Genomic DNA, 69,770 nt, shown 5'->3' on the forward strand with positions numbered 1-69,770 from the left:
CCCAGCTGGGCATCTGATATCACCAGCCCCAGGCCCTGCCTCTGTCCATTGTCTTCTCTCCAGGGAAATGGGGCGCCTGGGCCTCCTCTCCCCTCTTCTGTCCTCGGCCCCCTCTGGCTGGAACTGGCTGGTCAGGTCACCGGGGTCCTCTCCCCGCAGCCCATTGTCCTCCCACTGGCCAGAACCAGCTGCGACTCCTGAGCTGGGCCTCTGGGTTGCCAGGTCCAGTCGCTGAAGTGTCCGTCCTCCAGGTCATTGGCTGGGGTCCCAGTTCCCTCGCTGGTCCTCTGTACCAACAAACTCCCTCTCTCCTCACCTCGTTAAACCAGTAACACCCAGGGGAAACTGAGTCCCACCCCCTCTGCATGCAAACCATTGGAAAAAACAAGCAAATCCCCCACTTCGTCACACCATTTAGCCCAGTATCCTGTCCTCTGACAGTGGCCAGAGCCAGGTGCCTCAGAGGGAATGAACAGAACAGGGAATCATCAAGGTGCCCATTCCCAGCTCCTGGCAAACAGGCTAGGGACACTCAGAGCATGGTGTTGCGTCCCTCCCCATCCTGGCTAATAGCCACCGATGGACGTAACCTCCACTTACTTATCGAGATCTTTTTTTAATCCTGTTATAGTTTTGGCCTTCACAGCATCCCCTGGCAACAGGTTCCATGGGTTGACTTTAGGTTGCATGAAGAAGTTCTTCTTTTTGTTTTTTTTTTATGATCTGCTGCCAATTAATTTCCTTGCATGACCACTAGTTCTTGTGTTATGGGAAGGAGTAAGTAACACTTCCTTATTCCCTTTCTTCACACCAGTCATGCTTTTATAGACCTCTATCATATCTCCCCTTAGTCGTCCCAGTCATTTTAATCTCTCCTCCTGTTTCATACCCCTAATCATTTTAGTTGCCCGTCTCGGTACCTTTTCCAATTCCAATATCTCTTTTTTGGGATGGTGTGACCAGGTCTGCGAGCAGTGTTCAAGAGGTGGGTGAACCATGGATTTATATAGCGGCTCTATGATAATTTCTGTCCTGTTATCTGTCCCTTTCCTAATGGTTCTTAACATTTGGTTCCGCTTTGTCGCTGCCGCTGCACACTGAGTGGATGTGAACCATCACGTCAGAGAACCATCCACAATGACTCTGAGATCTCTTTCTTGAGTGGTAACAGCTAATTTAGAGCCCATCATTTTGTATGTAGAGTTGAGATGATGCTTTCCAATGTGCATTACTTTGCACTGATCAACACTGAATTTCATCTGCCATTTTGTTGCCCAGTCACCCAGTTTGGTGAGATCCCTTTGTAACTCTTCGCAGTCAGTTTTGGACTTAACTATTTTGAATTGTTTTGTATCATCTGCAAATTTTGCCAACTTGCTATTTACCCCTTTTTCTAGATCACTTATGAATATACTGAACAGTAATGGTCCCAGTACCGACCCCTCAGGGATACCACTATTTATCTCTCTCCATTCTGAAAAATGATAATTTATTCCTACCCTTTGTTTCCCATCTTTTAACCAGTTACTGATCCATGAGAAAACCTTCCCTCTTATCCCATGATGGCTTACTTTACAAAAGTCAGCTTAAATAATTTTTTTAATTGATATTTGTTTTAGAAATCTAGAACTGTTATGTGATTTGGTGTAATTTGCATTATCCTTATGTAAAATTTGAATTCTCCTAAGAAAACATTTAATTTATTAATATCTCTTTTATATGTTGCAGGTCAAAGTGAAAATGAAAAGACAAAAAAAAAAAGCAACAATTTTTCCACTCAAAGGCCTCAAAAACCAACCATGGTGAAGAACACACCAAGAACCAAGAATATATCAACATGTCATCTGAATGTTCAAGTGGTGTATCTACAGCCAACCAGCCCAAGCACAAATACAGCTACTACTGAAGTGTCTCCAAAACCTAAAGGTATTTCCCGATGTCTGTTGAGTAGCCAACTTTCATTTGTGATGATTTTAAAACGTGTTAAATCTAATAAAATGGTCATGAAACATTTTTCAGTTTTTACTGTGGTGTCACACAGCCCCCCTCACCCTCATGGTCTCAGCCCTTATCAGCCCTGACCGCCCCCTATAAATTGGAACAACTCCCCTAATTTCAATTCCTGGGGAAAACTCTGGAGGGACATGGGTTGGGAGGGGCAAAGGGATACGGGACCCCCACCCACTGGTGAAAGGATAGTTGAGTCTTCTTGTGCTCCTGCCGTGGGGCTGGATTGCAGCCAATGCCCCCCAGAGGGGAGAGACCCCTGTGTCCCATTGCCCACCCCCCTGAGCCAGCCATTCCCCAGCCCTGCAACAAGGAGATACCCCACACCCCTCCCAGAGCCGGGGGTGTGTGACACTCCCCTGGTGTTATCTGGATGGGTGATCTGCTCGGTCACTCCAGCCCTCGACTCTGGGAGCGAGCCCCACCCTTCTCCGCTGGGAGACCCCCACTCTTGGGCTGCTCCCCCACAGCCTCTGACGTGTGAGCGGCTCCCAGCTCCGGGAGTGAGAACTTTGGGCAGCCGCTGCCTGGACTGTGCAACCGAATGTCACCAGCCGATATCTCCGGTCCCAGACACAACCCTAGGAACCTCCATCTTGCAGTCCCCAGTTCTGCCCACTGGACGCTTCAAGCTTATATGAGTTCATCAATTTAACAAATAAATTGCCACGTACCAGGCTTGTTATCCCAAGGGGAGTCTCTGATACCTTCAAGCCAAATGCACTGCATCAGGCAGAATAAACAAACTGATTTATAAGAACATAAGAAAGGCCGTACCGGGTCAGACCAAAGGTCCATCTAGCCCAGTATCTGTCTACCGACAGTGGCCAATGCCAGGTGCCCCAGAGGGAGTGAACCTAACAGGTAATGATCAAGTGATCTCTCTCCTGCCATCCATCTCCATCCTCTGACGAACAGAGGCTATGGACACCATTCCTTACCCATCCTGGCTAATAGCCATTTATGGACTGAGCCACCATGAATTTATCCAGTCCCCTTTTAAACATTGTTATAGTCCTAGCCTTCACAACCTCCTCAGGTAAGGAGTTTCACAAGTTGACTGTGCGCTGTGTGAAGAAGAACTTCCTTTTATTTGTTTTAAACCTGCTGCCTATTAATTTCATTTGGTGATCCCTAGTTCTTGTATTATGGGAATAAGTAAATAACTTTTCCTTATCCACTTTCTCAACATCACTCATGATTTTATATACCTCTATCATATCCCCCCTTAGTCTTCTCTTTTCCAAGCTGAAGAGTCCTAGCCTCTTTAATCTTTCCTCGTATGGGACCCTCTCCAAACCCCTAATCATTTTAGTTGCCCTTTTCTGAACCTTATTAACTACAAAAGATGGATTTTAAGTGATTATAAGTCAAAACACAAGAAGTCAGATTTGGTCAAATGAAATAAAAGCAAAACGCATTCTGAGCTGATCTTAACACTGTCAGCGCCCTTACAAATGTAGATGCTTCTCACCACAGGCTGGCTGGGTGCCCTTCCCCAGACTCTCCCCTGGGATCAGCACTTCAGTCGCTGCGTGGTGGTGTCTGTAGATGGAGGTGGAAGCAGGGCCGGCTCCAGACCCCAGTGCGCCAAGCGCACGCTTGGGGCGGCATTTTGCCGGGAGGGCGGCAGGCTGCTCCGGTGGACCTCTCACAGTCATGACTGCGGAGGGTCCGTTGGTCCATGGACCCTCCGCAGGCAAGTCTTCAAGAGGTTCCCCGGAGCCACGGGACCAGCGACCGGCAGCGCGCCCCCTGCGGCATGCCGCCGTGCTTGGGGCGGCCAAATTCCTAGAGCCGCCCCTGGGTGGAAGACAGAGAGCCTGGCAAATGTCTCTCCCTCTTCCCTCTTGGCTGTGCCCCCCGCCTTCAGAGTCAGGGGAGCGTTACCTCATCGCAGTCCCAAACTGACCAAGGGAACGGGGGAGGGGGGGGTGACTCACCCAAGAGTCCAACAGATCCTTTGTTGCTGCCTCGGCCAGTGTCCTTTGTCCCTGTGAGGCTGGGCTGGGTTTGTCCCGTACGTGCCCTGATGAGGTGTGAACTGCCCCTCTGCTCCTGGGGAGCTTTGCCTGGGCTTGTTTTAAGCCATGACGACACATTTTCAGCCTCATAACTATATACATGAAATTATAACCTATGACATCACTATGACAACCATGCTCGGTGCATCATGAGCCTTCTGAAGACACCCGAGATGACAAACTTTGCATATTATTATTATCATCATATTATAAGGATGAACATGGGGGTGGAGGGTGTCCCCCCGAGGTACAGAGTGTCACTTGTGGGGACTAGCAGACTTAGGGGGGCTCTTTAAGCAGGAGTTAAGGGAAAAAGAGGCAACAGGGAGCCAGCCGATGTCTGAGCAGCCAGGAGCAGGCAGATGTGGGTCAGTGGTGTCTCTGCAGACTGATCTGTAGGTCCGGAGGCTGCAGGGGCCGGGGGTGGGAAGCATCTCATGCCGGGGCCATGATGGTGGAGCTGAGGGGACTCTTTCTCTGCTCATCACTGAAGGGTAACAAAGCCTCGTTTAATGGAAAACTGCCTCCCACCCCGTGCAGGGAGGATTCAGAACTGCCCTGCTCTGTGTCCTAGCCCCCGCACTGCTCCCAGCAATTGATGATTCCCATGTTGCCCCAGAACCAGGGTCTGGGGCCCTTGCAGGGAAGTTCCATGGGGGGGGATTAGCTGTGGGGCTCTCCCTGTGTCCACGTTGTCTGGCCCGAGGTCCCGAGGAGGGCAACATTGGGGTCAGAGGGTGATGACCCCTCAGTCTCTCATAGGGGCACCGCCCAGGGCTCACTGCCCCTCAGCCCCCCCCCCCCCCGGCTCACGGCGATGGAGCCCCCAGCACAGCGGGGAAGGGACGACCCCACGGAGGGGCTGTAAACAGCCGGCGCCAATCGGTCACGGGCACCAGACCCTGCTGCAGCTTCGCCCAGAGTCAGGCTGTGAACCCCGGTGACCTGGACAACTGATGCCCCCCCCAGAGGGGCTGCAACCCAGCGCCCGGCGAAGGGTCCCTGTATAACCAGCCGATGCACCCCCAGGCACGGGCACAGGGGGGCTGTGGGGTGCCCAGGTTGGGCTGGTTTGAGGTTCTGTGTTTATTACAAATCTGGAGATTAACAGGAAGCAAAATAACATAAACAGCCACCTCGGCGCATCCCCTCCCGGTACTGAGGCCCCCACACCGGCCCCCACATCTGGGTCTGGGCAGGGCAGGGGGACAGCAGCTCGATGGGACGGGGCTGTGTGTGTGTGTGTGTGTGTGTGTGTGTGTGTGTGTGTGTGTGTGTGTGTGTGTGTGTGAATCCACCACCACCCCAACGCACACAGAGCACGGAGCTGGTGATCCCATAAGCCCACCCCCCCTCCCAGCAATCCAACCCCCGCCCCAAACCACTGAGTGTGCCAGGAGGAGGGCAGGTGTGAGGGGGCAGCTAGGGCCCATGTGGGTCAGGGTTGGGGGTCAGGCCCCATGGGGGAACAGGGGACACTTACCAGGGTCTGCGTCTCTTTCCCTTCATCGATGTTGGTGTCTGTGGAACAGAGACACCCGCTGAGCTGCACCCCCGGCCGGCCCAGAGCAGAACCCCACACCCAGCTCCAACCCCTCTGTCCAGCCATAGAGCTCAGAGCCTGGCACAGCCACCCCACAACCCTACAACATGGGCCAGGGTCATTAGCCCGTGTTACAGAGAGGAAAACTGAGGCACAGAGATGTCTGGGGGTTACAGCGGGACGGGGGCTGGGCATCCAACGCCTGTGTTCTCACCCTGGCTCAGGAGGGGAATGGGGTCTAGTGGTTAGAGCAGGGGGCTGGGAGCCAGGAGTGGATGGGGAACTAGAGCGGGAAGGGAGGGTGGCCCCAGGGAGCTCCTGGGAGTCCAACACTCTCAGCTGACACCGGCTACCTCTGGGGCCCTCTCCTTAGCCCCACCCAGCAGCAGCTGTAAATCAGGCCCCGCCCCATCTAGGTGGAGCCCCCACAAGTCCCTCCCCTCTGCCAGGGGTCCTCCTCCACCCTGGTACCCCCTTGGGTGTGCTACTCACAGATGTGCTCTTCCTGAGCCGGTGCCTTTAATGCCCCCATAGGGCTGGTGCTAAAAGAGAAAATTCCCTTGTAAATGTCATATTCCCCACACCTGCGGGGAGATTCTTCAACACACCCAGAGAGCCCCCCCATCCTGCCTCACCCTGAACCCAGTTCCCTACGCCACCTGCCCCAACCACCAGACCCCACCCCCACCCCACTCTAACCACTAGACTCCACTCTGCTCCCCAAGCTGGGGACAGAACCCAGGAGCCCTGTGACCCAGGCAGGTCCATCAGGAGGGGGAGGATCCAGGTTCCTACCTGTTCAGTCTCGATGCAGCTCCTCTTCCTGCAGAGGGACACAAACCAGAATCCCCCATGAGCTGACTGGGATCCCCCGGTACCAGCGCCCGGCCACTGTCCCCCAGGGCAGCAGGGATGGAGGGCAGCACAACACCGTAGCATGTGCCGGGGGGAGGGGCAGATTGACTCGGGGGGCTTTTCCTGTCCCCAATCCTCCCTCGTTAGTGACTCATTATAATGAACCTGATCCATAGGTTGGCTCCCCTGGCACCCCATGTACCGGAGAGGCCCGGTGTCGATGGCTCTTTATACAGGGACCCCTCAGCTGGTGCTGAGATGCGGCTCCTCTGGGGTGGGACAGGTGCGTGTGTACAGGGATTACACATGCAACAGCGCCCCCTGCTGAGCCCCCTGCTCCTTGGCTTTCCCAGCACAGTCCCCCATCCCGCCCTGCTTAGCAGCAGGTTTAACCCTTCCCTCGCTGGGCGGGGCACTCACTGGCTCGGGTTTTTCTGAAGCAGACGAAGGCCACGAGGAGGAGGAGGAGGATGGCAGCTGCCACGCTCACTCCAGTGATGACGGTCAGACCTGGTGGTGCCGATTCGTCTGGGAAACAGCAGCAGCCGTGAGTGCCGGGGGGGGTGGGTGGAGGCGGGCAGGGCGGGCAGGGGAAGCCTTAGCACCGGGACCTCCCCTGCGGCCCCGGGACGGGAGGACTCTCGCTATCCGCCGCTGCCTCAGGGCTGGGGGACTCTCACTCCCCACTGCGCCCCGAGGCCAGGGCATGGGACAGAGCTTCTCCGGGCTGAGGGTCACAGTGTGTGTGTGTGGGGCAGAAAGTACAAAGTGGGTTGCGGGGCTGCAGTGAGCGGACAGAATGGGGAGGGGCCGGGGGTGGAATAGGGGCGGGGCCCCGGGATGGGCCAGAAAGGGGCGGGGCTGTGGGCGGAGCCGCAGGCCGAGGAGGCGGAACAGGAGAGTGAGACAGGTGGAAGGGGGGGAGGGATCCCCCTTGCTCTGGCCCAGGGTCCCAGGAAACCTTAATCCACCTCGGCCCGTGACTCAGCATCGGTCGCTACTGTCAGTCTGGGGCGGGGTTGTGTCTGGGCAGCCCCTGGACCCAAAGGTGCCATCTTCTGCTGACGCTGGTGGGTGCTCGATCCCGCTCTGCCTCTGGCCCCACCCAGACTCCATGCCCGCCCCACCCCTCCCACCCCATTCCAACCCTTCCCAAAGTCCACACCCCAACTCCACCCCCTCCCTGCCCCTAGTCCAACCCCTTCCCCAAATCCCCACCTCCTCCCCTGAGCGCGGCGAGTTCCCGCTTGTGACGAAGTGTGTGTGGGGATGTTTCTTGTTTTTCCTGTGTTTTCCAGGGGGTTGCATACAGAGGGAGGGAGACTCAGTGCCCCCGGGTGTTACTGGTTTAACGAGGAATGGGGACAGGGAGTTTGTTGGTATAGAGGACCGGAGAAGGAACTTGGTACCCCAGCCGATGGCCTGGAGGATGGAGACCCCAGCGACTGGGGACCCGGAGACCCAGCTCAGGAGTCACAGCCGGTTCTGGCCAGTGGGAGGACAATGGGCTGCGGGGAGAGGACCCCGGTGACCTGACCAGCCGGTTCCAGCCAGAGGGGGCCAGAGGGGGGCTGAGAGGAGAGGAGGCCCAGGCCACCCTGTTTCCCTGGAGAGAAGACAATGGACAGAGGGGGGCTTGGGGCCGGGCATATCGGAGGCCCAGCTGGGAAGCAGGGGGGCTCTGGGCTGGAGAGGGGCAGCAGGCAGAGCCCACCTGGATGCAGGGAGACTGGGATGTGCTGGGCTGGGGGAGGCCAGGCCTGAGGCCCTGAGAGTTTCCTGGGCTGGGTTCAACTCTCAATAAACCCTCCTGTGTTACGCTGGCTGAGAGTCGCTCCGGGCTAGAGACCAGGGGGCATCAACCCTTTTGGGGCTGAGGAGGCCCCAGGGGTTCAGAGCACGTGGACTCCCTGAGGGGCCCACGGCAGAGACAGACCTGCTAAGGCTCAGAGAGGTGCGGCTCCAGGAGGTGGAGAGGCCTGACCCCGAGAGAGAGTGGACCCTGAGAAGGGCTATTGCTCTGAAAGGGGCACCCCCCATGGACCGCACGGGGCCACGAGTGGGCACGATCTCTGAGTCCGTGGCAACGCTCCTCCCCTCTACCTCCCAGCGCTTGTTACGCCGTGAAACAGCTGTTTTGCAGCAGCAAGCGCTGGGAGGTAGGCGGAGAAGCAGGGACGTGGCGCACTCAGGGGCGGAGGTGGGGAGGGGACCGTGGCTGTTGGTGGGTGCAGAGCACCCACCAATTTTTCCCAGTGAGTGCTCCAGCCCCGGAGCACCAGGAGTTGGCGCCTATGCCTGGGCCCTGACTCCTCTCTGCGTCCCCAGTGGGGGGCAACCGGGGGAGCATCCCCTGGGAAAGGCCCCTGCTCTGCAGCTCCCCCTGGGGGCAGGGATCCCCCCTACCTCTGCCCTGAACCCCCAGGAGCTCCTGCTCCCCCCATGGCTGGGGAAGCCCCAAGTGACTCCATCCCAGATCCACGACACTGTGTCCCCTCTGCCGGTCCCAGGGCTCAGGGCAGACCCTGGTTCTGAGCGTCCCATCAGTGCAGAGATCCCTTGTTGGCCTGGCTGGGGGTGAGGCTGGGAGCCGAGACACTGAGCTGGACCCTTCACCTGCTGCAATGATCTCGACAGGGTCACTGGGCTCTGAGGAGATGAAGGGCTCTGACCAGGGCCGGTAGCTGCAGCTGTAGCTCCCTCCGTGCTGCCGGCCCACGCTGGGGATGCAGAACTCGGCCCAGGCCCCAGCAGAGTCCATGCGTTGCTGCGGGTTCAGGTGTCCAGCCTTGTGCAGGAAGAACCTCACGTCCCGGCGCTGCACCTGACACCGGATGGTGACGTCTGCCCCTGGGGCAGTGAAGTTTAGAGAGATGGAGGGTCTGGGTAAGCTGGGATCTGCGCACAGGAGACAGACACTGAGAGCCAGACCCAGGCACCCACCCAGCCCCAGCTGGCCCCAACCACATGCAGATCCAGGGCCCCAAGCAGAGATTCTCTCCCAGATCCCAGAGTTCCCCCCACCCAGAATCCCGGCCCTGGGAGCTGGGCTCCCAGCCCCACAGCCCCCGAGTCAAAGTTCCCTAGTGCTTGGGATCCTCATATGCCGTGTGTGGCCCCTGCCTCATCCACTGCCCTGGACAGAGCGACTCACAGGCTGGTCTCTGGCAGGGCCTGAGCCCTCACAGGAAGGGAGTCAGCCCCCGGGCGGCAGGGAGGGGTCATTATCCCGGTTCTACACAGGAGAAAACTGAGGCACAAACAGATTCACTTTCCTCCGTGAGCTCCCCGGGACAGGGACTGTCTCCTCACTCTGTGTTTATGCAGCGCCTGGCACAATGGGGCCCTGATCAAGACTGGGCCCTACATGCTCCCCCAACACAAGGGATCCAGCGCTATTGAGGCAGCGTTTGCAGACGTCTCCACTAACAGGGGGTGTCTCGGTTTGTGGGCGCTTGGCCTGAGATCTCCCAAGATTGAGGCCCCCCCACAAGGAAGGACACTTTTGAAAACCGCGACGTGCTCCTGTCACACAGAGTCTGTGGCTGCGCCAGGAGCTGGGGCCCAGCCCAGAGCCGTGTCCTCCAAGCCACCACTTCTGCAGCCCCTGCCTCATTCAGCCCAGGCCAGGGCACTGCCTGGGGTGGGGCCTGGAGAACAGAGGGGATGGGATCATGGGATTAAATAATGACTCCCGGTTCCTACGCACAAGGGGCAGCATTAAAGTCGCCTCCCTGCCCCAAATCTCCAGGGGCTGCTGCTCCCCCCTGGCTGGGGACCCCCCAGTGACTCCGTCCCTGCTCCCCGGCCGGGCATCTCCTCTGCGGGGTCAGGGCTCAGGGCAGAGCCTGGCTCTGAGAGTCCCATTGGCACCGAGCCCCCGTGAGGTTCGGGCTGGGGGTGGGGCTGGGAACAGAGGTGCCGAGCCGGGCCCCTCACCTCTCACTGCCAGCTCCATGGGGTCACTGGAGTCCGACACGGCAGACGGCTCCGATTGGTTGTGATAGGAGCAGCTGTAGTTCCCGCCATCCTCCCGGCTCACGTTGTTGATGTGAAACAGAGCGAGATAGTCCGAATTCACCCATTGGACAATGCGTCCCTCTTTATTCAGCACGAACTGCAGGCCCTCGTGCTGGCCGCAACAAAGGATGGTCACGGCTCCCCCCAGGGAGACCCCCCAGCTGGGGCTCAGCAGGGAGATGTTGGGTTTGGGGTAGCTGGGCTCTGCAGTGGGAAGCAGACAGGCCGTGAGACACAGGCCCCGTCACTCACTCCTGGGGCCCGTCCTCACCACACGGCCTCAGTGGTGGGTCAGACCCGGCGGCCCTGGGGACGGGCTCCTGGATCCCTTTCCACAGGGGCCAGAGTTTCCCCTCAGCCCTGGGCTCACAGCATGAGACACGGAGCCACCCCAGCCCCTGGGGCCCAGAGCTCTGCTCCCCGGTGGGTGACAGACCAGGCCAGTCTCCAAGGTCCATTCACTCCCTGGCTTCTCTGCTGGCAGGGCTGGGAGCCAGGACTCCTGGGTCCTGTCCCCGGCTCTGGGAGGGGAATGGGGTCTAGTGGGGAGAGCAGGGAGGATGGGAACCAGGATGGGGGCACAGCACCACCACCGACTTGTAGGGGACTGTGCAAGTCTCTACTATACACTGAGGTTTATAACCTTCAGCTCCTTCCATCTCCCTGTAACCGATGTGTTGCTTGGGAAAGGATCCTCCTAGTCTGCACCTCCCCCTGGGGGCAGGGATCCCCCCTTCCTCTGCCCCAAATCTCCAGTGGCTGCTTCTCCCCGCTGGCTGGGGAACCCCCCAATGTCTCCATCCCCACTCCCCGGCCAGACATCCCCTCTGCTGGGCCCAGGGCTTTACGCAGAAAGAACTCCGTGTCCGGGTACAAACTCTCCCCCGAGCGCCACCACCCTGCTGGGGCTCACCCAGATCGTGGGTTTGGGAAATTCTCACCCTGATGTCAAGAAGAGACAGGAGTTAAACAGGGGAGACACCCCACCCCCGCCTCCTCCGGCCCCAATTCACTCCATCCATCATTCGGCCTCTCTAGGAGTCTGTCCCCTACCAGGGTTGGCACTGCCTGCCCATGGGGCTCGGGGCAGGGGGTCACCCAGACATCGCTCAGGACCCGGCTGCATGAGAGATCACCTGCCCCCACGCCAGCCCCTCCGAGGCCAGCCAGGGAGCCTGACCAGTGGGCCCCCTGCAGCTCTGCCCCCCACCCCGGGGTTGGAAATAGCGTCTGTGACCACAGACTGTGGGAGTCGCATATGATTCACCTTTCCCCAGGCCAGGGAACGGGGGGCTGCGAGTGCAGGGGAGGAGCTGTTGTGGGGTGGATCTGGGGGTGGGGGCGGATCTGGGTGGTTCTCCCCATGGCTACACTGACCAAGAACGTTCGGTCACCCCAAGGGGGATCTAGAGCCCAGAGACGGGCCCTGTTAGCGTTTGTACGAGCTGAAATAAATCCACGTGCCGCCCCCGATCCTCACAGCCTGGTGGGGGCAGAAGTTTGAACCCTGTGGATGGTTCAAATCAGTGATGAGCTGCCAAAAAATTAACAATTGGTTTCCTCCTCCTCACCCCACGAGGGGGTCGTGCCCCCCCCCAGGACTCCTGCCTCATCCAACCCCCCACATTCTTTCATGCCCCCGGATCCCTACCCCCTTCCCTCTCCCCTGACTGCCCCCTGCCGCCCCATCCAACCCCTGCTCTCATTCCTGATGGCACCCCGGGACCCCTGCCCTATCCCACCACCCCTTCTCTCTGTCCCCGACTGCCCCTGGAAGTGGAACCCCTGCCCCTGAGTGGCCCCCACCTCCCCATCCAACCTCTGATCCTTCCTGACTGCCCCCCGGGACCCTTGCTCTCACTCAACCACCGTTCCCTGCCCTCTGACCGTTCCCTGCCCTGACCCCTATCCACCCCCCCACAACCTCCCAAACTCCCCTGCCCTCTTCCAACACCTGCTCCCTGCTCCCTTACTGCGCTGGAGGCCAGGCCGGGGGCGCTGGACCAGGCCGGGGCAGAGCCGGAGCCGCCTGGCAGGGACCAGGCCCGAGGGGGAGCCGCTTGGCCGGAGCCAGGCTTGGCAAGGTAAGCTGGGGCGGGGGAGCGAGGAGGGCTCCAGGGAGGCACGGCCCAGCCCAGTCTGCTCCGGCTGAGCGCCCTGGACCTGGCCTGGCCTGGGACTGGTTGAGCAGCCCCGGCCCCGACTGAGTGGCTCTGGCCCCGGCCTGAGGCCAGAGCCGCTTGGCTGGAACCGGGGCCAGAGCCTCTCGGACGGGGCCGGGGCTGGCGCTGCTCAACCAGGCCTGGGCTGGAGCCGGGGCGCTTGCAGCCGGAGCCGGGGCACTCACAGCCGGGGCGCCTGGCCGGGCCGGGACCGGAGCCGGACTTGGGGCGCTCATGGCTGGAGCCGGGGCCGGAGCTGAGGCCGGAGCCGGGACGCTCGCGGCTGGAGCCGGAGCTGGGGCTGGAGCCGGGGCGCTCGCAGCTGGAGCAGGACTGGGCTAGGCTGCGCCCCCCCTCCCTGGAGCCCTCCTCGCTCCCCCGCCCCAGCTTACCTTGCCAAGCTGCTTCTTGCTTCTGAGCCGTCCCGAGTCCCAGGCTTCCCGTGCGAACGTCTGATTCGCGGGAAGCAGGGGAGGGGGAGGAGAAGGGAGGGGCAGAGCCTTCAGGGGAGGACCCCAGGAAGCAGAGCTGAGCCGGGGCCGGGGCCGGGGCCGGGGTCTGGAACAACCGGTTTTAAAAGTGTTTCTAAATTTAACAACCGCTTCCTGCGAATGGTGAGAACCGGCTCCAGCTCACCACTGGCTCAAATCCCAGCTGCTTTGATAGAGTCTGGGAGCCAGATTCGGCTCCTAGCTGCACCCTGGGTGCGTTGGGGACACAGAACGGGGCCGGGTCTGAGCTCCCGGGGGGGGGTTGGGTTGAGTTTTGGGGACGGTTCAGGGCTCAGATCCTCTCTTCTCCACTCCATGCAGCCCCTCCCCCGTCCTTGATGTTACCTTCCTACGTGTAAGGGGACTGTTGCCCCCTTACTAACATTCAGTGGGGGTGTTTGGTTGCTAGCTCCCAGCACTAAAAGGGGAGGGATCGATGGCAAATCAGGACCCTGAGACTGACAGTCCCCAGGAACAATGGCAAGAGGCCAATGCTCCAGGTCAGCCTGATTGACAGGGCGGGCCGGCTAATCAAGGACACAGAAGGCCAGTGTGGGTCCCGTCCTCCGTGTGTGAGCAGGAATGTGCCTGAGTCAGACAGAGCGGGGCCGAGCAAGCTGAGCTGGAGAACAGAGCCAGGCCAGATCCAGAGGGGCCAGAGCTGCAGCCAGCCCAGGGAGAGCAGATCCTGTGCTGGGAGCAGAGCTGCAGCCACGGAGCCAGAGGCACAGCCCAGGGAGAGCAGATCCCGTGCTGGGAGCAGAGCTGCAGCCAGAGAGCCAGAGGCACAGCCCAGGGAGAGCAGATCCTGTGCTGGGAGCAGAGCTGCAGCCACGGAGCCAGAGGCACAGCCCAGAGAGAGCAGATCCTGTGCTGGGAGCAGAGCTGCAGCCACGGAGCCAGAGGCACAGCCCTGGGAGAGCAGATCCTGTGCTGGGAGCAGAGCTGCAGCCACGGAGCCAGAGGCACAGCCCAGAGAGAGCAGATCCTGTGCTGGGAGCAGAGCTGCAGCCACGGAGCCAGAGGCACAGCCCTGGGAGAGCAGACCCTGTGCTGGGAGCAGAGCTGCAGCCAGAGAGCCAGGTGTGGTGAGCAACTGGGGCCAGCCAAGGGGGGATCCTTGGTAAAAGGGCCCAGCGCAGACAGACGCTCCAGCCAAGGGTCCTTGCAGACCAGACTGGGAGGGGGATCTTAACCCGATGGGGGGCTGACGCCTGGAAGAAGGGTCCCACCACCCAAAGCCCGGAGGTCTGTGGTCACCACCATTGCAAGTGTCTAACTGGCCGCTTAACTGCAGCACAGCCAGGGCCTGAGAAGGAGGCCTGGGACCTACAAGGAACAGACTGCAAAGTGCTTTGATGTCCACAGACGCTGTTTGTAATGTTCCCTGCCACAGAGCAGAGTGATGTGTTTTCCTGTAACCGTTCCCATTTGTTCTTATTCTTTTCTTTAAATTAATTGTTACGTAAACAACTTGTATTTGCTTTAAATTGTATGGAATAATCAGTGGGTCAGGGAGGTGCCCAGTGCAGAGAGGGTACCCTGGAGTGGGGACACCTTAGCCCCTGTCCTAGGTGGCCACAGCAGGGTTGGGGGTCGAGCACCCCAGGAATCCTGGGCCCAGCCTTGTTGGGGTCACGAGAACTCTGCCAGACAGGAGAGTCCTCAAGGGCAGGGAGGCCTCTGGGTAAAGGAAGTGGGAGCGAGGACTCAGATCCTTTCGCTAGCCCACTTCACCGGGGTAGCACAGAAGCCAGGAAAGTTCCCCACAATAGTGGGACCATACCCCCGCTTACATACGCACAGACTGATACTCACCTCCCCACACCCCACTGTGCCCGGCCAGCCAGCAGCCTGGAGGGGAGACAGCTCGTTAGTGACCAGATCCCAGAGCAAGTGGATCCTACACCGTGGTCTCAGACCCCCCACCCCCACATGGGCACACCCCCAGTCTCAGATTACCCCTCTCCCCAAGGACACATGCCCTGGCGGTCTCCGACACTCACCGAGGAGAAGGACGGTCAGAGCAGACACCATAATGGGGCAGTGCAGGACCCTCAGCGCTGCCACCAACACCCCAGTGCTGAGCTTCACCCACCCTGAGGCCTGAGTGCGAGGGGAATGAGGAACTGCGCCGGGGGCTGCAGTCCCAGGAAGCTCATGATGCGCTCGGCCCCTTTCTTCCCATTGGATGGTTTCTCTGGGTCGGGGTTATGTCTATCCCAGACTTTCCAGGTGCGTCCCGCAAAGAGACAAACAATCCAGCAAAGTCCAAATGCCAAGTTCTTTATTAATGCATGCACACGTCAACAAAGGACAACCTGTGCTCCACACAGAACCAGCCCCTCCCCTCTGCAGATTCAAACTGTGTTCCATTAGCGGCTCCGTCGCGTCATCACTTACCTCGCGTCATCGCTGCACCTTCCCAGTTATACTTTCCCAGCATACAAGAGAAGAATGACTGTTATTTTTTGATAAGCTTCAAAAAGGTACAAGTTGCTTCAAACCAGCTTCTGCAAGTATTTTTCCCAGACCCTGCAAGCACTCTCCTAATTAGCAAGGTCATAAATCTGGCCTGTTTACCCCAGCCAGGAAATTTTTTCTCTTCAGTAGGCCTTGCTGTGTTATTGCGAAGCAGAACAGGCCATCAAGCCAAACTCATCAAGCCCCTGCTTTGTTCCTAGAGGACCCACCAAGGGGACTCGAGGAACACAACTGAAATTATACTACAAAGGAAGGACGCCTAGCTTTAGGAGTTGGTTTGCACATTTGGGACATTAAACTTATCATTTGTTGAAAGCACAAATAACATTGTAAGCATACAAAGATTACAACAAGCCCCAAAACCAGAAAAGCCCCAGTAAATATGTTTTCATAGAATATCAGGGTTGAAAGGGACCTCAGGAGGTCATCTAGTCCAACCCCCTGCTCAAAGCAGGACCAAACCCCAGACAGATTTTTGCCCTAAATGGCCCCCTCAAGGATTGAACTCACAATGCTAAGCCACTTGGGATTAGCAGGCCAATGCTCAAACCACTGAGCTATCCCTCCCCCCATACCTGCTGGAAGGGTTTTATAAGCTGTATGATTACATAGCCAATACCAGCCAGATCCTTTAGGGACGTGCCAAGAGGAGCTGGAATAAGTTTGAATAGTGATTTTACAGCTTGTAAAATTACCCACAAAGCTGCTTTTGTCTGAGGAGTGCCGGGTTATGCAGAAAGCAGAAGAACCCTGGGCTACCATATCAATGGACCAAGTCTGGTTCCATGAAACAGACAAGCTGGTGAAAGCACTGTCCCGAGACGTGACATTTTCCCATGACCTGAGAGAGATGGGTACCCCCAACAACGGGATACCTTGACCAGAGTGCGTGGGGGTATGAATACACATTCAGCATTGTGCTTGGTTTACACTTTGCACTATAGCACGTGTTAAATCCAGAAAACGATTACCTGTCCAATCATTAAGCGCTTTTCAGGTAATTGGTTGAGACCAGTCAACATTCTTTTTGGCACCTCGCACATTTCTTAAACGTCCAGAAGGAAGGTGATTTCGATATAGGACAGGGGGTTCTAACCAGGCCAAAGAGCATGACCCCTTCCAGGAGACAGCCCAGCTTCAATAAGCCTTTTCTCCACACACCCAATAGACTCCAAACAAGGGATTAGATATAACAGATGCAGTATATTGGGGTTTGTAATACCATCCAGTCCAGTGTGAAAGTAGAATGAATTATATTGTAAAAATAAGAATGGATTAAAGAAATGTTGTATGTACCTTTAAGCAGAGATAAGAAATGTTGAAATACAGGTGCCAGGAAAAGAAACAGGCATAAACAATGGTGCTAATGGCGAAACATTAACAGAAGATGGGTAATAGTTAATAAGGAAATAAGATATGCATGCCTAGCCCAGGTAAACTTATCTGATTCTGCTTCCTTTGTTATCTTGTTAAGTTCTCACCCTTTTATCTGTATAAATAAGATAGTTTGTGTCTTGCATGGTGCTGACATTATCTGGGTGTCATTAGCAGAGCACTGTGCTAATAAAACAGAGTGGTCTGACAAACTGTGAGTCCTGAGTCTAACTTTGACAATTTGGAGGTTCCACCGAGATGGCAACCGTCTTCACTGGGGCTGTGTGATTCCTGACTGTTTTTGTAGGACGACCGTGGAAGCCAGCACTGGGCATTTGGCCCGAGCGGTCCTCCACCAGAACGGAAAGGTGCACGACCACAGTGAAGTCTACGCCATTGAACCTGTTGGTTCCCACTCTGTTCTGGTAGGGATCCCGGGATCTGACATCAGGAATCTGGTCAGGTAATTATTTCTGTGTTTTGTCCGGACTGAGGACTGTCCTGTCTCTGTGTCTATCCGTCCTCCTGTGGAGTGTTTGAGTCTGGGTGCCATCTCCGTCCGGGGATCGGCCGACCAAGGGGTTCCTGTCCCCGCAGTCTGAGTGAGTGGAATCTGCACAATCGCAGCCGCACCGCACTTTGGGTAAACCCTGGGTGTGAAAGCAAGGGCGATTGAGGCAGTAGCCTGTGGGCTCCTTTTGTGTGTTGCACCGGGCAACGCTCTGACGAACCCGAATTTCCTTCTTGTGCGATTGGTGTGTGAAGTCCTCCTGTATGGGTAACCAGACGTCTAAGTAGGGACAGTTCCCTAAACGAACGCCGGCTCATTTTATATATTTGGGAAGGGTCCAGACTCCTGTAAATTTCTGGAAAAATGGTCTAGGCTAACTCAGGGGGATCCCAAAACTCAGTGGCCACTGTTAGAATCTTGGAACAAAGACCGAGTGGACGTCTTAAAGGACAAACTCGGCCAACCTAAAACTAAATTGGCTAAAGGAGAAGTTAATTGTTTCATTCAGTGGTGGGAAGAGGCAAATCGTAGCTGGACAAAATCAAAACTCGCCTCTCTCAAATATTCAAATAATCAGTTAAAAGCTTTATTAAAAGCCTCCTCTCCCACCACCAGACCGAGCGCTCCCCTTTACCCCGTTCTCAAAAACCCACCCCGGATCGATCCAACCCCCTTAATACTCCCATCTCATTGTAAAAAGGACAAAAAGCCCCTTGTTCTGTTCCCCTTTGTTGTCTGCATCAAAAACTGATTCTTTAGTGTTCCACTACCAATTCAGCAAAGAGGGTGGCTTCTCAACTAGCCCCCACCCTTTCTGGTCCCTTTCCTTAAACATTTATTTCAAAATTGTGAAGTGACCACAATATCACTCACAAACGGTTCATTAAAAAAAAAGGATCAGGCCCAGAAAAGCAGGCAAGCAACAGATAAAGAAACTGAAAAACGAAGCCCTGAGGGCATAGTGTAAGGAGTAAGAAAAGCAGTAAGTGCAGGCATGAACCCCTGGATCAATACTTAAAATGGTGAAATCTGAGGTGATAAAGGTGTTATTTTGGGAAATAAGCAAGTGATTTAAGGAAAGAGAGTGAAAAGTTAACTCTGCAGAGGCTGGAGAGAATTAAGCAGTTAAACTTTGTGAAAATGTTAAAAAGGACCATGTTAAAGAGAGAGAATTCTTGGTTTCTTTGCAGCCATTCTGAAGGAAAAATGGGCCCTTTTCCAAAAGAGTGCCTGTAAATAATCCAAATATATATACAGCTATGTAAAAACAAAGCAGTGTAAAGGAATGTTAAGGAAAAGAAAATGTGTATGTATCTATTTGTCTGTGAAAATATGTAAAGTTCTAAGAATCTAAACCAGCACATCTGGTTTGTAAAACTCCGGTTTTGTAGGTGTAAGATAAATTGGTTTTGTTATTGTTTTTAATGCCACTAAAAATTCATTAGACTCTTTAATTCAGAGTTTCAAAACTGATAAACCTTTTTGCAAGACACAGGTAATTAGTGTTGTTTGGCTTTGAGATTTAGCATTTAACTCTTAAGGGGTAACTTGATTCTTTATAAAATGTAAAATGTTTTTAAATAAAAACCAAGTCATGGCTTCAATAGGGCAGTCAAAATCAGGAGAATAGGGAGAGATTCTGGAGTCTTTTTGTTTGTTTGTTTGTTTGTTTGTTTGTTTGTAACAATAGCAGATAAAAGCTGTAGTGAAAAAAAAAATTAACAGTGCCCCTCTGAAGCAACAGCAGAGGTGAGGTGCACAAAACAAAAAGAAGCAATGTTAAAAACACTGAGCCTTAAAATGGCTCTGTGTAATCAGACTGTCACTTTAATAAGTGTGGAAGCCAGTAAATAATTAACAAGGTTTTGAAGAGATCTTAATGAATGTTAGTTAGCATGAGTTAGGTTAACTGTGACCCTGGTGACGTGAGGAAGCAAGATAATGTAAGACAGAGTGAATTGTGTGAAAGTTATTACGACCTTGCAATATGCAGTCTTGCAGTCTTGTTTTTCTAGTGAGATAGCAGAAAAGCTTATGTATAAACAAAATGTATTTGTTGCTTTTTACTGTCTGTATTATTGCTAGAAATTGTCTGTAAAAGGTATAAAGGCTTGCTGTAATTGTTTACCAATTGAGAGACCTGTCCAGGACCCTGTGTCCTATGGCACTCTCTCCCTCCATGGTAATTACTGGAGAAATAATAAAGTATTTAATTTTGCTGCACCCAAACAAAAAAGCGAGAACTGAGTTTTTCTTCGACATAAGGGTACATGAAAACTCTGTAAAAACAAAAGAAACAGTTACACCTTATGTAAAAATTAATATGGCTAATGTTTAAAAAAAAAAGTTGTAGTATAGCAGGAATGTGCTTTTTCCCTAGGACATGTGCAGTGTATATTGTAAAAAGGGGTAAAAGAAATACAAATGAAATATGCTACTGCATTAAAATCCTATTAGGGCTCCAAAAAGAGCCGCAATAGGCTGTGTTTCCTTTTTCAGATCCCTGTGTGTTAAGACAGAGTCTCTGAGCTTTGCTGATGGCTTTGAATCCAAAAGCCAATCCTGTGCTGATGCAAATTACCTAACTGATAAAGGAAGGTGACAACTGCCAGCACAAAAGAAATTGCCTAAATAAAAGACGTGGTGTAACAAGATCCCTTTAAGAGAATTGATGCTAAATGTTATTGTTAATATTAAACATTGAAATAAATTGAATGTTAGTAAATACCCCTGTAACAACGTATAGTGTGTATGATTTTTAGAAAAATCCTTTAAAGTAATATGGTAATGATGCTTCTCAGCTATTACCTGTGAATAAACTTAAAGCTTAACACAGCAGGAAAAACATTACAAACTTGGTCTGCTATAAGAAGAAAAACTTAAGGTACACCACCTCATGAATTTAATAACTAAACAGTGGAATACTTTCCCCATAACTCTTAAAAAGTAGAAGCAGCAAAGAATCCTGTGGCACCTTATAGACTTCTGTTAGTCTATAAGGTGCCACAGGATTCTTTGCTGCTTCTACAGAACCAGACTAACACGGCTACCCCTCTGATTCTTAAAAAGTAGAAGCCATTAAAACCTGGCCTGCCTATAGAACAAAAAACACAGGAAAATATGGGGGGTAATTCCTCTGTTTTGCCGGCAATCAGCAAGGGTATTTGTAAAAGAACGGAATCTTTAAGCAATAATCAATGCCACCCCAAAAGGGGTAGAAAAATGTTATTTTTGTCTTTCAGAAAATCATAAAAAGCTAATACCAGCTACAGAACAAGGGAAAGAAAAAAACATCCTGCGATAGCTATGGAATGCACTGAAATGCAGATATTTAGAACATAAGATGTTTTGGGTAATATCAGAAAATATTAAGGTTTTAATGCATCTGTTAAATCAAAGGAAAAGATTATTGTTTAATACCTATCAATATAACTGGATGCAGTATGTCTCCAGTACGGTAAGACAAAATTTGTTAAGTGAAGAAATTGTTGTTAAAATTGCACACCAACAGGCTCTGGAAGCAAAGATATGGAAAGTTAGCCCACTCCACAGATTGCACCTGGGATCCTTCTGGCTACCCCAGACCTCAAGCCAGTGGGCTGGGGAGGAAGGGAAACTATTGGACACTAGAGGTTGTACCAAGTGGACTCCTCAAAAGTGGGTAGGCTTATCCATGCCTGTTGCTCCAAAGCCCTGTAGTAAAGACATCTCACTAGGATCCTGTATGTGGGATAAAATTAATAATTAGACCAAAGTATTGTATAACTGGCAATGTGTGTGTTAATTCTTGGAAAGAAGTGTTTTAAAAGGATAAAAGTGTTAGCAACCCACCAGTAGACAAATGTACATGTAATGTAAGTACTGTGTTTACCAATAATCACATTTACTATTTGCCACGACCAAAAAGTCTCAGCTTTGTCAAAGTTAGACTCAGGACTCACAGTTTGTCAGACCACTCTGTTTTATTAGCACAGCGCTCTGCTAATGACACCCAGATAATGTGAGCACCATGCAAGACACAAACTATCTTATTTATACAGATAAAAGGGTGAGAACTTAACAAGATAACAAAGGAGGCAGAATCAGATAAAAAAAACAGGAGTACTTGTGTCACCTTAAAGACTAACACATTTATTTTAGCATGAGCTTTCGTGAGCTAAAGCTCACTTCTTCAGATAAGTTTACCTGGGCTAGGCATGCATATCTTATTTCCTTACTAACTATTACCCATGTTCTGTTAATGTTTTGCCATTAGCACCATTGTTTATGCCTAATGTTTCTTTTCCTGGCACCTGTATTTCAACATTTCTTATTTCTGCTTAAAGGTACATACAACATTTCTTTAATCCATTCTTATTTTTACAATATAATTCATTCTACTTTCACAGCTTACTGTAAGCACTGATTTAGCTGAGTTCTCTATCAATCTTGGCATTGAATGGCAAACAGTTACCAATCATCTGTTTAAAAAGGTAAAAAGGTAACATAGTTCCTAAAAACAAAAACAAACAAACAAAACAATGTGAGAAACAGAATCATTCATATTATACATGCAAATGGGGACATGTTAAGAATTGCCACTGCAGAAAGACATAACAGCTTACCATTGGTATAACATATTTTCTGAATAGTCTCTCACAACTACTGGCATACTAATGATACTACCCCTAACTGTTTGGTTTTAAATTGTATGTGTTTAATTGAAATATTTGGAACGTGCTGTTGGATAAAACAAATATATGCAAAGCTAGAGCCACAGGCCCAAATCACCTCCCAGTATTTTCTATTATGTGGACTACATAAGAAGTGACACTGGCGATTAATAATCTTAGGCTTTGGCTACACTTACACTTCAAAGCGCTGCTGCTGCAGCGCTGCCGCGGCAGCGCTTTGAAGCGCTAAGTGTAGTCAAAGCGCCAGCGCTGGGAGAAAGCTCTCCTGTCCGTACTCCACCTCCGTGTGGGGAATAACGTACAGTGCTGGGAGCTGCGCTCCCAGCGCTGGGGCTTTGACCACACTGGCGCTTTGCAGCGCCGCAATTTGCAGCGCTGGACAGGGTGTGTTTTCACACCCTGCTGCAGCGCTGCAAATTTGTAAGTGTAGCCAAGCCCTTAGTGTCAAATGGGGGATATGTAGGAGCTGGACTTTATAATGTACTATGAGAATTAATGTATAATTTGATTTCATCCTGCTAGCCACCCTTTTTGAAGAGCAGAAAGAAATGACCCTCTGGGACTATAAGATTCTGTTTTCCCATATGCATTACAAATTGGGCCCTCTCTAACTCTTTGTTTTAAGATTTAGGTAGTAAGAGACAGGATTCTCTATTGTATCTATGTTAAGTAAATTAGAGAAACATTGAAGGCCTGGGTCTCAATGTAAATTGTCTTGGTTATTAATTGTAAAACTTAGCAAGGTTTAATTTGCAATGCCTTTTTGCTAGATATAAAATACTACTGTTTGTATTCTCAATCTGTTTGTGTGAATGAGGAATGAATGCATCAGGAAAAGATGTGAAGGCCATTGTTATAGCCAGAGTCAAGGAAAGACGCGAAAAGACTTAAAGAGCATCAAAGGATCATCAGGCACTGCTTACTACCCAGACGGCTGTTAAACTGTCTGGCATCCGCAGCATGGATACATGCTTTGCCGTGTAAGAATGCAACACCCACAGCGAACCAATCATCACCTCAGGACCATGCAGAGTCAATTTTGAATCCAGAAGAAGGTGTAAAGGAACAGCCTGCAATACCTTACAATCAACGTTCTCGTAAGGGTTGCCAGAAGCAGACGACAACCTAAAGCAAGGCCCAAGAAGAAGCAATAGTGAGCCTAGCGCCTGCTGCCTGGTCAGGGGCGGCTCTAGGCACCAGCGGGCCAAGCGCCCGCTTGGGGCGGCATCCTGGGGAGGGCGGCATTTGGCTCCGGTGGAGCTCCCACCGGCATGTCTGCGGCAGGTCCACCGGAGCCCGGGACGAGCGGACCTGCCGCAGGCATGACTGCGGCGGGTCCCGTCTTCCCGCGGCTCCGGTTGAGCTCCCGCCGGCATGACTGCGGCATGACCCGCCGGCGGGAGCTCAACCGGAGCCGCGGGAAGACGGGACCCGCCGCAGTCCTGCCTGCGGCAGGTCCGCTCGTCCCGGGCTCCGGTGGACCTGCCGCAGGCATACCGGGAGCTCCACCGGAGCCAAATGCCGCCCTCCCCAGGATGCCGGAGCCGCGGGAAGAGGGGACCCGCCGCGGGACTGGGGAAGGGCGGCGCAGCGCTCCGCGCTGCTTGGGGCAGCCTACTTTGTAGAGCCGCCCCTGTGCCTGGTGGACATAAAACTGTGACTGCAGTTCCCTCAGTTGAGGTTGTCAGAACCAGAAGGGCCCTGCTTCCAACACGCGCCTCTGGTGGTGCCCGTTCCTCGGCTGTTGGTGTCTGAAGGTTTGGGGAGTCCACAATGACAATTCTTTTATCCAGCAGCAAGTGTGAATAGCTCAGACCCTTAATATTTCTAAATGCTGGGTCTGCAGCCACATCCCAGCCCACTCTCCAACTGGTGTTCCTGTCCTGGCTATCCCACTCAATTCCCCAGACCTCACTGGAGGACCTGGTCCGTTTAACACAATATGGAACAGTAATGACACCTGGGAAGAGACTATTGGCAGTTCCTTTAACCCAGGGGTCCCCAACCTTTTTAGGTCCAGGGACCGGTTTCGTTTGCCGGACCCTCCGCAGGCGTGCCTGCGGGAGGTGCAGCTGAGCCGCGGGACGAGCGCTCCCTCCGCAGTCGTGCCTGCGGGAGGTCCACCGGCTCCAGTGGAGCTTCCGCAGGCGTGCCTGCGGAAGCTCCAGCTGAGCCCCGGGAGCAGCGGACCTCCCGCAGGCACGACTGCGGAGGGAGCGCTCATCCCGCGGCTCAGATGGACCTCCCGCAGGCATGCCTGCGGAAGCTCCACTGGGTCGGTTCGCGGCCCGGTTTCTAAGAGGCCGCGGACCGGTACCGGGCCGCGGACCGGGGGTTGGGGACCCCTGCTTTAACCCACTTGGGGGAGTAATACACCAGGCAAAAAGGCTCCTGAGGTTAAAAGAAGTAGTTAAAATAATGGCAAATAAAACTGGAGAAAGTTTAAGAGCCCTGGCCAAAGAAACAGGGGCGATCCGACAGGTGGCCCTCCAAAACCGTCAGGCATTGTACATAGTGCTGGCGGCCAAAGGAGGGACCTGTGCTCTCATTGGAAAACAATGTTGTGTGTTTATACCTGACGATACCAATGAGGTAATAGATCACGCTAGCCACTTAGAACAAATCGCATATCTTCCCCATGAAGAGCTGAGTTCTTTATGGAAGTGGCTAAGTAACCTGTTCAATTTCTCTGGCATAGGAAACTGGTTGTTTCAGGGAGCCCTGACTATCCTGTTTGGAATCCTAATAATTTTTGTATGTTTTCAGTTAGTCTCCTGTTGTACACAAAATCGTGTAAGACATGCCACCCAGGTGACTGCCCCAGAACAGAGTGCTAATATGATAATTTTGAATATTGCTGATGAACAAAGAGATAAAGAACGGTTAATATGTGGAACCCAGTAAAATTTTGGTCATGGCGTGAGCTTGACCAAAAGGAGGGATTGTGAAAGTAGAATGAATTCTATTGTAAAAATAAGAATGGATTAAAGAAATGTTGTATGTACCTTTAAGCAGAGATAAGAAATGTTGAAATACAGGTGCCAGGAAAAGAAACATTAGGCATAAACAATGGTGCTAATGGCAAAACATTAACAGAAGATGGGTAATAGTTAGTAAGGAAATAAGATATGCATGCCTAGCCCAGGTAAACTTATCTGATTCTGCTTCCTTTGTTATCTTGTGTGGAAGCCAATTAATAATTAACAAGGATTTGAAGAGATCTTAATGAATGTTAGTTAGTTAGCATGAGTTAGGCTAGCTGTGACCCTAATGACGTGAGATTTGTAGAAGCAAGATAATGTAAGACAGAGTGAACTGTGTGAAAGTTATTACGACCTTGCAATATGCAGTCTTGTTTTTTTTAGTAGTGAGACAAATAAGATAGCAGAAAAGCTTATGTATAAACAAAATGTATTTTTACCGTCTGTATTATTGCTAGAAATTGTCTGTAACAAAGGTATAAAGGCTTGATGTAATTGTTTACCAGTTGAGAGACCTGTCCGGGACTGGGGTGACCCTGTGTCCTATGGCACTCTCTCCCTCCATTGTAATTACTGGAGAAATAATAAAGTATTTGATTTTGCTGCACCCAAACAAAAAGCGAGAACTAAGTTTTTCTCCGATACTTGTTAAGTTCTCACCTTTTTATCTGTATAAATAAGATAGTTTGTGTCTTGCATGGTGCTCACATCTGGGTGTCATTAGCAGAGCGCTGTGCTAATAAAACAGAGTGGTCTGACAAACTGTGAGTCCTGAGTCTAACTTTGACACCAGGCAGAGAGACCGTGAAAACTATTAGTAGCATTATCAGTACACTGACACACAGAGTACTCAGTACCTGAAGAATTAATAGAATGGTTTTTTATGCAGCATATGCGAATGATTTTTGAATGCTCCAGCACTGCGGTACAATCAGTGTGCGATAGATCTGGTGCTATAAAGCAAACATGAGGTTGATTCAATACCAACCAATTAAACAAGCTGCAAAAGTTAGTAGGGAAAATATACCAGGACTTTCCAGGTCGGGGTAAACCTTGTCCAAGAGTACAATCAGGTCCCCGTCTTTCACCAAAATGGGTTCCATTAAAATAGGCTTTACAATTGCTAACGCCTACAGGCACATTTCCTGAACCCAGGAAGCACCACTCACCAGGTCGCTTCCACACCGTAAGATAGCTATTAATCTGGATTTTGAATCTGCCCAGGTTAGGTTCTGCAAGCCTGAGGAGTCCTTCCATGAAGGAGCCCATGCCATATTCATAGGGCTAAGAGGTATGGGGATCATGGGAAGACCTCGGTGACTATCCACTGGCATTAAGGGGCATACCCAACACGAAATGATATTCAGTGCTGGCATACGGGCTTTCATTTCATGAGCAAAGCGAATAAAGGCCTTATGTTCATATCCCCTAGTTAGTCCAACCACCACAAAAGAAAAACAACAAACAATGCACCAATGAGTCCACCAACTCCCCAGGCGACTGTTCGTTGCCATTCCTTGGGGAATGGGCACCAGTCTACTTCTTCTTGAATTTTAGCCTCAGGTCGCCCAAAGGGGTAGCAGTCCGTTTGTCCTGGGCACAGGGGTCGTCTGCTTCTGGCTCACCCGGTTTGCGGTGGGGTGAACGTGCGTGGCTCCCTCGAAGTCTGATGCCATCTGCTTCTGGGGAACCCTTTACCAGGTTGGGCTCCCTAGCGAGGCTCCGTTTGACTCTGGTATGATGAATCCAAGTGGGAAGTTCCTTGACCCGAACAGCAGCAGGGCTCACCAGGATAGTCTCGAATGGTTCTAACCACTGGGGTTGAAGTGGAATCTTTCAGTAAGCTTTGATCCACACGGGGTCACCTGGCGAAATGGAATGAACAGCTCCCCACAACGGTAAAGATTGAGACTGTGCTGAGTACCGTTGTCATGTAGTTAAATGCTGCTGCAAAGCTTTTACATAAGATTTTGTTTCACAAGTCAGATCAGGGTCACTAGGTATTGAAACCGGAGAAGTAAAAAGAGGTGGTACATGTCCAAAAAGTATCTCAAATGGTGCTAGCTTAGTCCTGGAATTCGGAGTAGTCCGGACAATATACGAAGCCAAAGGAAAATCTTTAGTCCATTTGATCTTAAGTTTCTTACACAACTTGGTTAGGGTGGTCTTTAGAGTTCCATTCACATGCTCCACCTGGCCCGAGCTCTGAGGATACCAGGGGGCATGAAAAACCCATTTTGGCCCAACTGCTTCAGTGAGTTTCTTGCAAATTTTTGCTGTAAAATGCGTTCCCTGGTCAGAATTAATTTTTCAGGAGCGCCAAACCTTGGCAGGATCTCATTAAGAAGCACCTTGCAAACTGCTTTGGCAGTGGCTTTCCTTCTGAGGGGGTAAGTCAGTAAAATCAATTTGAATGTGCTGCATGGGCCTAGGAGCCTGTTGCCGGCACAGAGAGCCCAAGGAAAGCAACAGCGGGGTTCGTGGCCCGGTGTGCTTCGCGTCAATGAACACGCCAGGGTGGAGAAGCAAGCAAAGTTTATTTGAGATCTCAAAGCGGTGCAAAGAGACTTGACACGTCTCAGATCAAGCACACCCAACATAAGCAATTTTTCTCTTTTTATACTTTACTTCAGCTAAGCTCTTCCCTTCTTCCCCCACCCCCTCTCCCCTTTCCCCCTCTCTCCCCCTGTAGCAGTTACATTAAACAGTTAAGTCATCTTGGCGGCTATAAGTCTAGCTCGTTAGTAACTCTTCTTTTGAACCGTTATCTTGTCCTTTTCCCTTTGATCTGTTATCTTGCCCTTCAGCCATGCAGGCCTCATTACTACTGCTTTATACCGGTTTGAGCGGCGTTGCGACTGATAACTGACTGTTACACATTCCGTTTTCTGCTGCTGGCTGTTTAGGTCGATTACAGTTCAAACATGGAGGAGCTTTGGTTCATTTAGGCCTAGAGCAGGGGGGCTTCATCGACACTCGTGGTCTTCCACCCTCCCGAGTTACCGAGGGTTATGCTTAGTGACACCAACAAGCCCATCTGCGCCCACCAGATGGCACCTGTTGGCGTGTTCCCTTAGGATTACATTGCTGACAACGAATACAACTTTCCAGTACTCGTCTGGCCATTTCGCTTAATCCAGGAGATACAAACTGGCTAAGAACGATTTGAACCATTTTATTCACTCCTAGGTGGGTGTTGCTGTGAACCTTTTGTAGCACCTCACTTTTCCCATGTTGCCTTTTCAGTATCTGAAGCTTGTAATTGCCATTGAGCTGGTGGGGGAGGAATCAAATCTAATTGGGCTCCTTGTAGGGCCACTGCCCTGGCCGCCCTGTCAGCCAAGCGCCCTTCCATTGCGACAGGATCAGTCTGTCTGGTATGAGCCCTGCAGTGCATCACCGCAACTTCCCCAGGAGCCTGAATGGCTTGAAGCAGTTCAGCAATTTCCTTTCCATGGGCAATCTGAGCTCCAGACGAGGTAATGAAACCTCCTTCCTTCCAAATTGCACCCGTGGCGGGACACACCCCAAAAGCATATTCTGAGTCCGTATCAATATTAACCCTTTTCCCTGTAGCGTGAAGGCCGGCTGCGGTGAGGGCTTTTAACTCCGCAGCCTGGGCACTCACCCCGGGAGAAAGAGTTTCCCCTATTAATACAGTCTGCCTGTCAGTAACTGCGTATCCAGAGTGTCGGATTCCTTCCCGAACAAATGCAGATCCCTTCACAAACAACTTCTCTTTTCCAATGTCCTTCTGCACCACGATAATGACAACCACTACTTCTAAATCCTTCACATCCTCTGCCTCTCGCTCCTTCTCCTCTTTCCCATCCACTCCATCCACCTCTGTTCCATCCGTGACCTTTTCCCTTCCCCCGGTCATTGCTACTGCCAACAGTGACACTCGCTTCTTTATATCCTTCTGCTTTTCCTTTTTTCTTTTTCTTTCTTCTTCTCTCTCCCATTAAACACTCTGGTAACAACGCTAACTGCCTCAGGCAAACTTTTCCCTTGCATACCGGGATGCTCTCTAAATCTCTTTGCAATATCCTCCGCACATTGTGACCTGAAAACCATTTTAACCATCTCCTTTCCATGATCAGTTTCAGGATTCAAATTCCCATGCGTTGTAACTCCACAAATTAGTTGAGCACAAAAGTCAGAGGGGTGCTCGTCCGGACGCTGAACACAAGCAGTCACCTTGCTCCAATGTGGAGTAGCCTCTCCTGCGTCTCTAATGCCATTCAAAACAGCTTTTAAAAAATTCATCCAACTTTGTCTTTTGAGCTGAATTGTTGGGATTCCAATTAGGGTCGTCAATTGGCCAAGGTGCATTCAAATGACCTGCAGACTTTTTTTTTACTTTTTGTCTTTCATCTTCTGCCATGAGAGTATCTAATAACTGATTTACATCTTCCCAAATGGGCACATGAGTGAAAAAATTGTGCGGAGCGTCCTTTCCACTGCCTCAGGATTGTCTCGTAAGTGAGGCATAGTGCACTGCCGGTTAAACAAATCTGAAGTTGCAAACGGAGTATGGATAAAAACCATCTCATGTCCCCCAGCAACCAGTGGAACTGGATAAGTGCTCAACGCGGCTTGTACTATCAGGGGTGTCTCAGAAACATCCTCCCTCATGGAGTTAAGTAACCTAGTGGGGGTCCACAAGGGCGAGGACGAGGGCTGCTGTAATATTGGGAGTGTTTGAGAAGCAGCCCCTGGCCAGGTTTGCAAAAGGCCGGCTGGAGGCTGCACAGAGCGGGTAGGGCTGCCCGATCCCTCTGAAGACGAGGGAACATCACCCTGAGTCCTCCCCCTGGATTCTCCTCTGTCCCTGAACTGTCCCTAGCCTGCTGTCCTTGAATCCTTGCACTCCGCCGGACAGGGGGAAGAACAGAAACAAAACTGTCCTTCTCCCGGTGTGACTCTGGGGCATACGGCGGGGGATTTTTACAGGAGCTCTCCATACAAACAGCTTCAGAAGCTACCTGTCCCTCCGTGGGTTTCTAATTATACCACACAAACAAATAATTCATTTGTCCCGGCCTAAGATCCACCAAAATATCCCTTAAGGAGTTCATCAAAAAGGTTCCACCCTCTGGCCAGTCTCTAGTCGGGGACAAATGAAAGGTAAATGACGGCCACTGGATCCGACACAAATTTCTCATCTTAGCCTTGGACAGTCCGGCCGTCCCGGATGTATCCTTCCAATCTCTCAGAATGAGAGATAACGGGGCATCCCCCGGGCATTTACTGCCACCTTGTCCCATTTCCCTGTACCGAGCGCTCAGTTACCTAGTTCCCAGGACTCCTGCTCAAAGGGCAGGTGGACGTTGCTGGATTTAAACGGGCTCAGGCTGGTTCATGAGACGACGCCTTATGTGTGAGATCCGACTCCTGGGCCAGGCTCCTCTCAGTTGAAGGATGCGCGCTGCATTGCGTCGGAGACGGACCCCCTCGCCGGAGAGTCGGACGGGTCCCATCAGGAGTGCCAAATCTGTCGGGGTTCTCTCTATCCCAGACTTTTCAGGTGCGTTGTCTGACTGCAAAGAGAGACAGGCAACACCAGCAAAGTCCAAATGCCAAGTTCTTTATTAATGCATGCACACGTCACCAAAGAACCAGCCCGTTCTCCACACAGAACCAGCCACTGCCCTCTGCAGATTCAAGCTGTGTTTTATCAGCGGCTCCGTCGCGTCGCGTCATCACTGCACCTTCCCAGTTATACTTTCCCAGCATATAAGAGAAAAACAAAGAGCAACTGTTATTTCTTGATAAGCTTCAAAAAGGTACAAGTTGCTTCAAACCAGCTTCTGCAAGTATTTTTCCCAGACCTTGCAAGCGCTCTCTTATCAAGCAAGGTCGTAAATCTGTCCTGCTTACCCCAGTAAATTTTTTTTCTTCAGTAGGCCTTGCTGTGTCATTGCTAAGCAAAACAGGCCATCAAGGCAAACTCATCATCTGCAATCTCCAGCCAAATCTACCGTGGTCAGAGCAAAGCGAGCTCCCTGCAGCGCCCAGCAAACCACTTCCCCTCCTGCAGCTGAGCTCCCAGCCCCACAGACACCGAGCCTCAGCTCCTTTGTTCTTACATAAGAACATAAGAACATAAGAAAGGCCGTACCGGGTCAGACCAAAGGTCCATCTAGCCCAGTATCTGTCTACCGACAGTGGCCAATGCAAGGTGCCCCTGAGGGAGTGAACCTAACAGGCAATGATCAAGTGATCTCTCTCCTGCCATCCATCTCCATCATCTGACGAACAGAGGCTAGAGACACCATTCTTACCCATCCTGGCTAATAGCCATTTATGGACTTAGCTACCATGAATTTATCCAGTCCCCTTTTAAACATTGTTATAGTCCTAGCCTTCACAATCTCCTCTGGTAAGGAGTTCCACAAGTTGACTGTGCGCTGCGTGAAGAAGAACTTCCTTTTATTTGTTTTAAACCTGCTGCCTATTAATTTCATTTGGTGACCCCTAGTTCTTGTATTATGGGAATAAGTAAATAACTTTTCCTTATCCACTTTCTCAACATCACACATGATTTTATATACCTCTATCATGTCCCCCATTAGTCTTCTCTTTTCCAAACTGAAGAGTCCTAGCCTCTTTAATCTTTCCTCATATGGGACCCTCTCTAAACCCCTAATCATTTTAGTTGCTCTTTTCTGAACCTTTTCTAGTGCTAGAATATCTTTTTTGAGGTGAGGAGACCACATCTGTACACAGTATTCGAGATGTGGGCGTACCATGGATTTATATAAGGGCAATAATATAGTCTCAGTCTTATTCTCTATCCCCTTTTTAATGATTCCTAACATCCTGTTTGCTTTTTTGAACGCCTCTGCACACTGCGTGGACATCTTCAGAGAACTATCCACGATAACTCCAAGATCTTTTTCCTGACTCGTTGTAGCTAAATTAGCCCCCATCATGTTGTATGTATAGTTGGGGTTATTTTTTCCAACGTGCATTACTTTACATTTATCCACATTAAATTTCATTTGCCATTTTGTTGCCCAATCACTTAGTTTTGTGAGATCTTTTTGAAGTTCTTCACAATCTGCTTTGGTTTTAACTATCTTGAGCAGTTTAGTATCATGTGCAAACTTTGCCACCTCACTGTTTACCCCTTTCTCCAGATCATTTATGAATAAATTGAATAGGATTGGTCCTAGGACTGACCCTTGGGGAACACCACTAGTTACCCCTCTCCATTCTGAGAATTTACCATTAATTCCTACCCTTTGTTCCCTGTCCTTTAACGAGTTCTCAATCCATGAAAGGACCTTCCCTTTTATCCCATGACAGCTTAATTTACGTAAGAGCCTTTGGTGAGGGACCATGTCAAAGGCTTTCTGGAAATCTAAGTACACTATGTCCATTAGATCCCCCTTTTCCACATGTTTGTTGATCCCTTCAAAGAACTCTAATAGATTAGTAAGACATGATTTCCCTTTACAGAAACCATGTTGACTATTGCTCAAGAGTTTATGTTTTTCTATGTGTCTGACAATTTTATTCTTTACTATTGTTTCAACTAATTTGCCCGGTACCGACGTTAGACTTACTGGTCTGTAATTGCCGGGATCACCCCTAGAGCCCTTTTTAAATATTGGCGTTACATTAGCTAACTTCCAGTCATTGGGTACCGAAGCCGATTTAAAGGACAGGTTACAAACCTTAGTTCCGCAACTTCACATTTGAGTTCTTTCAGAACTCTTGGGTGAATGCCATCTGGTCCCGGTGACTTGTTAATGTTGAGTTTATCAATTAATTCCAAAACCTCCTCTAGTGATACTTCAATCTGTGACAGTTCCTCAGATTTGTCACCTACAAAAGCCAGCTCAGGTTTGGGAATCTCCCTAACATCCTCAGCCGTGAAGACTGAAGCAAAGAATCCATTTAGTTTCTCCGCAATGACTTTATCATCTTTAAGCGCTCCTTTTGTATTATCATCGTCAAGGGGCCCCACTGGTTGTTTAGCAGGCTTCCTGCTTCTGATGTATTTAAAAAACATTTTGTTATTACCTTTGGAGTTTTTGGCTAGCCGTTCTTCAAACTCCTCTTTGGCTTTTCTTATTACACTCTTGCACTTAAGTTGGCAGTGTTTGTGCTCCTTTCGATTTGCCTCACTAGGATTTGACTTCCACTTTTTAAAGGAAGTCTTTTTATCTCTCACTGCTTCTTTTACATGGTTGTTAAGCCACGGTGGCTCTTTTTTAGTTCTTTTACTGTTTTTCTTAATTTGGGGTATACATTGAAGTTGGGCCTCTATTATGGTGTCTTTATAAAGGGCCCACGCAACTTGCAGGGATTTCACTTTAGTCACTGTACCTTTTAACTTTTGTCTAACTAACCCCCTCATTTTTGTATAGTTCCTCCTTTTGAAATTAAAGGCCACAGTGTTGGGCAGTTGAGATGTTCTTCCCACCACAGGGATGTTGAATGCTATTGTATTATGGTCACTATTTCCAAGCGGTCCTGCTATAGTTACCTCTTGGACCAGCTCCTGCGCTCCACTCAGGATTAAATCTAGAGTCGCCTCTCCCCTTGTGGGTTCCCGTACCAGCTGCTCCATGAAGCAGTCATTTAAAGTATCGAGAAATTTTATCTCTGCATTTCGTCCTGAAGTGAAATGTTCCCAGTCAATATGGGGATAATTGAAATCCCCCACTATTATTGGGTTCTTAATTTTGATAGCCTCTCTAATTTCCCTTAGCATTTCATCATCACTATTACTGTCCTGGTCAGGTGGTCGATAATAGATCCCTACTGTTATATTTTTACTAGAGCATGAAATTTCTATCCATAGAGACTCTATGGAACCTGTGGATTCGCTTAAGATTTTTACTTCATTTGAATCTACACTTTCTTCAACATATAGTGCCACTCCTCCCCCTGCACAACCTGTTCTGTCCTTCCGATATATTTTGTACCCCGGAATGATTGTGTCCCATTGATTGCTCTCAGTCCACCAGGTTTCTGTGATGCCTATTATGTCTATATCCTCCTTTATCACAAGGCACTCTAGTTCACCCATCTTATTATTTAGACTTCTGGCATTTGTGTACAAGCACTTTAAAAACTTGTCCCTGTTTATTTACCTGACTTTTTCTGATGTGCCAGATTCTTTTTTATGTGACTGTTTATCATCTGATCCGGCCCTTACATTATACTTCTCATTCCTCTGCTCCTGACTATAACCTGGAGATTCTCTATCATCAGACTCTCCCCTAAGAGAAGTCTGTGTCCGATCCACACGCTCCTCTGCAGCAGTTCTTGTGACTGTATATAACCGTGTCTGGCCCCTGCCTCGTTCATTTTATCTGGCCTGCCCTGGACACAGAGAGACTCACAGGCTGGTCTTTGATGCCCGGCACTGCAGGGCCTGAGTGCCGCATAGGAAGGAGTCAACCTGCCACCCCCCCAGGAGGCAGGAAGGGGTCGTTATCCCCATTCTACACAGGAGGAAACTGAGGCTCAGACAGATTCACTTTCCTTAGTGAGCTCCTAGGGGCAGGGACTGTCTCCTCACTCTGTGTTTATGCAGCGCCTGGCACAAAGGGGCCCCCATCATGGCGGGGGCCCTTCATGCTGCCCAAACCCAAGGGATCCAGCGCTATTGAGGCCAGTGTTTGCAGTGGACTCCACTAACGGTGGGCATCTCGGTTTGTGGGCGCTCGGCCTGAGATCCCCCAATACTGAGGCCACCCCACAAGGAAGGACACTTTTGAAAACCGCGAGGTGCTCCCATCACACAGAGTCCAGTCTCCAGGGTCCATTCCCTCCCTGGCTTCTCTGCTGGGAGGGCTGGGAGCCAGGACTCCTGGGTTCTCTCCCCGGCTCTGGGAGGGGAGTGGGGTCTAGTGGGGAGAGCAGGGAGTATGGGGGTCAGGACTCCTGGGTTCTGTCCACAGCACCACCACTGACTTGTAGGGCACAGTGCAAGTCTCTACTATACACTGAGGTTTATAACCTTCAGCTCCGTCCATCACCCTGTAACCGATGTGTTGCCTGGGAAAGATCCCCCTGCTCTGCAGCTCCCCCTGGGGGCAGGGATCCACCCTTCCTCTGTTCCAAATCTCCAGTGGCTGCTGCTCCCCCCTGGCTGGGGAAGCCCCCAGTGACTCCCTGCCCAGACGTCCCCTCTGCTGGGCCCAGGGATCAGGACAGGGCATGACTCTGAGTGTCCCATCGGCGCGGAGACCCCCTGTGGGTCTGGCTGGGTGTGGGGCTGGGAGCCGGGGTGCTGAGCCGAGCCCCTCACCTGCTACAATGATCTCGACGGGGTAGCTCAGATACGACCAGTGACTCTGATCTGTTATTGAGTGACAGTCGCAGGTGTAGCTCCCTCCATCTTCCCGGCTGACACTGGGGATGGGAAATTCAGCCACGGTCCCATCAGGTACCAGCCACACATGCAGGTTCTGGTGTCCAGCTTTATGCAGAAAGAACATGCTTCTGAAACCTCAAACCATGTTCAGGTTTTGGCAGACTAATTTCAGCTTTTCAATTAAAAAAAGCACAACAAATTTTGAAGGAAAGCAGACATTGTCCGTGATTTTTTTCTGCTTTTTAAAAACCCCTAGTTTTCGATCCAGAAAAAGTTTTGATGGAAATTATTTGTCCAACCCTTTTAATGAGCTTTAGTACCTTTTAGCACTAGCTGAGAACCAGTGATACCTTGTAAAGAAGTTTTCTCAAAACTGGGTTTGTGCCAAAATGCGGAAGGTTTATTTTTCCCAGGGGCGCCCGTGGGGGGGAGCAAGTGGGGCAATTTGCCGTGGGCCCCGCAAGGGCCCCCAGGAGAATATAGTATTGTGATTTTTTTGTAGAAGGGGCCCCCAAAATTTCTTTGCCCCAGGCCCCCTGAATTCTCTGGGCGGCCCTGGCTTCAAACCAAACGCGCTGCTTCCGGTAGAACAAACAAACACATTTATTAACTACAAAAGATGGATTTTCAGTGATTATAAATCAAAATACAAGAAGTCGGATTTGGTCAAATGAAATAAAAGCAAAACGCATTCTGAGCTGATCTTAACACTGTCAGCGCCCGTACAGACTTCGATGTTTCTCACCACAGGCTGGCTGGGTGCCCTTCCCCAGGCTCTCCCCTTCGATCAGCGCTTCAGTCGCTGGGTGGTGGTGTCTGTAGATGGAGGTGGACGAGAGAGGAAGAGCCTGGCAAACGTCTCTTCCTTTTATCATGTCCTTTCTTCCTTCTTGGCTTTGCGCCCCCCCCCCCCAATTCAGAGTCAGGGGAGCGTTACCTCATCGCAGTCCCAAACTGACCAGGGAAGGGGGGTGACTCACCCAAGAGTCCAACAGATCCTTTGTTGCTGCCTCGGCCAGTGTCCTGTGGTCCTGTGAAGCTGGGCTGGGTTTGTCCCGTACGTGCCCTGATGAGGTGTGAACTGCCCCTCTGCTCTTGGGGAGCTTTGCCTGGGCTTGTTTTAAGCCATGATGACACATTTTCAGCCTCAAAACTACATACATGAAAGTATAACCTATGACATCACTATGACAACCATGCTCGGTGCATCATGAGCCTTCCAAAGACACCCGAGATGACAATATTTGCATGTTATTATTATTATCATCATATTATAAGGATGAACATGGGGGTGGAGGGTGTTCCCCCCGAGGTACAGAGTGTCACTTGTGGGGACTAGCAGACTTAGGGGGCTCTTTAAGCAGGAGTTAAGGGAAACTGAGGCAAAAAGGAGCCAGCCGATGTCTGAGCAGCCAGGAGCAGGTGGATGTGGGTCAGTGGTGTCTCTGCAGGCTGATCTGTAGGTCCGGAGGCTGCAGGGACCGGGGGTGGGAAGCATCTCATGCCGGGGCCATGATGGTGGAGCTGAGGGGACTCTTTCTCTGCTCATCACTGAACGGTAACAAAGCCTCGTTTAATGGAAAACTGCCCCCCACCCCCTGCAGGGGGGATTCAGAACTGCCCTGCTCTGTGTCCTAGCCCCTGCACTGCTCTCAGCAAGTGATGATTCCCATGTTGCCCCAGGGGCCCTTGCGGGGAAGTTCCAAGCGGGGGGGATTAGTTGTGGGGCTCACCCTGTGCCTGGGGTCCCGAGGAGGGGAACATCGGGGTCAGAGGGTGAAGACCCCTCGATCTCTCGTACGGGCCCTGCCCAGGGATCACTTCCTCTCAGCCCCACCCCCACCCCGGCTCACGGCGATGGAGCCCCCAGCACAGCGGGGAAGGGACGACCCCACGGAGGGGCTGTAAACAGCCGGCGCCAATTGGTCACGGGCACCAGACCCTTCTGCAGCTTCGCCCAGAGTCAGGCTGAGAACCCCGGTGACCTGACAACCGATGCCCCTCCCCAGAGGGGCTGCAACCCAGCGCCGGGCCAGGGGTCCCTGTATAACCAGCCGATGCACCCCCAGGCATGGGCACAGGGGGGTTGTGGGGTGCCCAGGTTGGGCTGGTTTGTGGTTCCGTGTTTATTACAAATCTGGAGATTAACAGGAAGCAAAATAATATAAACAGCCACCTTGGCGCATCCCCTCCCCCTCCCGGTGCTGAGCCCCCCACCCGGGCACCCACATCTGGGTCTGGGCAGGGCAGGAGAATGGCAGCTCGATGGGACGGGGCTGCAGTGGGGGGAGGGCAGCGTCCCCCCTAAATTTTCCCTAGAAGCAGAGTTCTCAAGGCTGGTGCTGCGGAGGTGAGTCTGTCACTCCATGGGGGCTGGCGCCCCATGGCTGCGGGGGGCTCTCACCGTGGGCTCACGTTGATTGTGGCATACAGGCTGGGCTGGGCGGGCTCGGGGGCAGGGGCCAGGCCTCTCCATTTGCCCTGCAGCGCCCGGCTGTCCAGGTCGGCGTAGGTGAGTCCGTCTGCATCGGGGTCTGGCTCCTGGGGCTGGGATGGGAGAGAGTCACTGAGGTGTGTGTGTGTGTGTGTGTGTGTGTGTGTGTATCCACCAACACCCCAACACACACACACACACACACACACACACACACACACACACAGAGCTGGCGATCCCATAAGCCCACCCCCCCTCCCGGCAACCGAACCCCCACCCCAAACCACTGAGCATGCAGGAAAGGCTGGGCGTGGGGAGGTTTGAGGGGGCTGCTGGGGTCCATATGGGTCAGGGTTGGGGGTCAGGCCCCATGGGGGAACAGGGGACACTTACCGGGGTCTGCGTCTCTTTCCCTTCGTCGATGGAGGCGTCTGCAGAACAGAGACACCCGCTGAGCTGCACCCCTGGCCAGCCCAGAGCAGAACCCCACACCCAGCTCCAACCCCCCCATCCAGCCACAGGGGTTCAGAGCCTGGCACAGCCACCCCTCCTCCACCCCACAGCATGGGCCAGGGTCATTAGCCCCATGTTACAGAGAGGAAAACTGAGGCACAGAGATGTCTGGGGGTTACAGCAGGGGTGGGGGCTGGGAGTCAGAACTCCTCTGTTCGCGCCTTGGCTCGGGAGGGGAGTAGGGACTAGTGGTTAGAGCAGGGGGCTGGGAGCCAGGAGTGGATGGGGAACTAGAGCGGGAAGGGAGGGTGGCCCCAGGGAGCTCCTGGGAGTCCAACACTCTCAGCTGACACCGGCTACCTCTGGGGCCCTCTCCTTAGCCCCGCCCAGCAGCAGCTGTAAATCAGGCCCCGCCCCATCTGGGTGGAGCCCCCACAAGCCCCTCCCTTCCCCAGGGGTCCTGCCCCACCCTGGTACCCCCTTGGGTGTGTTACTCACAGAGGGGCTCTTGCTGAGCCGGTGCCTTTAATGCCACCATAGGATTGGTGCTAAAAGAGAAAATTCCCTTGTAAATGTCATATCCCCCGACCCGCAGGGGATATTCCTCAACACACCCAGAGAGCCCCCCATCCTGCCTCACACTAAATCCAGTTCCCAGACCCCACCCCACCCCGCTCTAACCACCAGACCCCACTCTCCTCCCAAAGCTGGGGACAGAACCCAGGAGCATAGGCGGCAGGTTTGTATAATTTTTGGTGGGGCCCAAAATGGTGGTGGCCCCCTGCTCCCGCCAGGGGCGGCTCTAGAAATTCCACCGCCCCAAGCAGGGCGGCGTGTTGCACCGCTTGCGCCGCCCTTCCCCGGTCCCGCGGCCGGGGCAGAAGTGCCTGCGGACGGTCCTGTGGTCCCGCGGCTCCGGTGGAGCATCCGCAGTCATGCCTGCGGGAGCTCCGTCCGAGCCGCGGGACCAGCGCACCTGCCGCAGTCATGCCTGCGGCAGGTCCGCTCCTCCCGGGGCTCCTGTGGACCTCCCGCAGGCATGACTGCGGAAGGTCCGCCGGAGCCAAATGCCGCCCTGCCAGGACAATGCCGCCCCACGCGCCTGCTTGGCGCGCTGGGGTCTGGAGCCGGCCCTGGCTCCCGCCCTGTAAGCCGATATAAAATGAAGCTACAATGCATCAGTGCCACAAGATTACAAAGGTCAATTAAAAGTGGAAAGTCAGAAGCAGCACTTGCCTACTTCAATATACAGTATTATATTTTGTTGCACCTGTTGTGATGAAGTGGGAATGTCCTTAATATTTTCTCTGAATACTGTGTGGGTGCCTCAGTTTCCCCTGCAAGATGCCAACTGAAGGTGTTGGGGACAAAGATCAGGTGGCCTCCTTGTCCGGAAGAGACACAGAGGCCAGAGGAGGGAGTGTCAGTTTGGAGCTGGCTGGGGAAATGGGGAGAGACCCAGAACTTGGTTCTGGGCTCCCCACCCCCCAAGATGGACCTGACAGAGGGGTTCTGTTTTCTGTACCTACAAGCTCTGTTTAAACTGTGTTCCCGTCATCTAATAAATCTTCTGTTTTACTGTCTGGCTGCGAGTCACATCTGACTGCGGAGTTGGGGTGCAGGGACCGCTGGTTGCCCCAGGACCAGCCTGGGCAGACTCACTTTGGAAAGTGCATGACGTGGAAGGGCATGCTGAATGCTCCGAGGTCAGACCCAGGAAGGTGTAAGCTTCTTGCCCTGGAGACAGTCTGCTCCGAGAGAGGAGGCTCCCCCAGAGTCCTGACTGGCTTTGTATGGAGTTGTTCCAAAGCATCACAGCATCCCCTTCCACACCGTGCACTTCCCAGAAGTCCGCACAGGCACTGACACTCCCTCCTCCAGCCTTTGTCTCTTTTCCAGGCATTAGGAGGCCACCGGATCTCTCTGTTCTCCAACACCTTCAGTTGGCACCTTGCAGGGGAAACTGATTTGGGAGAAATGAAGTAAAAGCTGCCCAAACCGAGCTTGAGCACACCTGAATTTTGAGGTGTTCAAATCTGGAAGGCAGGTGCTGGGGGTGGGAGAGGGCTGTGGGCTCCATGGGGAGCATGGCAGCAACTGTCTGGAGCTGCAGGGAGCCAGACACGCTGGTCTGAGTGGCACAGTAAGCGGTTTGGGGGTTGGAGAAGGGGTAGGTAGGGAGTTCCGGGGGGCAGTCAAGGGACAAGGAGCAGAGGGGGTTGGATGGGGCAGAGGTTCAGAGGGGCAGTCAGGGGACAGGCAGCAATTGGATAGGCATGGGAGTCCAGAAGGTTTATCAGGGGACAGGTAGAGGGGTTCTGGGGGGAAGTTGGGTGGGGTCTCAGGAGGGGGCAGTTGGGGACAAGGAGAAGGGAGGCTTAAATAGGGGCTGGGGTCCCAAGGGGCAGTTAGGGGCAGGGGTCTAGGGAGGGGGTAATCGGGGGATAAGGACCAGTGGTGCTTAGATAGGGGGTGGGAGTCCTGGGGGGCAGGCAGGCAGCCCAGAGCCCTCTGTTTCCCGGCCGCGGCTGGGATTTAAAGGGCTCTGGGCTCCCTGCACTTGCAGGCAGCCCAGAGCCCTCTGACTCCCGGCCGCGGCTGGGATTTAAAGGGCTCTCGGCTCCCCGCGTTTGCAGGCAGCCCAGAGCCCTCTGACTCCCGGCCGCGGCTGGGATTTAAAAGGGGCGAAACCTAGCTCCAACTATTGGTGGAGCAGAGCCCCTGACTGTAAATATTCCTGGGGCTAAAGCCCCAGGAGCCCATATAAGTCGGCGCCCATGCCCAGGAGCCCTGTGACCCAGGCAGATCGATCGGGAGGGGGAGGATCCAGGTTCCTACCTGCTCGGTCTCGATGTGGCTCCTCTTCCTGCAGAGGGACACAAACCAGAATCCCCCATGAGCCAATCGGGATCCCCCAGTCCCAGCGCCCGGACACCCCCCCCCAAACCCCGCCCAGGGCAGCAGGGATGGAGGGCAGCACAACACCAGAGCATGCACCGGGGGGAGGGGGAGATTAACTCAGGGGGGCTTTTCCTGTCCCCAGTCCTCCCTCATTCATGACTCGTTATAATGAACCTGATCCATAGGTTGGCTCCCCTGGCACCCCATGTACCGGAGAGGCCCGGTGCCGATGGCTCTTTATACAGGGACCCCTCAGCTGGCGCTGAGATGCGGCTCCTCTGGGGTGGGACAGGTGTGTGTGTACAGGGATTACCCAGGCAGCAGACCCTGTTGAGTTCCCCCCCATCCCCTGCCCTCCCTTGGCTTTCCTGGCACAGTCCCCCATCCCAGCCGTGACCCCATCTGGCCCTGCTTAGCGGCAGGTTTAACCCTTCCCTCGCTGGATGGGGCACTTACTGGCTCGGATTTTTCTGAAACAGACGAAGGCCACAAGGAGGAGAAGCAGGAGGAGGCCGGCGGCTGCTGCGCTCGCCCCAGCGATGATGGGCCAAGTCAGAGGTCCCGATCCAGCTGGGAAACAGCAGCAGCCGTGAGTGCCGGGGGCGGCTGGTCTGTTCCCCCCACCCCAGCCCTTCCCACCCCAGGCGGCGCCCAAGGGGCTGGGACACTGCAGGGCGCAGGCAGCAGAAAATTCTATGGGGAGGATGTTGGGGGCCCCAAGGCATCAAGTGGGGTCAGACCCAGCAAGATTTGGGGGATTTGTAGCACTAGGGGCACTGGGCTGCAGGGGAAGGGGGGGCTCAGTAGAGGGCGCTCTCCCCATCGGTCAGGGCTGGCCCCATTGCCCCAGCACGGCACTAGGGGGCGCTGTCTGAGCCAGCCTGGCCGTCATTTCTAAGGCATTTCACCCCCTTCCTCATGGCCACACCGGCTCAGTCCAGCGGGCCCATCTAGCCCGGTATCCCGCCTCCCAGGCTGGCTGCTCCCAGCTACTTCGCAGGGAGCTCCAGGGCACCATCCCCCATGGCCACTGATGGGCCCAGCTGCCCCCAGAGGAAGCCTCCGGCTGCCCCATTAGCGCCAGGTTCATGTCTGAGCAGGAGTCTTCGCTCCCCTCCCAAATCCATCAGCAGGGGGGAGTCACTGCCCCTGAGAACAGCCTCCATCCATCCTCACCGCTGGGCAACCACTGGGGGAAGCTGCCCCAAAATCTGTGACTCAGTAGATTCTCCCCCCGGCCCTGGTACCTGGCCCTGGGCTGCCCGGGCGGGTGGGAGCCGGGGCCGCTCCAGGCTGGGTCAGGTCGGCTTCCCCTGCGGGAATAGAACCAACGTCTGTTGAGGTGGGGGGAGGGGCTGAAACACCGACTCGGAGTTCGCCCCACACTGGGGGGCCCCAGAGCCCCGGCCGCTGGGAGAACAGGACAGGAGAAGCCCCAGCACCCTGACCCGCGAAGCACGGGGGGGGGGGGAGGGCGGCGGCGGGGGAAGCCTTAGCACCGGGACCTCCCCAGCGGCCCCGGGACGGGAGGACTCTCGCTATCCGCCCCTGCCTCAGGGCTGGGGGACTCTCACTCCCCGCTGCACCCCGGGGCCAGGGCGTGGGACAGAGCTTCTCCAGTCTGGGGGTCACAGTGTGTGTGTGTGGGGGGGGGCAGAAAGTAGCAAGTGGGTTGCAGGGCTGCAGTGTGGGGACAGAATTGGGCGGTGCCATGGGAGGAATAGGGGCAGGGCCCCGGGAAGGGGCAGAAAGGGGCGGAGCCGTGGGCGGGGCCACAGGCCGAGGAGACAGAACAGCAGAGGGATGCGGGTGGAAGGGGGGGAGGGATCCCCCCTTGCTCTGGCCCAGGGCCCCAGGAAACCTTAATCCACCTCGGCCCGTGACTCAGCATCGGTCGCTACTGTTAGTCCGGGGAGGATCCCCCGGAGGCACTGGTGGGTGCTCGATCCCCCTCTGCACCTGGCCCCACCCCGACTCCAGCCCTGCCCCACCCCCATTCCAACCCCTCCCCCAAAGTCCACACCCCAACTCCACCCCCTCCCTGCCCCTAGTCCAACCCCTTCCCCAAATCCCCACCTGCTCCCCTGAGCGCGCCGAGTTCCCGCTTGTGATGAAGTGGGGGAGGAGTCTTGTTTTTTCTGTGTTATCCAGGGGGTTGCATGCAGAGGGGGTGGGACTCAGTGCCCCCGGGTGTTACTGGTTTAACAAGGTGAGGGGAGAGGGAGCTTGTGGGTACAGAGGACCAGAGAGAGAACTTGGGACCCCAGCCGATGGCCTGGAGGATGGAGACCCCAGCGACTGGGGACCTGGTGACCTGGAGACCCAGATCAGGAGTCGTAGCCGGTTCTGGCCAGTGGGAGGACAATGGGCTGCGGGGAGAGGACCCCGGTGACCTGACCAGCGGGTTCCAGCCAGACGGGCCAGAGGGGGGCTGAGAGGAGAGGAGACCCAGGCCACCCTGGTTATGACCCTGTTTCCCTGGAGAGAAGACAATGGACAGAGGCGGGGTTGGGGCCGGAGATATCGGAGGCCCATCTGGGAAGCAGGGGGGCTCTGGGCTGGAGAGGGGGAGCAGGCAGAGCCCACCTGGCTGCAGGGAGACTGGGATGTGGTGGGCTGAGGGAGGCCAGGCCTGAGGCCCTGAGAGTTTCCTGTGCTGGGTTCAGATGCTCAATGATCCCTCCTGTGTTACGCTGGCGGAGAGTCGCTCCGGGCTAGAGAACACTGTTGCATCAACCCCTTCGTGGGGTGAGGCCCTGGGGGTCCAGAGCGAGTGGACTCCCTGAGGGGGCCCATGGCAGAGACAGACGTGCTAAGGCTCAGAGAGGGGCGGCTCCAGGAGGTGGAGGGGCCTGACCCCGAGAGAGAGTGGGACCCCCGAGAAGGGCTGTTGCACTGAAAGGGGCACCCACCCCCCACATACCGCATGGGGCCACGAGTGGGCACTATCTTTGAGTCTGTGACAACGCTCCTCCCCTCTACCTCCCAGAGCTTGTTACGCTGTGAAACAGCTGTTTTGCAGCAGCAAGCACTGGGAGGTAGGCGGAGAAGCAGGGACGTGGTGCGCTCAGGGGAGGAGGCGGAGGTGGAGGTGGGGAGGGGACCTTGGCTGTTTGTGGGTGCAGAGAACCCAAAGTTGGCGCCTATGCCTGGGCCCTGACTCCTCTGTGCGTCCCCAGTGCGGGGGCAGCCGGGGGAGCATCCCCTGGGAAAGGCCCCTGCTCTGCAGCTCCCCCTGGGGCAGGGCCGGCTCCAGACCCCAGTGCGCCAAGCGTGTGCGTGGGGCGGCATCATGCCGGGGGACAGCTGACCTCCCGCAGGCATAACGGGAGGTCTGCAAGAGGACACCAGGAGCTGCGGGACCGGCGCCCAGCAGCGCGCCCCCTGCGGCATGCTGCCCTGCTTGGGATGGCCAAATTCTTAGAGCCGCCCCTGCCCTGGGGGCAGGGATCCCCCTCCCTCTGCCCTGAATCTCCAGCGGCTGCTGCTCCCCCCTGGCTGGGGAACCCCCAAGTGACACCATCCCAGATCCACGACACTGTGTCCCCTCTGCCGGGCCCAGGGCTCAGGGCAGACCCTGGTTCTGAGAGTCCCATCAGTGCAGAGACCCCCTGTGGGTCCGGCTGGGGGTGGGGCTGGGAGCCGGGACACTGAGCTGGACCCTTCACCTGCTGCAAAGATGTCGACGGTGTTGCTGGGCAGCGAGGAGACGAAGGGCTGTGACTGGGGCCGGTAGCTGCAGCTGTAGTTCCCGCCGTGCTGCCGGCTCACGTTGAGGATGTGGAACTCGGCCATGTTCCCAGCAGGGCCCATGTGTTGCTGCGGGTTCAGGTCTCCAGCCTTGTGCAGGAAGAACCTCACGTCCCCGCGCTGCCCCTGACACCGGATGGTGACGTTTGCTCCTGGGGCCGTGACCCAAGTGGGGCTCAGAGAGATGGAGGGTCTGGGTAAGCTGGGATCTGCGCACAGGAGACAGGCTGTGAGAGCCAGACACGGGCACCCACCCAGCCCCAGCTGGCCCCAACCACATGCAGATCCAGAGGCCCCAGGGCAGAGATTCTCTCCCAGATCCCAGAGTTCCCCCCACCCAGAATCCCGGCCCTGCGAGCTGGGCTCCCACCCCACAGACACTGAGCCGTGGCTCCCTAGTGCTTGGGATCCTCATATGCCGTGTGTGGCCCCTGCCTCATCCACTGCCCTGCACAGAGCGACTCACAGGCTGGTCTCTGGCAGGGCCTGAGCCCCACACAGGAAGGGAATCAGCCCCCCGGGTGGCAGGGAGGGGTCATTATCCTGGTTCTACACAGGAGGAAACTGAGGCACAGACAGATTCACTTTCCTCAGTGAGCTCCCAGGGGCAGGGACTGTCTCCTCACTCTCTGTTTATGCAGCGCCTGGCACAACGGGGCCCTGATCATGGTGGGGGCCCTACATGCTCCCCCGACACAAGGGATCCAGCGCTATTGAGGCAGCGTTTGCAGAGGTCTCCACTAACTGGGGGTGTCTCGGTTTGTGGGCGCTCGGCCTGAGATCCCCCAAGATTGAGGCCCCGCCCCAATGAAGGACACTTTTGAAAACCGTGACGTGCTCCCGTCACACAGAGTCTGTGGCCGCGCCAGGAGCTGGGCCAGATCTCCTGGGTCCCAGCCCAGCACCATGTCCACCAAACCACTGATTCTCCTGCAGCCCCTGCCTCATTCAGCCCCGGCCGGGGCACAGCCTGGGGCGGGGCCTGGAGAACAGAGGTGATGGGATCACGGGATTAAATAGTGACTCACGGTTCCTACGCACAAGGGGCAGCGTTAAAGTCGCCTCCCTGCCCCAAGTCTCCAGGGGCTGCTGCTCCCCCCTGGCTGGGGAACCCCCCAGTGACTCCGTCCCTGCTCCCCGGCCGGGCGTCCCCTCTGCGGGGTCAGGGCTCAGGGCAGAGCCTGGCTCTGAGTGTCCCATTGGCACTGAGCCCCCGTGAGGGTCTGGCTGGGGGTGGGGCTGGGAACGAGGACGCCGAGCCGGGCCCCTCACCTCTCACCACCAGCTCCACAGGGTCACTAGGGTCCGACACGGTGAACGGCTTCGATTGGCTGTGATAGGAGCAGTTGTAGCTCCCGCCGTCCTCCCGGCTCAAGTTGTTGATGAGAAACAGAGCGAGAAAGTCCGAATTCACAGTTTGGACATGGCGTCCCTCTTTATTCAGCACGAACTGCAGGCTCTCGTGCTGGCCGCAACACTGGACGGTCACGGCTCCCCCCAGGGAGACCCCCCAGCTTGGGCTCAGCAGGGAGATGTTGGGTTTGGGGTAGCTGGGCTCTGCAGTGGGAAGCAGACAGGCCGTGAGACACAGACCCCGTCACTCACTCCTGGGGCCCGTCCTCACCCCGCGGCCTCAGTGGTGGGTCAGACCCGGCGGCCCTGGGGACGGGCTCCTGGATCCCTTTCCACGGGGGCCCAGAGTTTCCCCTCAGCCCTGGGCTCACAGCATGAGACACGGAGCCACCCCAGCCCCTGGGGCCCAGAGCTCTGCTCCCCACTGGTGACAGGCCAGGCCAGTCTCCAGGGTCCATTCACTCCCTGGCTTCTGGGCTGGGAGGGCTGGGAGCCAGGACTCCTGGGTTCTCTCCCCGGCTCTAGGAGGGGAGTGGGGTCTAGTGGGGAGAGCAGGGAGGATGAGGGCCAGGACTCCTGGGTTCTGTGCACAGCACCACCGCTGACTTGTAGGGGACTGTGCAAGTCTCTACTATACACTGAGGTTTATAATGTTCAGCTCCGTCCATCACCCCCTAACTGATGTGTTGCCTGGAAAAGGCCCCTGCTCTGCAGCTCCCCTTGGGGGCAGGGATCCCCCCTTCCTCTGTCCCAAATCTCCAGTGGCTGCTTCTCCCCACTGGCTGGGAACCCCCCCAATGTCTCCATCCCCACTCCCCGGCCAGGCGTCCCCTCTGCTGGGCCCAGGACTTTACGCAGAAAGAACTCCGTGTCCGGGTACAAACCCTCCCCCGAGCGCCAGCACCCTGCTGGGGCTCACCCAGATCGTGGGTTTGGGAAATTCTCACCCTGATGTCAAGAAGAGACAGGAGTTAAACAGGGGAGACACCCCACCCCCACCTCCTCCCGCCCCAATTCAGTCCATCAGTCATTCGGCCTCTCTAGGAGTCTGTCCCCTACCAGGGTTGGCACTGCCTGCCCATGGGGCTCGGGGGCAGGGGGTTCACCCAGACGTAGCTCAGGACCCGGCTGCATGAGAGATCACCTGCCCCCCCGCCAGCCCTCCCGAGGCCAGCCAGGGAGCCTGACCAGTGGGCCCCCTGCAGCTCTGCCCCCCACCCCGGGGTTGGAAATAGTGTCTGTGACCACAGACTGTGGGAGCCGCATATGATTCACTTTTCCCCAGGCCATGGGAACGGGGGGCTGCAAGTGCAGGGGAGGAGCTGTTGAGGGGGGGAACTGGGGGTGGGGGCGGATCTGGGGGGTTCTCCCCATGGCTGCACTGACCAAGAACATTTTGGTTCCCCAAGGGGGATCTAGAGCCCAGAGACGGGCCCTGTTAGCGTTTGTACGAGCTGAAATAAATCCAGGTGCCACTCCCGATCTTCACAGCCTGGTGGGGACAGAAGTTTGAACCCAGTGGATGGTTCAAATCCCAGCTGCTTTGCCAGAATCCGGGAGCCAGATTCGGCTCCTAGCTGCACCATGGGTGCGTTGGGGCACAGAACGGGGCCGGGTCTGAGCTCCCAGGGGGAGTTTGGGTTGAGTTTTGGGGAAGGTTCAGGGCTCTGTTCCTCTGCTCTCCACTCCATGCATCCCCTCCCCCGTCCTTGATGTTACCCACCTCTGCACAGACTGATACTCACCTCCCCTCGCCCAGCTGTGCCCGGCCAGCCAGCAGCCTGGAAAGGAGACAGCTTGTTAGGGACCAGATCCCAGAGCAACTGGATCCTACACCCTGGTCTCAGACCCTCCCCATGGACACACCCCGGTCTCAGATCCCCTGTTATGGGCACACGCCCTGGCTGTCTCTGATACTCACCGAGGAGGAGGATGGTCAGAGCAGACACCATGATGGGGCAGTGGGGGCCCGTCAGTGGTGCCACCAACACCCCAGTGGTGAGCTCCACCGAGCCTGAGGCCTGAGTGTGAGGGGAATGAGGAACTGCGCCGGGGGCTGCAGCCCCAGGAAGCCCGTGATGCACTCGGCCCCTTTCTTCCCCATCAGCTGGTTTCTCAGCAATCTGCAGCCAAAATCTACCATGGTCAGAGCAAAGCCAGATCCCAGCAAACCACATCCCCTCCGGCAGCTGGGCTCCCAGCCCCACAGACACCTAACCTCAGCTCCTTAGTTCTTGTGACTGTATATACCCATGTCTGGCCCCTGCCTCGTTCATTTTATCTCACCTGCCCTGGACACAGAGAGACTCACAGGCTGGTCTCTGATGCCCGGCACCACAGGGCCTGAGCGCCGCATAGGAAGGAGTCAACCTGCCACCCCCCCAGGAGGCAGGAAGGGGTCGTTATCCCCATTCTACACAGGAGGAAACTGAGGCACAGACAGATTCACTTTCCTTAGTGAGCTCCCAGGGGCAGGGACTGTCTCCTCACTCTGTGTTTATGCAGTGCCTGGCACAAAGGGGCCCTGACCATGGCGGGGGCCCTACATGCTCCCCCAACACAAGGATCCAGTGCTATTGAGGCCAGTGTTTGCAGAGGACTCCACTAACGGTGGGCGTCTCGGTTTGTGGGCGCTTGGCCTGAGATCCCCCAGTACTGAGACCACCCCACAAGGAAGGACACTTTTGAAAACTGCGAGGTGCTCCCATCACACAGAGTCCAGTCTCCAGAGTCCATTCCCTCCCTGGCTTCTCTGCTGGGAGGGCTGGGAGCCAGGACTCCTGGGTTCTGTCCCTGGCTCTGGGAGGGGAGTGGGGTCTAGTGGGGAAAGCAGGGAGGATGGGGGCCAGGATGGGGGCACAGCACCACCACCGACTTGTAGGGCACAGTGCAAGTCTCTATTATACACTGAGGTTCATAACCTTCGGCTCCGCCCATCACCCCCTAACTGATGTGTTGCCTGCTGTGAAGGAGCAGGGGCTGTCTGTGTGCTTGGTAGGCAGAGACAGGTATGCAGCTGTAACATGAGCCTGGCCTGGGGGAGGGGAGGTCTCACCTCTGGCTGGAGGTAGACAAAAGGGAACGGGGGAGTGGAGGCATTCCTCGGTTTTGGGAGCTGGGAGGTGGGTTTCAGGGGATCCTAGGCTGGGATCCAAGCACCCTGAACCCCCAGAAAGGCCAGATTGAGGGGTCCTGGCTCTGCACACAAGCTGGGCTGTATCCTGTGTTCCGGTTGTTCAATAAACCTTCTGTTTTACTGGCTGGCTGAGAGTCACTGTGAGTTCAGGAAGAGGGGTGCAGGGCCGGACTCCCCCACACTCCGTGACAACTGGTGGCAGCGGTGGGATCGGCGGCACCCCGTGGACAACGCTTCCTGCAGTAAGTGACTGGGGAGCAGTAAAGCGAAGGGGCGATTCACCCCTGGGCGAGTGTGGCCAGAGAGCAGGACTTTGCAGTAACAGGGTCCCCCGGGGGATCACAGCGAGCGATCCCAGGGGCGGAGGAGTCTGCAGCTCGACCCTGGCAGAGAGGTGGTGACCTCAAGGACTGGCACACTAGGGGTCCCCCTGGAACCCGTGGGGAGTGGCGAGCACCCCAGCCTGCGAGCGGCCAGCAGGAAGATGTATTCCCAGAAGCGCAAGTGTGAGCTGGTGGAGCTGTGCAAGCAGGGGGGGCTGCGCCATGGGAAGCTCACCAAGGCCCAGCTGATTGCCTGGCTGGAGGAGAGAGATCGCAGGAATGAACCGGTCCCTGTCTCTGAGGGAAGCAGCCGGGCAGATGCAGCGCAGGCACCAGTGTCTGTACCCGCTGGGAGTGGCCAGTCGGCGGATGAGGGCTCCTCGAGACTCCCCACCCCTAGGCGTAGGGGGAGGGGGAGGAGGAGCCCAGCTACGGAGGGCACCGTGACCCCCCCGGCCAGCAGGGGATCGTCCCGGCGACGCTCGGCCTCCGTGGAGCACAGGCGGCTGGACTTGGAGAGAGAGATCAAACTGAGGGAGATGGAGATGGAAGACCGGCAGAAGCAACGTGAATTCGAGGCGAGAGAGAAGGAGAAGCAACGTGAATTTGAGGACAGGGAGAAGCAGCGTGAACATGAGCTGGCCATGGCCCAGCTGAAAAGCAGGGAGGCCCCAGCTGCGGTGAGTGAGGGGGGGCCCAAGCCTACAAAGAGCTTCGATACGAACTTCCTGGCCCGGCGTAAGGAGGGGGAGGACATAGACACCTTCCTGACGGCCTTTGAGAATGCCTGCGAGCTGCACAAGGTTGACCCCGCAGACAGGATCCAGTGCCTCACCTCCTTACTGGACTCCACCGCCGTGGAGGTGTACAGCCGAATGAAGGGGGAGGAGGCGCGGGACTACAACCTGTTCAAAGAGGCCCTGCTCCGCGAGTTTGGGCTGACCCCGGAGATGTACCGGAAGAGGTTCCGGGGTCAACATAAGACCCGGGAGGTCACATACCTACAACTGGTCAACCGGGCGCAGGGGTACGCCCGCAAGTCGGGCGGGGGATGGCAGGGAGGAGTCTCGAGGGAGCAGGCCTGCCTCAACGCAGAGAGAGAGTCGCCACGGGACCTCCCAACGGGGCCCTTTGGAGAACCCCCACAAAAGGGGAATGTCCAGCATCAGGTCCACCCGACCTCCGCGAGGGGACCCACGAGACATGGGCTGCTTTCACTGTGGCCAACAAGGCCACATACGGGCCCAGTGCCCCAAGCTCAGAGACAGACCAAGCAGACCCAACCCGCAGAGGGTTGACTGGGTAAAGACCCAATCGGAGGAGGGGCAACATGCCCAAGAGAGGGGGGCTGGCAGCGTCCCACCTGGGAAGGAGGGAGGAGGGCCCCCGGTCAGCGCCTCTGGGGGGCTGGATGCTCCGGTCCCAAGGGGCTGCTACAGGGTGGCCACGGGGCTGCCCCTCCGGAGCGAGTGCCTTGTTCCCCTGGAGGTGGATGGGAAGAAGGTCACTGGGTACTGGGACACCGGCGCAGAGGTGACGCTGGCCCGGCCCGAGGTGGTGGGCCGAAATCGGATGGTGCCTGATACCTACCTGTCCCTGATGGGCGTGAGCGGGACCCCATTCAAGGTGCCTGTGGCGAGGGTGCACCTGACGTGGGGTCAAGGAGGGCCCCAAGGATGTGAGTGCACCCCATTTGCCCACAGAGGTGCTAATGGGGGGGGACCTCGAGACCTGGCCCGGCAATACCCGGGGTACCCTGGTCGTGACCCGTAGTCAGAGTCGGCGCAGGGCTCTGCACCCTGACAACAGGGAAAGTACTCTGCCCGAGTGCCTGGCGGGGAGGGAACGCCCAGAGACACGACCCAGAGAGGCTGCGGCCTCAGACCCAGCCGGTGAGAGAGAGCAGGTCCCCATCCCTGTCCCAGCTGCTGAGTTCCAGGCCGAGGTGCAGAAGGATCCCTCCTTGCAGAAGCCCAGGGACCGGGCTGACCTCAATGCAGCACAGACCATGAGGAGAGGTTGCAAGGAGAGGTTCCTGTGGGAGAAGGGGTTCCTGTACCGGGAATGGGCTCCCCCCGGGGAGGTGGAGGCATGGGGGATTAGGAGGCAGCTGGTGGTTCCCCAGAAGTTTCGCCACAAGCTGCTGTACCTGGCCCATGACATCCCCCTCGCAGGGCACCAGGGAATCCGGCGCACCAGGCAGAGGCTGCTACAGAACTTTTACTGGCCTGGGGTCTTTACCCATGTCCGGCAGTACTGCCAATCCTGTGACCCCTGCCAGCGGGTGGGGAAGGCCCGGGACAAGGGGAAAGCAGCTCTGAGGCCTTTGCCCATCATAGAAGAGCCTTTCCAGAAGGTGGCCATAGACATGGTGGGACCTCTCAGCAAGGCGACCCGGTCAGGGAAGAAACACATCCTGGTGGTGGTAGATTTCGCCACTCGATACCCCGAGGCGGTGGCCTTGTCCTCTACCGAAGCAGACACCGTGGCGGATGCGCTGCTGACCATTTTCAGCCGGGTGGGGTTCCCCAAGGAAGTCTTAACGGACCAGGGGTCCAACTTCATGTTGAAGCTGCTCCAGTCCCTGTGGGAGAAATGTGGGGTCCGACCCAGCTGGGCCTCAGCGTACCACCCCCAGACCAACGGGCTGGTGGAGAGGTTCAACGGGACGCTAAAGATGATGCTAAAAACATTCATGCACCAGCACCCACAGGACTGGGACAAGTACTTACCTCACCTGCTGTTTGCGTACAGGGAGGTACCCCAGGAATCCACTGGGTTCTCGCCGTTCGAACTGTTATATGGAAGGCGGGTAAGGGGGCCCCTGGACCTGATGAGAGACGAATGGGAGGGGAAGGCCGCTCCCGATGGAGAGTCGGTGGTGGAGTATGTCCTGACCTTCCGGGAAAGACTTACCGAGCTCATGGGCCTGGCCAGGGAGAATCTGGCCCGAGCCCAGAGGAAGCAGAAGGTCTGGTACGACCGCACGGCGCGGGCCCGCGCCTTCGCCACCGGGGACCAAGTGATGGTTCTCATCCCCGTGAGAAAAAACAAACTCCAGGCTGCCTGGGAAGGGCCCTTCAAGGTTATCAAGCAACTAAATGAGGTAAACTATGTGGTGGAGCTGTCGAACCGGGCTCATCACCGCCGGGTGTACCATGTGAATATGATGAAGCCATATTATGACCGAGGGAATATGGTGCTGGCCGTGTGTGGGCACTGGGAGGAGCCGGGGGATGACCCTCTAGTGGATCTATTCCCAGGGACAAAGGCTGGTTCCCCCCTGGAGGCGATCCCCCTCTCAGATCAGCTGACCCCAGCTCAGCATGCTGAGATCAGAGGGGTGCTGCAACTGTACCGACAGTTGTTTTCCAACCAACCTGGGCGCACTAATTTGACCGTCCACCGGGTGGAGACTGGGGCACACCCCGACACGCTGCTCCCTTCGGGTTACCGGGAAGACTGCCCAGGACCTGGAAAGGGAGGTCAGGGACATGCTGGCTTTAGGGGTGATTCAGCCGTCCGCCAGCCCCTGGGCCTCCCCAGTGGTGCTGGTCCCCAAGAAGGACGGGTCGATCCGGTTCTGTGTGGACTATCGAAAGCTCAATGCCATCACTGTATCTGATGCCTACCCCATGCCAAGGCCTGACGAGCTCCTGGACAAGCTGGGAGGCGCTCAGTACCTCACCACCATGGATCTTACAAAGGGCTACTGGCAAGTGCCGCTGGACGCAGATGCCAGGCTGAAATCGGCCTTCATCACCCCCCTGGGGCTCTATGAGTTTCTGACCCTGCCCTTTGGCCTCAAGGGAGCGCCGGCCACCTTCCAGCGCCTGGTGGATCAGCTGCTGAGGGGGATGGAGAGTTTTGCCGTGGCGTATATTGATGACATCTGCGTCTTCAGCCAGACCTGGGAGGACCATGTGCTCCAGGTTAGACAAGTGCTGGACCGACTCCGGGAGGCGGGGTTAACCGTAAAGGCTGAGAAGTGCAAGGTGGGGATGGCTGAAGTATCTTACCTGGGCCATCGGGTGGGGAGCGGCTGCCTAAAGCCGGAACCGGCCAAGGTGGAGGCGATCAGAGACTGGCCCGCTCCCCAGACCAAAAAGCAGGTCCAGGCCTTTATTGGGATGGCGGGGTACTATCGGAGGTTCGTGCCCCACTTTAGCGCCATAGCCGCCCCCATCACTGAGCTGTGCAAGAAGGGGAAGCCAGACAAGGTGGTCTGGACTGAGCAGTGCCAGCAGGCTCTCCAGGCGCTGAAGGAGGCTCTGCTCAGAGGCCCAGTTCTGGCAAACCCAAACTTTGACAAGCCCTTTATGGTGTTTACCGACGCCTCAGACACGGGCCTGGGGGCGGTGTTGATGCAGGAGGATGAAAAGGGGGACAGACACCCCATCGTGTACCTGAGCAAGAAGTTGCTACCCCGGGAGCAGAACTACGCGGCCATCGAGAAGGAATGCCTGGCCATGGTGTGGGCCCTGAAGAAACTGGAGCCCTATCTCTTTGGGCGCCACTTCACCGTGTACACCGACCACTCTCCCCTGACCTGGCTGCACCAGATGAAAGGAGCCAACGCCAAGCTCCTGAGGTGGAGCCTGCTCCTGCAGGACTATGACATGGACGTGGTCCACGTGAAGGGAAGTGCCAACCTGATAGCGGACGCGCTGTCCCGGAGAGGGGGCCCCGAACTTCCCCAGGTCACTGGGCAGTGACCCCGCTCAGTTCAGTCTCGGAGGGGGGAGAGGTGTGAAGGAGCAGGGGCTGTCTGTGTGCTTGGTAGGCAGAGACAGGTATGCAGCTGTAACATGAGCCTGGCCTGGGGGAGGGGAGGTCTCACCTCTGGCTGGAGGTAGACAAAAGGGAACGGGGGAGTGGAGGCATTCCTCGGTTTTGGGAGCTGGGAGGTGGGTTTCAGGGGATCCTAGGCTGGGATCCAAGCACCCTGAACCCCCAGAAAGGCCAGATTGAGGGGTCCTGGCTCTGCACACAAGCTGGGCTGTATCCTGTGTTCCGGTTGTTCAATAAACCTTCTGTTTTACTGGCTGGCTGAGAGTCACTGTGAGTTCAGGAAGAGGGGTGCAGGGCCGGACTCCCCCACACTCCGTGACACCTGGGAAAGGCCCCCCCCTGCTCTGCAGCTCCCCCCGGGGGCAGGGATCCCCCCTTCCTCTGTTCCAAACCTCCAGTGGCTGCTGCTCCCCCCCTGGCTGGGGAACCCCCCAGTGACTCCATCCCCACTTCCCGGCCGGGTGTCCCCTCTGCTGGGCCCAGGGCTCAGGACAGGGCCTGACACTAAGCGTCCCATCAGCGCAGAGACCCCCCTTTGGGTCTAGCTGGGGTGCTCTGAGCCGGGATGCTGAGCTGAGCCCCTCACCTGCTACAATGATCTTGACGGGGTCACTCAGATACAACCAGTGACTCTGATCTGTTATTGAGTGATAGTCACAGGTGTAGCTCCCTCCATCTTCCTGGGTGACGCTGGGGATGGGAAATTCAGCCACGGGCCCATCAGGCACCGTCCGCACCTGCAGGTTCGGGTGTCCAGCTTTACGCAGAAAGAACTCCATGCCCGGGTACAAACTCGCAGAGCGGATGGTGACGCTTCCCCCGAGCACCACCACCCTGCTGGGGCTCACCCAGAGGGTGGGTTTGAGAAATTCACGCCCTGCTTTCAACAAGAGACAGGTGTTACACAGGTGAGACAACCCCCCCCACCTCCCCTCCTCCCCAATTCACTCCATCCGTCATTCTGCCTCTCTAGGAGTCTGTCCCCTACCAGGATTGGCACTGCCTGCCCATGGGGCTCGGGGGCAGGGGGTTCACCCAGACGTAGCTGTGATGAAGTGGGGCATTTTCTTGTGTTTGCCTTGGTTTTCCAGTGGTTGCATGCAGAGGGAGTGGGACTCAGTGTCCCTGAGTGTTACTGGTTTAAGGAGGTGAGGGGAGAGGGAGTTTGTTTCCTGGAGAGGGAACTTGGGACCCCGGCCAATGGCCTGGAGGATGGAGACTCCAGCAACAGGTGACCTGAAGACTAGAGGACCCAGCTCAGGAATCACAGCCAGTTCTGGCCAGTGGGAGGACAATGGGCTGCAAAGAGAGGACTCTGGTGATCTGACCAGCTGGTTCCAGCCAGAAGGGCCCAGACGACAGAATTGTGGAGAGGAGACCCAGGTGACCTTGTTTACCTGCAGAGAAGACAATGGACAGAGGCAGGGCCTGGGAGAGGTGATCTCAGAGGTCCAGCTGGGAAGCAGGGGGGCTCTGGGCTGGAGAGGGGGAGCAGACAGAGCCAACCTGCCTGCAGGGGAGACTGGGATGTGCTGGGCTGAGGGAGGCCAGGCCTCAGGCGTTGAGAGTTTCCTGTGCTGGGTTCAACGCTCAATAAACCCTCCTGTTTTACACTGGCTGAGAGTCGCTCTGGGCTAGAGAACAGGGTTGCATCATCTTCCTTGCTCTGGTCCAGGTTCCCAGGAAACTTAAACCACCTCAGCCGTGACTCAGCATCATCGTTACTGTCAGTCCGGGGAGGGAGGTTTGTGGTTGGGGCCAGTGCCAGCTCGGCAGCCTCTGGGCCCTGACTCCTCTGTGTGTCGCCAGTGCGGGGGCAGCTGGGGCAGCATCGCCTGGGAAAGGCCCCTGCTCTGCAGCTCGCCCTGGGAGCAGGGATTCCCCCTCCCCCAGCCCTGAACCCACAGGAGCTGCTGCTCCCCCATGGCTGGGGAACCCCTCAGTGACACTGTCCCCCCTCCCTGTCCAGGCTGGTCCTAGGGCTCTGGGCACAGACTGGCTCTGAGCATCCCTTCAGTTGCCGAACTCTGAGGGTGCTGCTGGGAGCGGGGACATGGAGCCGGGCCCCTCACCTGCTACCACCAGCTGCACGGTGTCGCTGGGCTGCGAGGAGACGAAGGGCTCTGACCGGGGCCGGTAGCTGCAGCTGTAGCTCCCTCCGTGCTGCCGGCCCACGGTGGGGATGCGGAACTCGGCCCCGGCCCCAGCAGGGTCCATGTGTCGCTGCAGGTTCAGGTCTCCAGCCTTGTGCAGGAAGAACCTCACGTCCCAGCGCTGCCCGTGACACCGGATGGTGACGTCTGCCCCTGGGGCGGTGACCACGGTGGGGCTCAGGGAAATGTTGGCTCTGGGTAAGCTGGGATCTGCGCACAGGAGACAGGCTGTGACAGCCAGACCCAGGCACCCACCCAGCCCCGGCCTCCAGCTGCAGAAGAGAAGAGTGAGGTGGGTTTTGATAGCAGCTTTCAACTACCTGCAGGGGGGGGGGGTTCCAAAGAGGATGGTGCTCGGCTGTTCTCAGAACAAGGAGCAATGGTCTCAAGTTGCAGTGGGGGAGGTTTAGGTTGGATATTAGGAAACACTATTTCACTAGGAGGGTGGTGAAGCACTGGAATGGGCTCCCTGGGGAGGTGGTGGAATCTCCTTCCTTGGAGGTTTTTAAGGCCTGGCTTGACAAAGCCCTGGCTGGGATGATTTAGTTGAGGTTGGTCCTGCTTTGAGCAGGGGGTTGGACTAGAACCTCCTGAGGTCTCTTCCAACCCCCATCTTCAATGATTCTTTGATTCTATGCTGCCCCCAGTGACTCTGTCCCCACTCCCCGGCCGGGCGTCCCCCGTGCTTGGTCAGGGCCCCGGGCAGAGCCTGGCTCTGAGTGTACCATTGGCACCGAACCATTGTGAGGATCTGGCTGGGTGTGGGGTTGGAAACGGGGACACTGAGCCGGGCCCCTCACCTCTCACCACCAGCTCCACGGAGTCATTGGGGTACGACAAGGTGAACGGCTCCGATCTGCTGTGATGGGAGCAGCTGTAGCTCAGGTGGGAAACGACGTCCCTCTTTATTCAGCACGAACCGCACGTCCCGGTGCTGCCCCCAACACCGGACGGTCACGGCTGCGCCCAGGGAGACCCCCCCAGCTGGGGCTCAGCAGGGAGATGCTGGGTTTGGGGTAGCTGGGCTCTGCAGTGGGAAGCAGATAGGCCGTGAGACACAGGCCCTGTCACTCAGTCCTGGGGCCCGTCCTCCTCACACGCTCTCAGTGCGGGGTTGTCACGGACTCACAGATCCTGCCCGCTCTTGGCCCTGTGCGGTCTGTGGGGGGACCCCCATTTAGTGCGACAGCCCTTCTTGGGGGTTCACCATCTCTTGGGGGTCAGGCCCCTCCACCTCCCAGAGCGGCCCCTCTCTGAGCCTTAGCATGTCTGTCTCTGCCGTGGGCCCCCTCAGGGAGTCCACTCGCTCTGGACCCCCCTGGGCCTCCACCCCCCGAAGGGGTTGATGCCCCCTGTTCTCTAGCCTGGAGTGACTCTCAGACAGTGTAAAACAGGAGGGTTTATTGAACATCTGAACCCAGCCCAGGAAACTCTCAGGGCCTCAGGCCTGGTCTCCCTCAGCCAGCGCCGGCTCTAGGCACCAGCGCATGTGCTTGGGGCGGCACTTTTGAAGAGGCAGCATTCGAGCGCTAGGGGCGGCGCTCCGTCGTCTTTTTCCTTCGGCAGCGGCACTCCGGCTTTTTATTTTTTTGTTTGGGGCAGCAAAAAACCTAGAGCCGGCCCTGCCCTCAGCACAGCACATCCCAGTCTCCCCTGCATCCCGGTGGCTCTGCCTGCTCCCGCTCTCCAGCCCAGAGCCCCCCTGTTTCCCAGCTGGGCCTCTGATATCACCAGCCCCAGGCCCTGCCTCTGTCCATTGTCTTCTATCCAGGGAAATGGGGTGCCTGGGTCTCCTCTCCCCTCTTCTGTCCTCGGCCCCCTCTGGCTGGAACCGGCTGGTCAGGTCACTGGGATCCTCTCATCACAGCCCATTGTCCTCCCACTGGCCAGAACCAGCTGCGACTCCTGAGCTGGGCCTCCGGGTTGCCAGGTCCCAGTCGCTGAAGTGCCCCTCTTCCTGGCCATTGGCTGGGGTCCCAAGTGCCCTCTCTGGTCCTCTGTACCAACAAACTCCCTCTCTCCTCACCTCGTTAAACCAGTAACACCCAGGGAAACTGAATCCCACCCCCTCTGCAAGTAAACCATTGGAAAAACAAGGAAAAAAGAAGAAAATCCCCCACTTTGTCACACCATTTAGCCCAGTATCCTGTCCTCTGACAGTGGCCAATGCCAGGTGCCCCGGAGGGAATGAGCAGAACAGGGAATCATCAAGGTGCCCATTCCCAGCTCCTGGCAAACAGGCTAGGGAGACTCAGAGCATGGTGTTGTGTCCCTCCCCATCCTGGCTAATAGCCACCGATGGACCTAACCTCCACTTACTTATTGAGATCTTTTTTTAATCCTGTTATAATTTTGGCCTTCACAGCATCCCCTGGCAACAAGTTCTGTGGGTTGACTTTAGTTGCGTGAAGAAGTTCTTCTTTTTGTTTTTTTTAAGATCTGTTGCCTATTAATTTCCTTGCGTGACCACTAGTTCTTGTGTTATGTGAAGGAGTAAATAACACTTCCTTATTCCCTTTCTTCACACCAGTTACGATTTTATAGACCTCTATCATATCTCCCCTTATTCGTCCCAGTCATTTTAATCTCTCCTCCCGTTTCATACCCCTAATCATTTTAGTTGCCCATCTCTGTACCTTTTCCAATTCCAATATCTCTTTTTTGGGATGGGGTGACCGGGTCTGCGAGCAGTGTTCAAGATGTGGGTGCACCGTGGATTTATATAGCGGCTCTATGATAATTTCTGTCTTGTTATCTCTCTCTTTCCTAATGGTTCTTAACCTTCTGTTCTGCTTTTTCACTGCCGCTGCACACTGAGTGGATGTGAACCGTCACGTCAGAGAACCATCCACAATGACTCCGAGATCTCTTTCTTGAGTGGTAACAGCTAATTTAGAGCCCATCGTTTTGTATGTATAGTTGAGACTGTTTTCCAATGTGCATTACTTTGCACTGATCAACATTGAATTTCATCTGCCATTTTATTGCCCAGTCACCCAGTTTGGTGAGACCCCTTTGTAAATCTTCGCCGTCGGTTTTGGACTTAACTATCTTGAATTGTTTTGTATCATCTGCAAATTTTGCCACCTCACTATTTACCCCCTTTTCTAGATCACTTATGAATATACTGAACAGTAATGGTCCCAGTATCGACCCCTCAGGGATACCACTATTTATCTCTCTCCATTCTGAAAACTAATAATTTATTCCTACCCTTTGTTTGCCATCTTTTAGCCAGTTAGTGATCCATGAGCGCTTCCCTCTTATCCCGTGATGGCTTACTTTTCAAAGGTCAACTTAAGTAATTTTTTTTATTTTTATTTGTTTTAGAAATCTAGAACTGTTATGTGTTTTGGTGTAATTTGCATTATCCTTATGTAAAATTTGCATTATCCTAATGTAAGCAGAATCAGGATGATTTCTACCCTGACATCTGTTGGTGAATTATGGCGAGTGTGGAAAAGAATTTAGGGGGCTGATAGTGTTTGCATAGGCACACCCACTCCGCCTAGCATGAGCCCACGGCAGCCCAAAATGGTCACTTTGACAGCTGTGGGATCCCCAATTTCTCAGTTATTGGGGTAGGAGGAATAAAGTTTGTTACCCTGATTATGTGAATGAGGGACTATGAACCTGTTTTATGACAGAGGGTCTCTCCATCAACTAAGTAGCACTCACCAGACAAGGGACATGGGTTCCAATAGCCATGTGAATTGAGAAAGGTTGGGGACAAGTGTGTGTGCATTCATGCACTTGATGGTGGGGGCCTCTTTTGAGAACCTGGCATACCAATTGCACCTTATTTCTCTCCACTGTTAAATAGCAGAGCTAATTTTAATTCTATTAAAAGTCTAGCTTAAGGCTGCTTTGCTGAAATCACTAAGAGCTGATATTGCTAAAATTACTATGCTGAAATTGCTGAGTGCTGTGTTAACTTGTGGGGGAGGCTGAGGATATATTGCTAAACAGTCTGCAGAGCAGTTTGCAGGACGGTTGGAGTGGCAAGTGAAGTGGAGCTGAGCAGTTTGTGGGGAAAGCTGGAGTGGTTCATGGGACAGCTGGTGGAGCAGAGCAGCTTGTGGGATGGTTGGAGCAGCCCATGGAACAGTGAGTGGAGCAGAGCGGAGCAGTTTGTGGGGACGGCTTGAGGAGTGGAGCGGAGCAGCTGGTGGAGTAGAGCCATTCGTGGTGAAGGCTGCAGCAGATCTCCACGGAGAGGTGGGGCAGTCAGCCTTGGCCCACGTAAGATGCCCCTTAACACTCTGTGTGCCCCGCCAATTCCTCCCAGGCTGGGGGGGGGGGGAAACTCTGCTGATGAACTTTTGAACATTTCACTTTAAATGACTGCTTCATGGAGCAGCTGGTACGGGAACCCACAAGGGGAGAGGCAACTCTAGATTTAATCCTGAGTGGAGCGCAGGAGCTGGTCCAAGAGGTAACTATTGCAAGAGCGCTTGGAAATAGTGACCATAATACAATAGCATTCAACATCCCTGTGGTGGGAAGAACCCCTCAACAGCCCAACACTGTGGCATTTAATTTCAAAAGGGGGAACTATACAAAAATGAGGGGGTTAGTTAAACAAAAGTTAAAAGGTACAGGGACTAAAGTGAAATCCCTGCAAGTTGCATGGGTGCTTTTTAAAGACACCATAATAGAGGCCCAACTTCAATGTATACCGCAAATTAAGAAACAAAGTAAAAGAACTAAAAAAGAGCCACCATGGCTTAACAACCCTGTAAAAGAAGCAGTGAGAGATAAAAAGACTTCCTTTAAAAAGTGGAAGTCAAATCCTAGTGAGGCAAATCGAAAGGAGCACAAACACTGCCAACTTAAGTGCAAGAGTGTAATAAGAAAAGCCAAAGAGGAGTTTGAAGAACGGCTAGCCAAAAACTCCAAAGGTAATAACAAAATGTTTTTTAAGTACATCAGAAGCAGGAAGCCTGCTAAACAACCAGTGGGGCCCCTTGACGATCGAAATACAAAAGGAGCACTTAAAGATGATAAAGTCATTGCAGAGAAACTAAATGGATTCTTTGCTTCAGTCTTCACGGCTGAGGATGTTAGGGAGATTCCCAAACCTGAGCCAGCTTTTGTAGGTGACAAATCTGAGGAACTGTCATGGATTGAAGTGTCACTAGAGGAGGTTTTGGAATTAATTGATAAACTTAACATTAACAAGTCACCGGTTCCAGATGGCATTCACCCAAGAGTTCTGAAAGAACTCAAATGTGAAGTTGCGGAACTATTAACTAAGATTTGTAACCTGTCCTTTAAATCGGCTCCGGTACCCAATGACTGGAAGTTAGCTAATGCAACGCCAATATTTAAAAAGGGCTCTAGAGATGATCCCAGCAATTACTGACCGGTAAGTCTAACGTCGGTACCGGGCAAATTAGTCGAAACAATAGTTAAAAATAAAATTGTCAGACACATAGAAAAACACAAACTGTTGAGCAATAGTCAACATGGTTTCTGTAAAGGGAAATCATGTCTTACTAATCTATTAGAGTTCTTTGAAGGGGTCAACAAACATGTGGACAAGGGGGATCCGGTGGACATAGTGTACTTAGATTTCCAGAAGGCCTTCGACAAGGTCCCTCACCAAAGGCTCTTATGTAAATTAAGCTGTCATGGGATAAAAGGGATGGTCCTTTCATGGACTGAGAACTGGTTAAAAGACAGGGAACAAAGGGTAGGAATTAATGGTAAATTCTCAGAAAGGAGAGGGGTAACTAGTGGTGTTCCCCAAGGGTCAGTCCTAGGACCAATCCTATTCAATTTATTCATAAATGATCTGGAGAAAGGGGTAAACAGTGAGGTGGCAAAGTTTGCAGATGATACTAAACTGCTCAAGATAGTTAAGACCAAAGCAGATTGTGAAGAACTTCAAAAAGATCTCACAAAACTAAGTGATTGGGCAACAAAATGGCAAATGAAATTTAATGTGGATAAAAGTAAAGTAATGCACATTGGAAAAAATAACCCCAACTATAGATACAATATGATGGGGGCTAATTTAACTACAACGAGTCAGGAAAAAGATCTTGGTGTCATCGTGGATAGTTCTCTGAAGATGTCCACGCAGTGTGCAGAGGCGGTCAAAAAAGCAAACAGGATGTTAGGAATCATTAAAAAAGGGGATAGAGAATAAGACTGAGAATATATTATTGCCCTTATATAAATCCATGGTACGCCCACATCTCGAATACTGTGTACAGATGTGGTCTCCTCACCTCAAAAAAGATATTCTAGCACTAGAAAAGGTTCAGAAAAGGGCAACTAAAATGATTAGGGGTTTGGAGAGGGTCCCATACGAGGAAAGATTAAAGAGGCTAGGACTCTTCAGCTTGGAAAAGAGGAGACTAAGGGGGGATATGATAGAGGTATATAAAATCACGAGTGATGTTGAGAAAGTGGATAAGGAAAAGTTATTTACTTATTCCCATAATACAAGAACTAGGGGTCACCAAATGAAATTAAAAGGCAGCAGGTTTAAAACAAATAAAAGGAAGTTCTTCTTCACGCAGCGCACAATCAACTTGTGGAACTCCTTACCTGAGGAGGTTGTGAAGGCTAGGACTATAACAATGTTTAAAAGGGAACTGGATAAATTCATGGTGGCTAAGTCCATAAATGGCTATTAGCCAGGATTGGTAAGAATGGTGTCCCTAGCCTCTGTTCGTCAGAGGATGGAGATGGATGGCAGGAGAGAGATCACTTGATCATTGCCTGTTAGGTTCACTCCCTCTGGGGCACCTGGCATTGGCCACTGTCGGTAGACAGATACTGGGCTAGATGGACCTTTGGTCTGACCCGGTATGGCCATTCTTATGTTCTTATGAATACTGGGGCGGCACTGACCAGGGACAGAGACTTTTGGGTTGTTGGACTTTGGGGTGATTGGACTTAAGACCCTAAGGGGGAAAGGACAGTGCCAAACATACTTGGAGGTGGGTCTTTGCTCATGGTTTGTGTTATGAATCCTGTTTGTGGTGGTTCCCCAATGTGATGCCGCATTGTTTCCCTCCTTTATTAAAAGGATTTTGCAACATTGGGCTTCGTGCTTGCGAGAGGGGAAGTATTGCCTCCTAGAGGCACCCGGGGGGGTGGTGGTGGTGGTATGTAATTGTCCCAGGTCACTGGGTGGGGGCTCGAGCCGGTTTTGCATTGCGTTATCGACACAGAACCCCTGGATACTGAACCCGGCCCTTGTTGCTGCCAACTCAGAGGGGCAGAAGGGTTACATTAACAAAACATTTAATTTATTCATATCTCTTTTATATGTTGCAGGTCAAAGTGAAAATGAAAAGACAAAAAAAAGTAACAAATTTTCCACTCAAAGGCCTCAAAAACCAACCACGGTGAAGAACACACCAAGAACCAAGAATATATCAACACGTCATCTGAAGGTTCGAGTGCTGTATCTACAGCCAACCAGCCCAAGCACAAATACAGCTACCTACTGAAGTGTCTCCAAAACCTAAAGGCCGTTCCCGAGGTCTGTTGGTCAAAGTGTTCCCATTTACTGACGTTACAAAAGATGGCTACTGGTGCACCTCTTGCAAAGAAGCTTACGAAGAAGGAAAGCTTCCCAGTGCTGTAACTGGGAAAAGTGGAGGAGCTTGGTTTGCCAGACCGATCAGCAAAGCCAATGCTGGCAAACTACGTGAAAAGGCTGCAAAACACCAGGCCTCTGGAGTGCATCACCATGCAGAAAGCCTTATCAGCCAGTCACTGTCAAAGGCAATTTTAGAAGCACTTCATAGGTCTGTTAAGAATGCTGGAGACACAACACAGTTCGTGTGAACAAACATGAGTTTATGAGTTTGTCAATTTAACAAAGAAATTGCCATGTACCAGGCTTGTTATCCCAAGGGGAGTCTCTGACACGCTTCAAACCAAACGCGCTGCTTCCGGTAGAACAAACAAACACATTTATTAACTACAATAGATGGATTTTCAGTGATTATAAATCAAAACACAAGAAGTCGGATTTGGTCAAATGAAATAAAAGCAAAACGCATTCTGAGCTGATCTTAACACTTTCAGTTCCCTTACAAACTTCGATGTTCCTCACCCCAGGTTGGCTGGGTGCCCTTCCCCAGACTCTCCCCTGCGATCAGCGCTTCAGTCGCTGGGTGGTGGTGTCTGTAGATGGAGGGGGAAGAGAGAGGAAGAGCCGGGCAAACGTCTCTCCCTTTTATCATGTTCTTTCTTCCCTCTTGGCTGTGCCCCCCACCGCCCCCCATTCAGAGTCAGGGGAGCGTTACCTCATCGCAGTCCCAAACTGACCAAGGGAGGGGGCGTGACTCGCTGGAGAGTCCAACAGATCCTTTGTTGCTGCCTCGGCCAGTGTCCTTTGTCCCTGTGAGGCTGGGCTGGGTTTGTGCCACACGTGCCCTGATGAGGTGTGAACTGCCCCACTGCTCTTGGGGAGCTTTGCCTGGGCTTGTTTTAAGCCATAAAGACACATTTTCAGCCTCATAACTATTGTGGCAGAGCTCTGACCTTGCTCCTGTGGGTCCTGCGCTTCTAGGCGGTATATGCCAGCCTCAGTGGCTCACTGTGACCCTCCACGTAGCCCTTCTCTCTCTAGGGCCAGGGTTACAGTCTACTGAGCCCTTTTCATCATAGGCTGCAAGGAGGTTGGTGAGAGAACTCCCACAGTCTCTGTTCAGCCTCCTGTCCTGACAGGGACCTGACTTCCCCTTCCAGGAGATGTTCCTGTAGTGGTGGGTTGGGGGGAACCTGGGCCCACCCTCTACTCCGGGTTCCAGCCCAGGGACCCTAATGGTAGCAGTTGTTGGCAGCCGACCTTTCACTGCCAGAGTTGCTACATTTCCCTGGGCCACTTCCCCACAGCTCTCCTGCTTCTCCCTTCTTCACCCTTACCTCAGGGCTCCCTTAACGATGTTTTAGGGTGCCTTCAGTAACCAGCCCTTCAGCCGCACTTCCTCTCCTCTGGCTCCCTGACTCCCCTGCCTGACTGGACCCTTTTTATAGTATCAGCAGGGCCTTAATTAGAGTCAGGTGGTCACATTAACTGAATGGCCTCACCTGACTCTTTACAGCTTAATTAGAGTCAGGTGTACTCATTAGCCTGGAGCAGCCCCTGGTCTGGTCAGTCAGGGAACAGAAAACTGTTAATCCAGTGGCAAGTATATCTGCCTTCTGCTATTCTGCTGTACCCATGTCATAGGTTTATTCCCCACTTTGAACTTTAGCGTTCATAAGATGGAGATCTGCATAGGCTCCTCTAAACTAAAATCCTAGTTTAGATCTGGTTCTCGCTGCCACCAGCCAAGTTTTTAGTGTCTGGCACACTCCCTGTTCCCCCAAAACTTTCCCTGGGGGAACACAGATCCAAACTCCTTGAATCTCAACACAAAGGAAAATAACCTATTTCCCCCCTCCCCTCTCCTAGTCCTTAGGAGAGATACCTTGATTCAAACTCATTTTTCCCCACTCCCCTTCCCCTGAAAATCCAAACAAGGGAAGAAATCAATCAAGTTCTAAAAAGAAAAGATTTTATTAAAAGAAAGAAATAAAGTACACTAGCTCTGTATACCAGGATGAAAAAATACAGGGTCTAACTTATAAACCTGGAGAGGCTTTTCCCCTCCCTCCTCCTCAGAATAATCAAAGTAACAGCAAACAGAAATAAAGATATTTCTTCAGCAGACACACACTTGCAAATGTAGAAATTAATTATAAGACTAAACCGCCTTTCTAATACTCACTATACTGAATAGAAGAAAATACTTCAGGAACCTTGGAGAGCCTGGAAAATATGTCTGGCCTCTCTTAGATCCAAACAGAGAACGGCAACTTAAACAAAGGACACAGACAAAGACTTCCCTCCACAGAGATTTGAAATTATCTTGTCCCTTGATTGGTCCTCTGGTCAGGTGTTCATCAGATTACTGCTTGTTAACCCTTTACAGGTAAAAGAGACCTTAACCCTTAACTAACTGTTTAATGACAACCCAACTGGCCTGTGTCTATCACATAATATACATGAAATTACAACCTATAACATCACTGTAATAACCATGCTCAGTGCATCATGAGCCTTCCGACGAAACCTGACATGACAAAGTTTGCAAAAGATCTGTTAGTCTATAAGGTGCCACAGGATTCTTTGCTGCTTTTAAAGTTTGCACAGGATCCCACACAATCATATCATGAGGATGAACATGGGGGTGGAGGGTGTTCGCCCCTGAGGTACAGAGTGTCACAGGCGGGGACTAGCTGGCTTAGGGGGGCTCTTTAAGCAGGAGTTAAGGGAAATGGGGGCAATGGGGAGACGGCTGATGTCTGAGCACCCGGGGCAGGCAGACATGGGTCGATCATGTCTCTCCAGGCCAATCTGTGGGTCCAGAGGCTGCAGGGGCCAGGATCTCAGGAGGAGGGGAGCATCTCATGCAGGGGCCCTGATCTTGGGGTGGGGGGGAGCATCTCGTGCAGGGACCAGGATGTTGGAGCTTATAGGACTCCTCTGCACACCGCTGAACGGAAACAAACCCTTGTTCAATGGAAAACAGCCCCCCACCCCCTGTAGGGCAGATTCAGAACTGCCCAGCTCTGTGTCCTAGCCCCCGCACTGCTCCCAGCAAGTGATGATTCCCATGTCGCCCCAGCAGCCCTTGTGGGGAAGTTCCAAGGGGGGGGATTAGCTGTGGGGCTCGTCCTGTGCCCACGTTGACCGGCCTGAGGTCCCGAGGAGGGGAACATCGGGGTCACAGGGTGATGACTCCCTGAACTCTCGCACGGGCCCTGCCCAGGGATCACTTCCCATTAGCTCCCCCTCCACCCCGGCTCACGGCGATGGAGCCCCCAGCACAGCGGGGAAGGGACAACCCCATGGAGGGGCTGTAAACAGCCGGCGCCAATTGGTCACGGGCACCAGACCCTGCTGCAGCTTCGCCCAGAGTCAGGCTGTGAACCCCGGTGACCTGACAACTGATGCCCCTCCCCAGAGGGGCTGCAACCCAGCGCCGGGTGAGGGGTCCCTGTATAACCAGCCCCCACCCCCCACCCCATCTCCCCCAGGTGTTACACACATTCCTGGCATGGGCACGGGGGGGCTGTGGGGTGCCCAGGTTGGGCTGGTTTGTGGTTCCGTGTTTATTACAAATCTGGAGATTAACAGGAAGCAAAATAACATAAACAGCCACCTTGGCACATCCCCTCCCCCTCCCGGTGCTGAGCCCCCCACACCGGCCCCTACATGTGGGACTGGGCAGGGCAGGGGAATAGCAGCTCAGTGAAAAGGGGCTGCAGCAGGGGGAGGGCAGCGTCCCCCCCTAATTCTTCCCTAGATGCAGAGTTCTCAGGGCTGGTGAGTCTGTCACCCCCCGGGGCCCGGCACCTCATGGCTGCGGGGGGCTCTCACTGTGGGGTCCCCCGGCTCACGTTGATCGCGGCGTACAGGCTGGGCTGGGCGGGCTCGGGGGCAGGGGCCAGGCCCCCCCGCTTGCCCTGCAGCGCCCGGCCGTCCAGCTCGGCGTAGGTGAGTCCGTCAGCGCCGGGATCGGGCTCCTGGGGCTGGGAGGGGAGAGAGTCACTGGGGGGGAGGTGTGTGAATCCACCAACACCCCAACACACTCAGAGCACAGGGTACGTACACACACACACACACACACACACACCTGGCGAACCCATAAGCCCACCCCCTCTTCCAGCAACCCAACCCCCACCCCAAACCATTGACTGTGCCAGGAAAGACTGGGGGCAGGGAGGTGTGAGGGGGCTGCTGGGGCCCATGTGGCTAAAGGTTGGGGGTCAGGCCCCATGGGGGAACAGGGGACACTTACCGGGGTCTGCGGCTCTTTCCCTTTGTCGATGGAGGCGTCTGCAGAACAGAGACACTGACTGAGCTGCACCCCCGGCCGGCCCAGAGCAGAACCCCACACCTAGCTCCGACCCCCACATCCAGCCAGGGGGGTCAGAGCCCGGCACAGCCACCCCTGAACCCTACAGCATGGGCCAGGGTCATTAGCCCCGTGTTACAGAGAGGAAAACTGAGGCACAGAGATGTCTGGGGGTTACAGCGGGGTGGGGGCTGAGCATCCGACGCCTGTGTTCTCGCCCTGGCTCAGGAGGGGAGTGGGGTCTAGTGGTTAGAGCAGGGGGCTGGGAGCCAGGAGTGGATGGGGAACTAGAGCGGGGAGGGAGGGTGGCCCCAGGGAGCTCCTGGGAGTCCAACACTCTCAGCTGAGCTGACACGGGCTACCTCTGGGGCCCTCTCCTTAGCCCCACCCAGCAGCAGCTGTAACTCAGGCCCTGCCCCATCTGGGTGGAGCCCCCACAAGCCCCTCCCCTCCCCAGGGTCCAGCCCCACCCTGGTACCCCCTTGGGTGTGCTACTCACAGATGGTGTCTTGCTGAGCTGGCGCCTTTAATGCCACCATAGGGCTGGTGCTAAAAGAGAAAATTCCCTTGTAAATGTCATATCCCCCCACCCGCGGGGGAGATTCCTCAGCACACACACAGAGCCCCCCCGCCTCACAGTTAACCCAGTTCCCTAAGCCCCCCTTGCCCCAACCACCAGACACCACCCCCACCCCGCTCTAACCACTAGACCCCACTCTCCTCCCCAAGCTGGGGACAGAACCCAGGAGCCCTGTGACCCAGACAGGTCGATCGGGAGGGGGAGGATCCAGGTTCCTACCTGCTCGGTCTCGGTGCGGCTCCTTTTCCTGCAGAGGGACACAAACCAGAATCCCCCATGAGCCAATCGGGATCCCCCAGTCCCAGCTCCCGGCCACTCACCCCCCACAGGGCAGCAGGGATGGAGGCCTGGGGGGTCCCCTCTGCTGCTGGTGCTGAGCCTGGTTCCCTGCTGGGGCAGGCTGCTCCTGCAGGGGGCAGCACAACACCACAGCATGCACCGGGGGGAGGGGCAGATTAACTGGGGGGCTTTTCCTGTCCCCAGTCCTCCCTCGTTAGTGACTCGTTATAACAAATCTGATCCATAGGTCGGCTCCCCTGGCACCCCATGTACTGGT

At 54.4% G+C, this 69,770-nt stretch overlaps 2 protein-coding genes and 1 long non-coding RNA gene across 3 annotated transcripts; all 3 read right to left on the bottom strand.

Moving 5' to 3' along the window:
- Positions 1 to 6,365: 6,365 nt before the first annotated feature.
- LOC120388450 (T-cell-interacting, activating receptor on myeloid cells protein 1-like) lies at positions 6,366 to 29,008 on the bottom strand. The gene is made up of 6 exons (XM_039510271.1): positions 28,754 to 29,008; positions 15,109 to 15,208; positions 10,369 to 10,653; positions 9,046 to 9,327; positions 6,850 to 6,957; positions 6,366 to 6,397 (listed from the first exon to the last, which is right to left on the bottom strand). Exons 1-6 carry the CDS (start codon positions 29,006 to 29,008, stop codon positions 6,366 to 6,368), a joined length of 1,062 nt encoding a protein of 353 aa, XP_039366205.1.
- An 8,922-nt stretch (positions 29,009 to 37,930) lies between these two features.
- On the bottom strand, positions 37,931 to 38,899 carry LOC120388405. Its single transcript, XR_005590565.1, has 3 exons — positions 38,850 to 38,899; positions 38,292 to 38,329; positions 37,931 to 38,011 (listed from the first exon to the last, which is right to left on the bottom strand). It is a non-coding gene; the product is annotated as an uncharacterized LOC120388405 (long non-coding RNA).
- A 2,805-nt stretch (positions 38,900 to 41,704) lies between these two features.
- On the bottom strand, positions 41,705 to 55,384 carry LOC120388451 (T-cell-interacting, activating receptor on myeloid cells protein 1-like). The gene is made up of 6 exons (XM_039510272.1): positions 55,192 to 55,384; positions 48,277 to 48,369; positions 48,101 to 48,136; positions 46,275 to 46,559; positions 44,773 to 45,211; positions 41,705 to 41,822 (listed from the first exon to the last, which is right to left on the bottom strand). Exons 1-6 carry the CDS (start codon positions 55,382 to 55,384, stop codon positions 41,705 to 41,707), a joined length of 1,164 nt encoding a protein of 387 aa, XP_039366206.1.
- Positions 55,385 to 69,770: the final 14,386 nt, after the last annotated feature.

The sequence above is a fragment of the Mauremys reevesii genome, linkage group 22 (assembly GCF_016161935.1).
Source record: "Mauremys reevesii isolate NIE-2019 linkage group 22, ASM1616193v1, whole genome shotgun sequence".
NCBI lineage: Eukaryota > Metazoa > Chordata > Testudines > Geoemydidae > Mauremys > Mauremys reevesii.

Bases quoted from the DNA above. Each gene is read 5' to 3' on its own strand.
- LOC120388450 (XM_039510271.1), bottom strand. From the start codon at position 29,008: ATGACCGGGGGAAGGGAAAAGGTCACGGATGGAACAGAGGTGGATGGA. The intron at 10,654-15,108 runs GTGAGTGTCGGA...TTCCCACTGCAG, and splicing joins TCTGACCGTCCTTCTCCTCG to AGCCCAGCTACCCCAAACCC. The intron at 6,398-6,849 runs GTGAGTGCCCCG...GTCCCTCTGCAG, and splicing joins CTTCAGAAAAACCCGAGCCA to GAAGAGGAGCTGCATCGAGA.
- LOC120388451 (XM_039510272.1), bottom strand. From the start codon at position 55,384: ATGGAGTTCTTTCTGCGTAAAGCTGGACACCCGAACCTGCAGGTGCGG. The intron at 48,137-48,276 runs GTGAGTATCAGA...TCTCCTTTCCAG, and splicing joins TCTGACCATCCTCCTCCTCG to GCTGCTGGCTGGCCGGGCAC. The intron at 45,212-46,274 runs GTGAGGGGCCCG...TCCTGTGCGCAG, and splicing joins TGTGGAGCTGGTGGTGAGAG to ATCCCAGCTTACCCAGACCC.